The following is a 60948-nucleotide window of genomic DNA, read 5'->3' on the forward strand; positions in this document are numbered from 1 at the left end:
AATGGCAAACTGCAAAACTACACACAGACCTGGCTCCGCCCATTAATTACATCATACAGCATTCTTTGGTCTCCTCCTACTAAGATGTCCTATGACCTGTTTATCCAGGACTAAGCACCATCCCTCATGAATTATCTACACCCCAGTATCCTCCAGAATCAAAACAATATCTCATTAGCCATCTATCTGCAAACAAATAAATGGCAAACACCAATGGTTACCTCACTTTATGACCCCTTAATTACAGCTTAATCAGACCTGTATGTATTTTTTTATAAATTTAGAGTACCCAATTCATTTTTTTTCTAATTAAGGGGCAATTTAGCGTGGCCAATCCACTTAGCCTGCACATCTTTGGGTTGTGGGGGCGAAACCCACGCAAACACGGGAAGAATGTGCAAACTCCACACAGACAGTGACCCAGAGTCGGGATCGAACCTGGGACCTCGGCGCCACTGTGCTGCCCTGCCTGTATGTATTTTAAACCAGGATTTTTAATAAGATTACTACAACAAATATAATGTATACCAATTTCTGACATTCATCACAATATATCACAATTAAGTAACTGGGCTTAATTGGCTCATCCATCAAGGCTAAGGGATGTCAATAAGCAAATGGGTCACTGAACTGGTGATCCACAAACCTAAGGCAATGCTCTGGGGTTCCTGGCTCAAATCCCACCATAGTGGTTTAATTAAAAATAAATTGTCCTGTGGCAGGCAAGGTTGAACTGAAAATGTTGTGTTTTGGTTTAAAGCAGTAACCATCAAGGGACTGTCCCTTTAATTTGTTCCTCAGTTTATTTGATTTAGTTAACTTGGTTATTTGTTCTGCACCAAAATAGTGGTAATCCACAAAGCTGCAATGCTCTTGGTCCTGGCCTCGAATCTCACCATAATAGATGGTAAATTCAGTTCCTTAAGGCTCCCCCTTCTTCTACTTGCTGGAAAAAGGACTGGGTCCATCAGCAGCTCTTTACGCTACTCGCTGATCTTTCGTCTCAGATCTGGAGGGCATCAGGGTCCACGCCTGAATTTTCTACATTACCCTTTTCTCCCTGATCCATCCAGCGAGGATGATTGCCGAGTTTTATGGGAGAGCCTGTTGCAGGTTGGTCTGGAGGGAGTCGGAAAGCTTGGTGCCCCTATCAGCCTGGGGGAGCTGACCGGTGCACTCAACTGCCTCTCCAGGGGTCAGACACCAGGGCTCGAAGGGCTGACGGAGTTCTGGGAGAGGAGTGTGTCAGGGATGCCTCTTGGCATTCTCCCCGTGCCGGCATGGGTCTCACCCCAACAACCTAAAAACTTGTGCAGGGTAAGTGGATTGGCCATGCTAAATTGCCCCTTAATTGGAAAAAAAAAGAATTAGGTACTCTAAATTTATTTTGAAAAAGGATGTCCCTTGACTGGCCAACTGTATTCCAACTGTGTGGAGCCTTTCTGTGTCTCCTGCGGAGGAAGTTGCCAAGATTGGTTCTGCACGGGCCGGGCATCTGGGTGGTCCTTTTAGCTTATGCTGATGGCATGCTTCTCATGTTCATGGACCCTCCTGACCTGTAAGGCAGCACGGTGGCACAGTGGTTAGTACTGTGGCTTCACAGTGCCAGGGTCCCAGGTTCAAATCCCGGCTGGGTCACTGTCTGTGTGGAGTCTGCACGTTCTCCCCGTGTCTGCGTGGGTTTCCTCCGGGTACTCCAGTTTCCTCCCACTAGTCCCGAAAGACGTGCTGTTAGGTAATTTGGACATTCTGAATTCTGAACAGGTGTCAGAATGTGGCGACTAGGGGCTTTCCACAGTAACTTCATTGCAATGTAAACCTACTTGTGACAATAAAGATCATTACTATTATTAGAGGATGTGCATATGCCAGGCTGTGTACTCTGCTGCATCTTCTGATAAGATCAACTGGGGAAAAGTGCTCCTAACTCCTGTCATGTTTGTGGCAGATAGACTCTCTTCTCGAGGAGATCAGGACCTTTACCTGGAGCAGGACCCGCCTCCTCTACTTGGGATTCCATCTTTGCTCGGCTGAGGAATCCTGGCCGGCGAATTAGCAGAAGCGGGAGGCTCAGGTTATCGCTTGCCTGAGACACTGGACAGGACTGCTCCGAGTGCTGCCTTACACGGGCCGTGTTTTGGTCATAAACCTCCATGTTGGTGATGATGGATACAGTGGTTAAGAAGGCAAATGGTATACTTGCCTTTATTACCTGAGGATTGCCTCCATGTTGTGGTACCGACTGGTCACGTTGGCCCCGCCCCCTGATTTTGGCACAAAACTCCAAACCCTGCTTGTACAGTTCTTCTGGGACAGAAGACTGCACTAGGTCGCCACTGTGGTTCTGACTTTCCTGCTTAGGGAGGCAACATTCTGCCTTCAGACCCTGCAACGATACTCCCAGCCAACAAGATGTTGAGCCCCCTCCTCGATGGTGAGCCCTGAGGACATATTTGTTCTGCCAGGTGCATGGCCTGAACTACATGCAGCTCCTGTTTATAAACCTGAGGGGACTTTGCAAATCCTTGCGGCACTACCTGTCTTTTACCAGGACCTGCTCAAATGGATTAAGAGATAAACCTGGAAACTACAGGCCAGTCAGTCTAACCTCATTGTGGGGAAACTATTGGATGTAATTCTGAGAGACAGAATTAATCTGCATCTGGGGAAGCAGGGAATAATCAAGAACTGTCAGCATGGTTTTGTTAAGGGGACCAACTTGATTGAATTTTTCGAAGAGGTGACCAAGTGTGTAGTTGAGTGAAATGCATTTGACGTAGTCTACTTGGACTTCAGCAAGGCTTTTGATAAGGCCCCACATGGGAGACTGATACCGAAGGTAAGAGCCCATGGGATCCAAACAAATTTGGCAAATTGGAACTAGATTTGGCTGAGTAGCAGGATGCAGAGGGTGATGGTCGAGGTAAATTTTTCTGGCAGGAAACCTGTGTCTAGTGGAGTCCTGCAGGGACCAATGTTGGAGCCCCTGCTGTTTGAGGTTTCGGTATGATTGTAGGAGGGTTGATCAGTAAAATTGCAGATGATACAAAAATTGGTGGGGTGGTAAATAATGAAGACGATAGCTTTAGATTACAGGAGGATAAAGTGTGAGGTGATGCACTTGGGCAGGACAAACAAGGCAAGGAAATACATGATCAACGGCAGGACCTTGGGAAGCACCCAGGACCGGAGGGACCTTGGTTCGCATGTACACTTAAGGTAGCAGTGATGATGGATACAGTGGTTAAGAAGGCAAATGGTATACTTGCCTTTATTACCTGAGGCATAGAGTTTAAGAGCAGGGAGGTTATGCTGGAACTGTATAAAACATTGGTTAGGCCACAGCTAGAGTATTGTGTGCACTTCTGGAATCCACATTATAGGAGGGATGTAATAGCATCGGAAAGAGTGCAGAGGAGATTTACCAGGATGTTGCCTGCGCTGGAGAGTATTAGTTATCAAGCGAGATTGGCTAGACTGGGTTGTTTTACTTGGAGCAGAGGAGACTGAGGCAGGGACATGATTGAGATGTATAAAATGGTTTCCTGTATGGGCTGCTGCTGCATGCCCTTCACTTCTTTGCCCTCACCCGTCACCCAGACAGGCCTTGGCGTGCGACTTGTTGCCATCCGGCGACACAGGTCCCCAGTGGAAGTCCCTCTACGGAGGAGTCCTCCCTCTTAAATTCGAGGCCTAGGGTGGAGAGATACACAGCAGTCCCATATCGGTTCACTGGTGCCCAAGATGCCTGCCCTTTTTGCAGGCCTTGTGGAGTACGTGAACCTTGCGTACATAGGTTGTTACACTCCCTTCTCAATTATTTTTTTAAATCTTCCATTACAGATTTGTTTGCACTTCAGCCCCACACTCCTGATCAATGGGCACCCAGTGTGGATGGTGGCAGGGTATGGGAAGATCCCCGTGAACCTGCTCCTGGCCAAACTTGCAATTTATAGGTCCAGGACAAACCAACTGTTTGTCCCTCTATCATAGCTCCATTTGCAGTCAGGGGTGCCCAGAGAGGGAGCATGCCGTGTCCAGTGGGGACTGGGATACTTTATTGACCCTCTTAGTAATGTTTTGTTTTAATGTTTGAAGTTTCATTTGTTATCCCCTGACGGGGCTGCCCCTTTAATTTGTCCCTCAGTTTGTTTATTTTAATTACTTATTTCAGTTGTCTAAGTTGTCTAAAATAGACCAGGCAATGGTGCACTCATTGCTGTCAAGCCTCCATATTAAACTCAACAGGATCAGATAACATCACTAACAGCCCCCCACTCCCCCAATGTTATGGCTCCGACAAGCCTTGTAATGTGGACACTCACTCACCCAGCTGCCCCAGGTTTCCCAGCCCAAGGCCCCTCGAGGTGGCAAAGGTCCTTCAGCTGTGGATTCCAGCTTCAGTGTGTGTGAGATCTGTTAATGGTTTGCTACCCTCGCATCAGAAATGTCCTTCCCCCCTCCCCCCACCTTATGGGGACAAATCATACCCCCTCTCGAGAGTCATGCCAATGGCAGCACCCTCAACACTGCCTCCCACCCCCACCTGCACTTAGGAACATAGCCTTTGCCCTTGTGCCAGGCCCCCCCATGTTCCAGCAATCCCCCAGGATTGGGATTCCTTCTCAGGCCTCCGCCCAACCCCCCCTGTACCCGCAAGCAACCTCCCTGAACCTGTGACCCTCTTATCTGCACCCCCCCCCCACCCACCCTGGGCTCTCTGATGCCCTCTCTCCCATGGACTCCCTGGAGGATAATGACAGCCTGCACTCTCACATCTGAACTACCCCTCGGAGGTGAGGTCACCAGGTTCACGTTTTTGTAAGGCAATTACAAACTGCCATATGTGCGAGGAGAGAGAGAAAGAGGGGTAGGTTACAGGGGCACTGCCCGCTAATTAAATGCTAATGTAATAAAATGATATTCCTGCCCTTCCTGGTCGGGAACATCATTACATCACTGGTGAGGGGGCCAGAACTTATGAAATTGCGCGAGACAGTAATGTTGCCTCAGGTTCAGTGCTAGGAGCACCAGTTTTATTGATATATAAATGATATTGGGAAACAGTAACATTTCAAAATTAGCCTGACACTAAATTTGAAGGTGTAACAAACAATGAGGATGATTCCTGCGTACTGCAACAGGATATAAATAGGCAAGCAGTATGGACAAATAAAATATGGTAGGGAGTTGGGGAGTGTTACAGCACAAAGAGATCTAGGGGTACAGGTTCATAGCTCCTTGAAGGTGGAGTCGCAGGTGGACTGGGTGGTGAAGAAGGCATTCAGCATGCTAGGTTTTATTGGTCAGAATATTGAATACAGGAGTTGGGACGTTTTACTGAAGTTGTACAAGACATTGGTAAGACCACACATGGAATACTGTGTTCAGTTCCGGTCACCCTATTATAGGAAGGATATTGTTAAACTAGAAAAAGAGTTTATGAGGATGCTACCAGGGCTTGATGGTCTGAGTTATAAGGAGAGGCTGGCACATTTTTCCCTGGAGCGTAGGAGGCTTAGGGGTGATTTTATAGAGGTCTATAAAATAATGATGAGCATAGATGAAGTAGATAGTCAACAATTTTTCCCAAAGGCAGAGGAGTCTAGAACTAGAGAGCATAGGTTTAAGATGAGAGGGGAGAGATACAAAAGAGACCAGAGGGGAATTGTTTTCACACAGAGGGTGGTGAGCATTTGGAACGAGGCAGTGGTAGAGGCGGGTACAATTCTTTCCTTTAAAAAAGTTAGAGTTACATGGGCAGGGTGGGTATACAGATTTATGGGCCAAATGCAGGCAAGTGGGACAAGCTTAGTGACAGAAACTGGGCTGTCATGGACAAGCTGGGCCGAAAGGCCTGTTTCCATGTTGTAAACATCAATGACTCTAATACAGGGAAGTGTATGGTGATGCCTGGTGCTAAGAGATGAAAAGAGACAAAATAGTCTTAACAACAATTCTAAAGTGTGCAGGAACAGAAGGACCTATAGGACTGCATGTATATGGGTCATAGAAAGTAGCAAGATATTTGGAGAGAATGGGCAGCAAAATTTGGGCTTCATGAGTATAAAAGCTGGAAGGTTATCCTGAACCTTAATAAGTGGCCTTACCAGACCATTATAAAAGGTTGAGTATAATATACAATACCTCTCATGATGAAACGCAAGATCCCCTTCGCTTTGCTACCTACTCTCTGCCAGGAGAGTCTAGAATTAGGGATCACTAAGGTAGCAGACATTTAGGACTGAAATGAGGAAAATCTTCACTCAGCGGATGTCCATCTTTGGATTTCTCTACACCACAGGGTTGTGGATATTCGATCAGTGAGTATATTCAAGTTTGAGATCAATAAACTTTTGAACTCTTAAGGAATATGGAAATTGGATGGAAATATGTTGATATAGATCTTCAGCCATTCCTCACTGAACAGCAGAGCGGGCTTGGTCCACCCCATGCTCCTACATCACATGTAGTACTCACTTCTTCACTGAAACAATTCAGACCTTCAACACTTTCTCAAAAATATTTTTATTCAATAGCAAGTTAAACATGGTTGACTAGTGTTTAAAAGACTGCGAAGCAGGCTGTTTATATGTTTAAATACCAGCCTCAAATAAATTGGTGCATGTTTGAAGTAAATATTACAGAAAGGACCCCATTGCGCATGCTTGCAACACAAAGTCTGCTGCTCTTAAAAACAAACAACCATCACCTGAAATACCATCATATTGTAACAATAGCTGAATTCATGCACTGATGGCCAACACCATGATGTGGCCAGGTCCTTCCCGACACTGCAGGTGAAGCAGACACTGTGCCATCTCTGCCAGTTCTCGAGTGAGTTCTCTGTTCAGAGAGATTTTAATAATGGCACTGGTCTGAGTTTGGCTTCAAATCCAAACTCAATTTACAGTCCACTTGCTCAACCAAAGCATGAAATCCAGATTCTGTGATCCCTCGCGGTTGGGTTGCATCCAAACTCAAGCTCCAGGAGTGCCATCTGTGCCTACGAGCGGACTGGTCCTCTCGCTGCTTTCATCGGTTTCTACTTGAGGGTTCTCCACTACCAGAGTTATTTCATCAACTAGTTCACAGTTGGGGTTGGAGAAGGCTGACAATGGCAACATTATACGATGCATTGCTCGTTCACTGGCTCGCTGCTCCTGCTCTTTCTTTAAGTCTCGTCCCCTGGAATAAAATTGTATCAAAGCCCTTTAATTCCACAAACTATAGAAACATTTACATAGCATAGTTAACAAAGTAAAATGGCCCAAGTTGCTTACAGGAAGGTTACCGGGGCATTACGGTAGCATTATGGATAGCACAATTGCTTCACAGCTCCAGGGTCCCAGGTTCGATTCCGGCTTGGGTCACTGTCTGTGCGGAGTCTGCACATCCTCCCAGTGTGTGCGTGGGTTTCCTCCGGGTGCTCCGGTTTCCTCCCACAGTCCAAAAATGTGCAGGTTAGGTGGATTGGCCATGCTAAATTGCCCTTCATGTCCAAAATTGCCCTTAGTGTTGGGTGGGGTTACTGGGTTACGGGGATAGGGTGGAGGTGTTGACCTTGGGTACGATGCTCTTTCCAAGAGCCGGTGCAGACTCGATGGGCCGAATGGCCTACTTCTGCCCTGTAAATTCTATGATAATCTATTATAAACAAAACTTGAAAATGACCTGCATAATTGGATACTGGGACATATAGCCAAAAGCCTCAATAGAGAGATAGGTTGTAGGCAGCATCTTAAAATGAGAAGAGATAATTGCAGAGGTTCAGGGAGCCAAGAAGACTGTAGATTGGAGGACATAGTGAGAGGTCTTGGACAGACTTAAATACAAAGTTAGGAATCTTAAAAATGAGGCTTGCTGGACATGGACGAATGCGATATGGTGCATGTTAGGATATAGTCAGGACAGTTCTGAGTGAGCTCCAGTATATGGAGACTACAAGGTGGGAAGCTGCCAGGGAAAGCAGTGGAATAGTCAAATCAGAGGATAATAAAGATATGGATAACGGTTTCAGCAAAAGAAGAGCTGAGACAAGTCAGAGATAGGCAAGACTATACAGCTGGGAGCAGGCTATGTTGGTGATGAAATGTTCATAGGGTTCGTAAGGTCAACCAGAATGCCAAGGTTTTAGACAGCCTGACTCAGCCTCAGGGCCAGGGACAGGAAAGGAGTCAGCGGCTAGGGACCAAAAACAATTTCTTCAGTCTACCCAACATTTAGTTGGGAGAACGTTCTGCGCATCCAGTACTGGATGTATATCCTTGGACTGCCTTCTAGATATTTAAGAGTGGCATTGCACCTCTTCACAGATTAAAGCGCTGACATTTGATCTGCACTTTGGAAGAGAAGGTCATTCAAGTATGAGGTAAGGGCAAAGAAGGTGATATACGCTTAGTTATGCTGGGTAAAGCCAGAATACTTCAGGATTATTTTTATTCCATGTGTACTCAAGAAGAGGAATCTGACAACATTTTGGTAGGAATGGCAATAGAGGACGATGTGAAAATTGAGAGGTAGGAAAGGCTGGCTATGCTTGAATTTGATAATTTACCCAATCCGGGTGGCTTGCATTCCAGGTTGCTAAAGAAAGTGGGGGTGGATAAACTGGAAAGGCTTATTATAATCTTTTCTTTTTCTCTTGATAATCAGAAATGTCCAGAGGATTGGAAAACGGCAAATGTGTCACCCTTATTCAAGGATGGGTGTAAGGACAATCCTAGTAAATATAAATGCAAATTATTGCGGATGCTGAATCTGAAAGAAAATCAGAAAATCCTGGACAATCTCAGCAGGTGTGACAGCATCTGTGGAGAGAGAAGGGAGCTAATGTTTCAAGTCTGGATGACTCTTTGTCAAAGCTCACTATCGTAAATATAGGTCGCTCAGTTTTAATGTCAGTGGTGGGTAAAATCTCGGAAACAATCAGGGGAAAAATTAACAGGAACCAGGTTTGTGTTAATTAAGCAGAGCCAGAATGAACTTGTACAAGGCAGATTGTGTTTAACTAATCCAATTGAATTTTTTGACGAAGTAACAATAACAATCGCTTATTGTCACAAGTAGGCTTCAATGAAGTTACTGTGAAAAGTCCCTAGTCGTCACACTCCGGCGCCTGTTTGGGCAGGCCGGTACGGGAATTGAACCCTCGCTGCTGGCATTGTTCTGCATTACAAGCCAGCTGTTTAGCCCACTGTGCTAAACCAGCCCCCATAAGTAACAGAGAAGGTTGATGAAAGGAATGTGGTGGATGTTGTCTATATTGATCTTAAGAAAGCATTTGTTAAAGTACCACATAAAGGGCTGGTTAGAAAATTGAGGCTTGTGGAATGGGAGGGTCAGTGTCACCTTGGACAAAAAAATTGCCTTCATGACAGAAAACGAGCTGATGGTAATTGGTTGCTTTTTTCAGATTGGAGAAACTGGTTTTCCTCAAGGATCACTGCTTTTATTGATTTAATACAAATGACTAAGGGGAAGACCAGGCGGGGTTTGTTAAAGGAAGGTATTTGTCGTCTAACATCAGGTGGCTGTTGAAAGTTATAATGATGCCCCCGGAGGGACGAAGTGCGGAGGTGGTGGTCGCGCTGGATGCAGAGAAGGCCTTTGACCGGGTGGGGCTATCTGTGGGAGGTGCTGAGGCAATTTGGGTTTGGGCAGGGGTTTGTGGATTGGATCCGGCACGGGTAGCGAGTACTCGAACGAACCGGGTGAGTTCGGAATATTTCAGGCTGCATCAGGAGACGACGCAGGGATGTCCACTCTCCCCATTGCTCTTTGCCTTGGCTTTGGCTATAGAGCCTTTGGCAATGGCGCTGAGAGTGTCAAAGGACTGACGGAGGATAGTACAGGGGGGAGAAGGGGGGTGTGGAGCATCGGGTTTCGCTGTCCACGGACGATTTGCTGCTTTACATTTCAAACCCGTTGGAAGGTATTGGGGGGATTATGTGTATATTGGAGGAATTTGGCTGGTTTGCGGGGTGCAAATTGAATATGGGGAAGAGTGAGGTTTTCCAATTCAAGCGATTAGGCAGGAGAAGAGGCTGGGGGAGATGCCGTTTAGAGTGGTGGGGGGGACTTTCGATATCTGGGTATTCAGGTGACGCGGGGTGGGAACAGCTGCATAAGCTGAATTTGGCTTGTTTGGTGGAACAGATGAAGGGAGATTTTAGGAGGTGGGATGTGCTCCCACTGTCGCTGGCAGGACAGTGCAGTCGGGGAAGATGACGGTTCTCCCGAGGTTCTTGTTTGTGTTCCAGAATCTCCCGATCTTCATTCCCAAGATTTTTTTCAGGAGGGTGATTGCGCTGATTATGGGGTTTGTCTGGGCGGTTAAAGCCCCGTGGGTGAAGAAGGTGCTGCTGGAGCGGGGTGGGGGTGGGAGGGGGGTTAGCTCATCCAAAGTTAATGAACTACTATTGGGCGGAGAATATAGCCATGGTTAGGAAGTGGGTAGTAGGGGAAGGGTCGGTCTGGGAGCGGACGGAGGCAGCCTCTTGTAAAGACTAGAGTTTGGGGGCATTGTTGACGGCGGCCTTACCGTTTTCGCCGGCCAGGTACTCCACAAGCCTGGTATTGGTGGCGTCAGCACCTGAGGCTGGAGGGGGCCTCGGTTTGGGCACTGATCTATGGGAATCATCGTTTTGTCGGGGGGGTGGACAGGGGAATTCGGGGGAGACAACAGCCAAAGATTGAGCAGTTTGGCGATCTTTTCGTTGAGAGCAGTGTATTTGGAGGTGAGGGATTTTGTCCGGAAGCAGGTACTGTCCTTTCCTCACCTGCCGCCGTAGGGGCTGCAGGACAAGGTGGTGTCAAGAACAGGGATAGGGGAGGGTAAGGTGTCAGAAATTTACAAGGAGTCGATGGATTGGGAGGGAGCCCCAATTGTGGTAGTGAAGCATAAGAGGGAGGAAGAGTTGGGGAAGAAGGTGGAGGTTAGGGTGTGGGAGGACGCTTTGAGGGGGGTGAATGCATCCTCGTTGTACGCTAGGTTTAGCCTTATTCAGTTTAAGGTGGTCCACAGGGCGCACATGACAGTGGCCAGGATGAGCAAGTTTTTTGAAGAAGTTTAAGACAGGTGTGGGCGTTGTGCGGGTGGGCGCACAAATCATGTCCACATGTTTTGGGATGTGCGAAGCTTGGGGGATTCTGGCCGGGGTTTGCTGACGTTATGTCGGATGTTTTGAAGGTGAAGGTGGTCCTGAGTCCAGAAGTGCCGATCTTCGGAATGTCAGAAGACCTGGGAGTCCAGGGGGCGAGAGAGGCCGATGTCTTGGCCTTTGCCTCCCTGGTAGCCCGGAAATAGATATTATTATTATGGGGTGTTAGGTATTCAGTTGATTTGGTTATTTGGGGCAGCGAGCAGGGTACTCGGTGATCGTAATATTGGATCATACCCCATATTATGTGGATCTGCTGTTGGAGCCGGGCTGCTCTCAGCGATCCCCAAGGGGTTTGACACGGCGTTACTGGCTGAGAAGAGATTTACGAGCGGATGTCCTCCCCCATTGGGGAGGATGTGGAGTTCAATAAGAACAAGGTAGTCTCACCCTCCACACCCTGAGAAGCATTGAAAGATTAGTGTGGGGGTGGGGGGGGGGGGGGGGGGGAGATAATTTATTATAAGGCACATAGGGATAAATCTGGAAGGGTGGACAGACAGAGGCTGATGGATTCCATCCATGAGGGGAACCGCCAACACTCGAGTGCCCCAATGCCACAGCCTATGGCAGAGAGAAAGTAATTACAGATGGACTTCGAGTTGTCAACAGGAAATGGGGTGAGCCAACTTCTTCGCTTGAGGGGTACGTTTTAGGAGTATGGTGAGATGGCCAGCCACTTATTAGCTCACCAGCTGAGGCGGCAGGCTGCCTCCCGGGAGATGGTTCAGATTAGGGGCTCAGGTGGTGAATTGCTTTCTGCCCCAGAGAAGGTCAATGAAGTGTTTGAGACCTTTTACCGTGGGCTATATAAATCTGAGCCTCTGGAGGAGGATTGGACAATGTTACAATTTCTGGATGGGTTGACCTTCCTGGAGGTGGAACGGGATAGAAGGCAGGAGCTGGAGGCGGCAATTGGACAGGAGAAGATTTTGAACTGTATTCGTCTAATGCAAACTAGGAAAAGCACCGGGTCCAGATGGATTCCCTATCGAATTTTATTAACAGTTTGCTGGTCTGCTGGTTCCACTTCTGTTGGATATGTTCAATGATTCTCTGTCCCGCGGGGGTGTTGTCAGCCATGCTGCAGCAGGCATAAATCGCCTTGATCTTGAAAAAAGACAGGGTGGGAGAATCGCCGGGGTGCCGCGCGTGTCCCGCCACGCCGCCCGCATGTGATTCTCCCACCCCCACCCCCAAACTGGCGCGGCAAGAATCACGGCTGGCCGCTGGGAGAATCGCCACTCGCCGTTTGCAACGGGCGAGCGGCGATTCTCCGGCCTGGTTAGGCCGAGCGGCCTGCCCGATACGACGGGTTCCCGCCGCCGCCGTCCACACCTGGTCGCTGCTGGCGGGAACAGCATGGGAACGCTGGAGGGGGGGTGGGGTGGCCTGTGTGGGGGGGGGGGGTTCCTGCACCGGGGGGGGCCCTCAAAATGGGGTCTGGCCCACAATCGGTGCCCACCGATCGGCGGGCTGGCCTCTCTGAAGGAGGACCTCCTTTCCTCCGCCGCCCCGCAAGATCCATCCAACATCTTCTTGCGGGGCTGCCTCGGGGAGGATGGCAACTGCGCATGCGCGGGTGACGTCATTTACGCGGCACCGATTTTACGCGGCGCCAAAGCCCGGCGCGCGTAAAATAGGGGGCTGGGAGCGGGCTCTGACGCCGGAGTGAACCACTCCGGTTTTCACTCCGGCATCGGTACTTAAGACTCCCGATGGGAGAATTGCGCCCAGTGATCCCACAGAGCGTAGGTCGTACCCATCTATTTCTCTGTTAAACGCTGACGCTAAGTTGTTGGCTACGGTGTTGGCAACTTGTTTGGAGCCCTGCCCCTGGGAGTGATTTTGAAGGAGCAGACAGGGTTTAGTTAAGGGCTGGCAGTTGTCGGCCAACATTAGGAGACTCTTGAATGTGGTGCTATTGCCCTCCTTCCTCAGTGGCCAAACCAGAGATGATTATCTAGATGGATGCGGGGAAGGCTTTTGATCAGGTTCAGTGGCGGTACCTTTTCGAGATTATGGGATGATTTGGTTTTGGGACAAAATTTATATCCTGGGTTAGGCTTTTATATTAGGGACCCCACTGCGAGTGTCCGTACGAATGCCCTGAGCTCGGGGTACTTTCAACTGAACAGGGGTTCGAGGCAGGGGTGTCCACTATCCCCATGGTCATTTGCCTTAGCGACTGAGCCGCTGGCTTTTATGCTGAGATCGTCTTCTTTTTTTTTTTAAACAAACAATTTTATTGAGGTACTTTAGGCATATAGAAAAAGTGACATTGTACAGTACAAAAAAAAGTCAAGACACAAATTAAACATAGTGCAAACCACGGCTCTGTTCACGCAAGGACCTACCTCAATATCCCCCTACTCTACTCTACTCTACTCTACCCTAGCCCCCCCCCCCCCCCCCCCCCCCCCCCTGCTGACGCTTACTCCTCTGCGACAAAGTCAATAAATGGCTGCCACCTTCGGGCGAACCCTAGTAGCGAACCTCTCAATGCGAACTTGACTTTCTCTAGGCCAAGAAAGCTCGCCATGTCCGATAGCCATACCTCAGCCCTCGGGGGAATTGAGTCCCTCCATGCTAACAGTATTCGTCGCCAGGCTACCAGGGAAGCAAAGGCCAGAACGTCGGCCTCTCTCTCTTCCTGAACTCCCAGGTACTCCGAAACCCCAAAGATTTCCACCTCAGGGCTCATTACCACCCCAGTTTTCAATACCCGGGACATGACATCTGCGAATCCCTGCCAATACCCCCTGAGTTTAGGGCACGGCCAGAACACGTGTACATGGTTAACCGGCAATCCAGCGCATCTAGCACACTTGTCCTCCAGCACAAAGAATTTGCTCATCCGGGCCACCGTCATGTGGGCCCGGTGCACGACCTTAAACTGGATCAGGCTGAGCCTGGCGCATGTTGCGGTCGTGTTTACGCTGCTCAAGGCTTCTGCCCAGACACCGTCCTCCATCTCCCACCTGAGCTCCTCTTCCCACTTAAGCTTGAGGTCCTCGGTCTGCGTATCCTCAGCTCCCATTAGCTCCTTGTAGACGTCGGAGACTCTACCCTCTCCCACTTCTCCCCTAGAAACTACCCTGTCCTGCCTCCCATTCGGCGGGAGACGTGGGAAGGACGGCACCAGTCTGCGTACAAAATCCCGCACCTGTAAGTATCTAAAGTCGTTCCCTCTCGCCAGCCCAAACTTCTCCAGCGCCCTCATGCTTGGAAAGCTCCCTTCCAGGAACAGATCCCCCATCCTCACAATCCCCGCCGTCCTCCACAGTCGATACCCCCCACCCATGTTCCCCGGGGCAAATCGGTGGTTGCCGCAGATTGGGGTCCACACCGATGCTCTTACCTCCCCTACGTGCCTCCTCCACTGGCCCCAGATCCGAAGAGCCGCCACCACTATCGGGCTGGTGGAGTGCCATGCCGACGGAAGCTGAGATCGTCTTCTAAGTGGAGGGGGAAGGAGGGAGCATAGGGTGTTGCTATATGCAGACAATTCGTTGTTGTACCTTATGAAACCTCTCTCCAATGTAGGGGAGATAATGGAGGTGCTCAGGAAGTTTGGTTCCTTTTCAGGGTATAAGCTAAACCTGGGCAAGTGTTAACTTTTTCCGGTGAGCACCCCGGGAAGGGGACCTGATTGGGGGAGGCTACCGTTTTGACTGGCCAGGGTTAGTTTCCAGGATCTGGGTGGTTCATGACTGGGCCTCGCTCCATAATCTTAACTTGCCCAGTCTGGTTGATGGGGTGAAGGCTGATTTGAAGAGGTGGAATGCCCTTCCTTTGACATTGGCAAGTAGAGTTCAGATGGTGAATATTCTCCCAAGGTTTTTGTTTCTGTTTCTATTCCAGTGTTTCACAGTCATTCTTTCTAAGGCTTTTTTGGTAGGGTCAATAAGGTAAGATCTACTTTTGAGATTTACTTTTGTTGGGGCGGGCACATAAGGCCTTTTTGCAAAGGGATAGACAGACGGGCGGGGTTGGTGCTATCTAATCTAATCTAATCTGCTGTGCTATTACTGGGTAACAAACATTGATATGGTGCGGGGGTGATATCCGGACTCTATATGGGGCGAATGGAGGAGACTCCTTATATACAATCGGGTCTGAGGGCTCTGGTCACTGCTCCTCTACCGTTCTCTCCGGTAAGATTTTCATCGAGCCCAGTGGTAGTAGCCTCTGTGAATTTGGAATCAACTCAGCAAGCATTTAAAATTAGGCTCTATGTTGCTGTTGGCGCCGATCTGTGGGAACCATAGGTTTGTGCTGTCTGGGTTAGATTCAACGTTCAGCACATGGGAGAGGAAGGGCTTGGAGAGGTTTAGGGATACATTTTTGGAGGATAGGTTTGCTGGGCTAGAAGAGATTTTAGAGAAGTTCCAGCTCCCGAGAGGGCATGTATTTAGATACTTGCAGGTGCGAGACTTGTTGCGCAAGGAGTTTCCTTAATTTCCCCTTGTGCTGGCGCCTTTGCTGATGGATAGGGTTCTGTCCTTGGATGAGCTAGGGGAGGGAAGGATCTCAGGCATTTATGGGCAGATGTTGGTGACGGAACAGGTTTCATTGATAGAAATCAAGAGGAAGTGGGAGGAAGAGATTACTTTGGTCTGGGGGGTGGAGGATGTGGAGTGAGGCTCTCATAGAGTCAACTTCACCTCTTGCGCAAGGTGAAGTTTGACACAATTCAAGGTGGTGCACCGGGCACATTTGACTAGGGCACGTATAAGTGGGTTCTTTTTGGGAGTGGAAGATAGGTGTGCGCAGTGTTCTAGGGAGCCGGTGAACCACACGCACATATTTTGGTCCTGCCCCAAGCTTGTTGATTTTTGGGTCTCCTTTTTTGAAACAATGACCAGGATTCCGGGTGGTTAAGGTGGCCATTTTTGGAGGTCAGAATTGCCAGTGTTACAGGAGGGGAAGAAGGCTGAAGGATTGTAGCTATTTGGAAAGATTGTAACGGCTGGGGTTGTTATCCTTGGAACAGAGGAGGCTGGGGGGAGATTTGATTGAGATATACAAAGTTTTGAGGGGCCTGGATAAAGTGGATGGGAAGGGCCTATTTACCTCAGCAGTGAGGTCAGTGACGTGGAGCATAAATTTAAAGTGATTGGTTGACAGGTTAGAAGGAAGATGAGGAAAAATATTTTCACCCAGAGATTGGTGGAGGCAGAACATCTCAACTCATTTGAAAGGGGTCTGAATGTGCACCTCAAGTGTCGTAACCTGCAGGGCTTCGGACCAAATGCTGCAAAGTGGGATTAGACTGGATGGCTCTTTTTTCAGCTGGCACAGACACAATAGGCCAAGTGACCTTTTTCTGTGCTGTAAACTTTCAATTATTCTACCAATAGAAGCTAATAAAAAGAGTCAGGACTGGCACAGTGTGGAATTTTCAGCAAATGATTGATGCAGTGGTCAAATTTACTGCCATTGCTAGGACAGCATGTGCAACCTTCTATTCCATTATATCCCATATAATCCATCTTAAAGTATCTCCATGGAATCCTGCATCTGGCACATCCTTACCGTTTGTAGATGTAGCCCAAGGTGATGCCAGCACCCAACACTATTATAATGGTCATCATTCCAATCGCCAAAGTCTGACCTAGAAATAACAGTAGACCAATGTTACACCAAGGAAAGAGGGGAGGAACAGAAACCTCAATCAAATCCACTGTAATGTCCAATCTTCCCCAAGCGTAGAATTTAACCCAATCTCAGAAGCTGTGTTTCCCTTGGTGAGTTGACCAGCTACCGGAAAACTGCACAGTCTGGGTATTGGTAAATAATGGGTGTCATCATAATTCAAATCACAAACATGTAGTCCTTCAATTTAGTTGCTGACTTCTGTTCTGAATGAAGCTACGGTTGAATAAGGACAGCTTGGTTACAATGGAGAATGCACTGGATTAAAGATATCACTCAATCAATCCCACACATTGATTAGCACAATAAAGGAGTTATTATGCTATTTGGTATATTTTATAAGCCACCAAATAGTGGGACAGAGATGGAGTAGTGGATTTGCAAGGAAATCACATTGTTTAAGTTTCAGCGGGGGAGCATTTTAGAAACAGTGACCATAACTCAGTACAATCCAAGGTAGTTACGGAAAGAGACATAGATAGACCGGAAAGTAAGATTCTTAATTGGGGGAGGGCCAAATTTAATAAAATAAGACAGGAAGGCTGAGGGGGGGACCTGTCTTGAGGTGTGTAAAATTATGAGGGGAATAGATAGGGTGGACAGGAAGGTAATTTTCCCCTAGTGGAAGGGTCAATAACCAGGGGCATAGATTTAAGGTAATGGGCAGGAAGTTTAGAGGGATGTGAGATAAAGCTTTTTCACCCAGAGGGTGGTTGGAATCTGGAGCTCTCTGCCTGACAGAGTGGTACAGGCAGGAACCCTCACAACTTTTAAGAAGTATTTAGATGAGCACTTGAAATGCCACTGCATACAAGACTACGGGTCAATTAGGGGCTGGTTTAGCTCAGTTGGCTGGACAGCTGATTTGTGATGCTAACCACTGTGCCACCGTGCCGCCCCTCCATGTTGAACACCACCTGGAGGAAGCACTGAGGGTGGCAAGGGTGCAGAATGTACTCTAGGTGGGGGATTTCAATGTCTCAATCACCAACAGTGGCTCAGTAGCACCACCACAGACCGAGCTGGCAGGGTCCTAAAAGGACATAGCTGCTAGAGTGGGATTGCAGCAGATAGATGGGGAGGGAACCAACAGGAGGAGAAAAAAAATTGACCTCATCCTTACCAACCTGCCTGCCGAAGACAGTATTGGTAGGAGTGACCACTGCACGGGCCATATGGAGACAAAGCCTCGTATTCACATTGAGGATACCCTCCACCGTGTTGTGTGGTACTACCATCATGCTAAATGGGACAGACTTTGACCAGATCTAGCAACTCAAGACTGGTTATGCATGTGGTTTTGTGGGCCATCAGCAGCAGATTTGCACTCAACCACAATCTGGTATCCTCATGGCCCTGCATATCCCCCACTCTACCATTACCACCAAGACAGGGGATTAACCCTGGTTCAATGAAGTGTAGGAGGGCATGCCAGGAGCAACACCAGGCATACCTAAAAATGTGATTTCAACAAGGTGAAGCTACAAAACAGGACTATTTGTTGTGTACCAAACAAAATAACCAAACAGAATAGACAGATCCAAACAATGAGGTACGCTCTGCAGCCCTGCCACATCCAATCATGAATGGTGGTGGACAATTAAACAACTCACTGAAGGAGGAGGCTCCACAAATCCTCAATGATGGAGAAGCACGCACACCTGTGCAAAAGATAAGCTGAAGCATTTGCAACAATCTTCAGCCAAAAGTTCCATGTGGATGATTCAGCATGGCCTCCTGCAGAGGTCCCCAGCATCACTGATATCAGTCTTCAACCAATCAAATTCACTCTACGTGATATCAAGAAATGGCTGCAGGCACTGGATACTGCAAAGGCTATGGGCCCTGACAATATTCTGGCAATAGTCCTGAAGACTTGTGCTCCAGAACTTGCTGCGCCCCTAGCCAAGTTGTTCCAGTACAGCCACAACACTGGCATCTATCCAACAATGTGGAAGATTGTCATGGGCAGCACGGTAGCATTGTGGATAGCACAATTGCTTCACAGCTCCAGGGTCCCAGGTTCGATTCCGGCTTGGGTCACTGTCTGTGCGGAGTCTGCACATCCTCCCAGTGTGTGCGTGGGTTTCCTCCGGGTGCTCTGGTTTCCTCCCACAGTCCAAAGATGTGCAGGTTAGGTGGATTGGCCATGATAAATTGCCCTTAGTGTCCAAAATTGCCCTTAGTATTGGGTGGGGTTACTGGGTTATGGGGATAGGGTGGAGGTGTTGACCTTGGGTAGGGTGTCCTTTCCAAGAGCTGGTGCAGACTCGATGGGCCGAATGGCCTCCTTCTGCACTGTAAATTCTATGATATCTGGACAACCTTCAGGCTTCGGCAGATAAGTGATGGTAACTAACAGCCATACCCACACAATGATCCATTTTCCAGAACAGAGAATCTGATATTCAACAGCATTACCATTGCTCAGTGGATTGACACCATGGCCTGAAGCTACATGCAGCCTGGCACCGAAACCTGTGCCCCAACACTGTACATTGACTACATGCTGGTATGACACACTTACTGCATCTGACCCTGTGCTTTCTCAGAGTACCACAGTCCTATGCATACTATGAGATTAGATACAATAGGCTGGTCAGATGATCAAAGCGGCAAATACAATTCAATCCAGAGATGTCTGAGGAAATAAATTTAGGGAGGACGAGCAGGGGAATACAAAATAAATAGTATAACAGGGTGTTGTGAATGCCCACGGATCCCAGAAGGTAGCAAGAAAACTAGAAAGAGGTTAAGAAGGCATACAGCCTAAATGTTTTTTTTTTCATTTGTTCATAGGATGTGGGTGTTGCAGGCTGTGCTGGCGTTTATTACCGATCCCTAATTGCCCTTGATGGGGGAAGTTAAGAGTCAACCACATTTCTGTGGGTCCAGAGTCACATGTAGGCCAGACCAGGCACGGGTGGCAGATTTCCTTCCCGAAAGGACATTAGTAAACCAGATGGGTTTTTCCAACAACCAACAATGGTTTCATGGTCATCATTAATTCCAGATTTCTAGTGAATTCAAATTTCACCATCTGCTGTGAAGGGATTTGAACCCGGGTCCCCGGAGCATTACTCTGGGTCTCTGGTATATTAGTCCAGTGACAGTACCACTAAGCCACCGTCTCCCCGTCCAAGGCATAAAGTATATGAGCTGTCAGATTAAGGAGGAACTGTATACTAGTTAGACTGCAACGAGAGTACTACATACCATTATAATCACTACTGTACAGGATTATGTGATTGAATGAGAGGGAACAGAAGATATTTACAAATGATGTTGCCAGGAATACAGAATTTTAATTATGAGGAAAAGTTAGATAAGATAGGATTTGTTTCTTTGGAACAAAAAGATGTAAAAAGTTAAGGTTTATAAAGTTATGAGGGGCCTAGATAGAATGGGTAGGAGGACCTATTTCCCTTATCAGAAATGTCAATAACCAGGGACTATAGATTTAAACAGATTGAAATTAATTGGCAGAAAAATTAGAAGGGAGTGGAAGAAACCACTCAGAGGGCGGTATCTGGTCTATGTAAGAAATACAGGGAAGACACAATGAGCTGAATGACCTCCTATGCAGTAATTTTCTATTATTCTATAACTGTGGCTTGACATTGTACAGTGATACAGTCTACATGGGCTGCCCTCTGATACTGTGCACATTGAATGTTCTCTGATGCTTGAGCCCCGACACTGTGCACTGATTGCTCCCCGACACTGCAGATTAGTTGTGCCTACACTCTACAGTATTATCATAATCCCTCTTATCTCTGATCGCAGGAATTATACCTAGAATTCCAAGATCCTTCTTCTGTTTACCAGTCTGACTCTCAGGTTGCCGCATTCCAGTGACTGGTTCCTTCACAGTATGGCCACTCTTGGACGACACTGATATAATTTGATCATCAATCTGACCCGCATTCAATTCAACATTCACTGTTTCCAGTTCTGCTGTTGCGGGATTAAAATTTTCGTTCAGAGAAGCACCTAATGAAAAGACAAGAGAGGAAAGTAAATGATTGAGGAGTAGGGAGTAAATTACCATCTATACATTGGAAAACCCCGATAAACATCATAGCCAGATAGCAAACATCACTTGGCGCAATGACCACGAAAGGATTTCTGACTGGAACCATCACTATTCCTTCTTGTTATGGGCGTGTTGATTTAATCTGTAGCACAGTTGCAGCACTTGTTTGAGTTTGTACCACGAGTGTTGACAGGACTGATGGGTTAAGAATGCACCATAGGCTCTCTTGTCCCAGCATTATGGTTAAGAATGCACCATAGTGTCATGGGAATGTCACTTTGAGAAATGTTTGCCTGCTCAAGTGGCTGCAGTGATGTCAGAGTGTGAGTGGAGCTGAGCTCTGGCTCTGCTTTTTAGTTTCGCTCTGAGGAAAAGCTTGGGTGTGTGTGTTTTTTATTTTTGTTTTAGTGTTGGATCTGCAGCCAGCCAAAGAAGGTGTAATTTTGATCTCTCTGACATCTAAAGACTATCTCTAGACCATTTGGTGAATTCAGAGTGATAACTGCTCTCAGTAGAGAATTTAAACCTGATGTGCTTCTGTAAAAAAGGTTTTAAGAACATAAGAACTAGGAGCAGGAGTAGGCCATCTGGCCCCTCGAGCCTGCTCCACCATTCAATGAGATCATGGCTGATCTTTTGTGGACTCAGCTCCACTTTCCAGCCTGAACACCATAACCCTTAATCCCTTTATTCTTCAAAAAACTATCTATCTTTATCTTAAAAACATTTAATGAAGGAGCCTCTACTGCTTCACTGGGCAAGGAATTCCATAGATTCACAACCCTTTGGGTGAAGAAGTTCCTCCGAAACCCAGTCCTAAATCTACTTCCCCTTATTTTGAGGCTATGCCCCCTAGTTCTGCTTTCACCCACCAGTGGAAACAACCTGCCCGCATCTGTCCTATTTATTCCCTTCATAATCTTATATGTTTCTATAAGATCCCCCCTCATCCTTCTAAATTCCAACGAGTACAGTCCCAGTCTACTCAACCTCTCCTCGTAATCCAACCCCTTCAGCTCTGGGATTAACCTAGTGAATCTCCTCTGCACACCCTCCAGTGCCAGTACGTCCTTTCTCAAGTAAGGAGACCAAAACTGAACACAATACTCCAGGTGTGGCCTCACTAACACCGTATACAATTGCAGCAGAACCTCCCTAGTCTTAAACTCCATCCCTCTAGCAATGAAGGACAAAATTCCATTTGCCTTCTTAATCACCTGTTGCACCTGTAAACCAACTTTTGTCTATGGATGTTGAAAGGAAAGTTTAAGGATTACTGAGAGTGTTGTCTTCTTTGGGGGTTGTATTTGAATTGATGGTTGCTAAGATGTTCACGGTATGTTTTAAAACGGTTAACTGAGTTCATAGAATAAACATTGTTTTGCTTTAAAAAATACTTTTAGATTTCTGCTGCACCACACCTGTTGAGTGGGCCGTGTGCTCCCCATACCACAATCAAGTAAAAGTTATGGGTCAGGTGAACTCCATGATACACTTTGGGGCTCTCTAAACTCTGGCCCATAACAATAGGCTCTCCTGTCCCAGGATCATGGTTAAGCAGAGATCATTAGGTGGAATCCACGATGAGGGAGAGAAGGCGAACATGGGAACATTGGAACAGGAGTTCAGGCTCTGAAGCCTGCTCCACTATTCATTTCAATCATGGGGATCTGTATCAAAGTTCTATTCATCCACCTTGGTTCTGTAGCCCTTACAAAAACCATCCATCTCAGTATTGAAATTTTCAACTGCCCCCTCTCTCCCCCCCCCCCCCCCCCCCCCCCCCACACAATCTTTGGGGGGAGTGGAAAGAGTTCTATATGTTCATAATAATAATCTTTATTATTGTCACAAGTAAGCTTACATTAACATTGCAATGAATGTACTGTGAAAAGTCCCTAGTCGCCACGGTCATTCAGAGAATTCAGAATGTCCAATTCACCTAACAAGCACGTCTTTTGGGACTTGAGAGAGAAAACCGGAGCACCCGGAGGAAACCCATGCAGACACGGGGAGAACGTGCAGCCTCCGCACAGACAGTGACCCAACCAGGAATCGAACCTGGGACCCTGGCGCTGTGAAGCAACTGTGCTACCCACTGTGCTACCATGCTGCCCCTTTGCGTAAACAAGAAACAAGTGCTTCTTGAAATCCCCCTGAACAGTGTAGCTCTAATTTCAACATTATGCCGCCCTGCACAGGCACTCTCACATAAAAGGCAATAGTTTCCCTCCATCTACTCCATGAAATTCTTTAATCATCTGAAACACCTTAATTAGGTAGCTCAGTAATCTTTTAGATTCAAGGTGTATGGATCCTTCCTGTTATTTCCTTATTTCCCCTTTCTATTAATTTTGATTTATGGACATGTGTCCTGAAGACAGCCTGTATCTTTAATTCAAGCAGAAGAAAGCATTGTCCTTCTCTAGAAAAGACAGAGGCCTAGAAGCAAAGTTTGATGCGAAGAAAGGAGCCTCTCCAGAAGCTGTGAGTTATCCACTGCTATACTGCAAGGAAGATCATTACAGGCTGTAAACCAGAGACTTTAATCCACCAGCATACTGTGTAAAAAGCAGGCTATGAACCAACATTTGAAGCAAAGACTCTCATCTTTTGACCTTCATCCTTATTATTTCTATCCCTTTCCACCCCTCTGTGTTTGTCGGTCTGTGTGGATAAAGAGTGGGCGGTTAAAGGTGTGTCAGGTATTAGAGCAGAGGCATAAAGAACAAGAAAAATGGAGATGCAGAAAAGAGAAATGGAGATGAAGCAAAACAAAATGAAAATGGAAATAAGGTTGGAGAGAGAGAGAGAGAGAGAGAGGGGAAACAGAAAAAGAAAGAGCCTTCCAGCTTAAGTCACTGGAAATGAGCGGACAGCTGCCAGAAAGTAGAAAGATGCCTTAATCCTAGAATGGAACCCAGTGGCAATATGTTTAAATTTATACAGGCCCTCCCAAACTTTGCCGAGAAGGAGAGAGAAACTTATTTATTTATTTTTTTAAGGGCCTTTGAAAAAATTGCAACGCAAATAATAATAATTGTTTTATGGTCACAAGTAAGCTTACATTAACACTGCAATGAAGTTACTGTGAAAAGCCCCTAACCGCCACACTCTGGCGCCTATTCGGGTACACAGAGGGAGAATTCAGAATTCTCAGCCGGTACGGGAATTGAACCCACGCTGCTGGCCTTGTTCTGCATCACAAACCAGCTGTCTAGCCCACTGGTTAAACCAGCTCCAAATGGGGTGGCCGAGAGAAAAGTGGCCATTACCCATGCAGAGTAAATTGACAGTGCAGGTTTATGTTTCTCTGTCAGAGCCGGAGTTTAAGAATTATGGCACGGTAAAAAGACTATTCTGGTTGCATATGAATTGGTTTCCGAAGCATATCGGCAAAGGTTTTGGAACTTAAGGAGACAGCTGGGACAGACTTACGCAGAATTCGAAAGGCTGAAGCAGAACAATTTTAATTGGTGGGTACGAGCATTGGTGGCTGAAACTACCTATGAGGCTCTGAGAGGTAATTCTCTTAGAGAAATTTAAGAATTGCCTATCTTCTATAATAAGAACCCATGTTGAAGATTATGGCTGACGACTCTGAACGAGTCCATAAATTTAAACCTTTGCTCCTTCACCCCCATAATTTTGAAAAGGATAGGAAATGGGAGTGAAAGGAAGGCAGGGAGCCAAGGTAAGAAATGGATAGCTGAGAATGTTCAGAGATCTCCTCCTCAGACCAGAATGGAAGGTACTGAGGGTGGAAGTGAGTCTGGGAAACCTAGATGTTCCCATTGTAATAAAGTCGGACATGTTCTTTCAGCATGTTGGAAGTTGCAAGGACAGTCCATGGGACTTGTGGGTGTTCATAAGGAGGTTTCCAAAAAGGGAACAAGAGTGGAGAATACTACAGGGCAGATTGTAGCTTCAACTGGACTGAGGAGACTTGAGGTAAACACGGCTGTGGGAGCAGGTGTGAGGAATGAGGTAGAGGACAGATATACAGGTTTTTGTCTTAAGGGGAAGATCACCCCATTTTCCTCAACTGATTTAGCCAAACCTAAGTATTATAAGGGACAGAGGTACTACTCAAACTCGTATTGGAGAAGGGATTGTTTTTTCCTTCAGAGAGCTCAATGAAAGCTGAGGTATTTGTGAATGGGATAGGTGGAGGTTGTATCTCAGTTTCACGTCGACGCTACCACCAAGAAAGCACAACAGTGCCTATACTTCCTCAGGAAACTAAGGAAATTTGGTTTGTCCACACTGACTCTTACCAACTTTTACAGGTGCACCATAGAAAGCATCTTATATGTCTGCATCACAGCCTGGTATGGCAACTGCTCAGCCCAAGACCGCAAGACACTTCAGAGAGTCGTGAATACCACCCAGTCCATCACACAAACCCGCCCCTCATCATTGACTCTATCTACACCTCCCGCTGCCTTGGGAAAACGGGCAGCATAATCAAAGACACCCCCCACCCAGCTTACTCACTCTTCCAACTTCTTCCATCGGGCAGGAGATACAAAAGTCTGAGAACACGCACGAAGAGACTCAAAAACAGCTTCTTCCCCGCTGTTATCAGACTCCTAAACGGCCCTCTAATGGACTGACCTGATTAATACTACACTCCTGTATGCTTCACCCGATGCCCGTGTCTAGGTAGTTATATTGTGTACCTTGTGTTGCCCTATTATGTATTTCTTTTCATGTACTAAGTGATCTGTTTGAGCTGCACGCACAAAAATACTTTTCACCGTACCGGCCCAGTACACGTGACAATAAACAAATCCAATCCTATTCAATGTATAAAATACAACTGTAGTGTGATTTAGTGTCAGCTCCGGTATTTGTTGGGAGTGGTTAAGGAATACCCAATGGAAAGACTATCATAGAACATACAGTGCAGAAGGAGGCCATTCGGCCCTTGGAAAGAGCGCCCTACCTAAGCCCACACCTCCACCCTATCCCTGTTACCCCACGTAACCTTTAGACTTGGGAATGATTTGGCATGGGTGAAGAATCATCTCTTCACCTCTGATTGCAGAGAGACCCAAGGGAAATACTACAGTTAGCACATGATATGCTAATGGAAGGGTTTGTGGGAGTTAGGAAAACACATTGGGCAGTAAATGACTCAAAGATGGAAATGTTGACAGACATTAATCACATATCAAATAACAGTGGTAGAGAACCAGATTCTGAGAATTCTAAGACTGAAGAGAGTCAGACTACTAGAGGTTCTGGATGTTGTTTTGAAGGGAAAAATGTTCCCCATCTCCTCCAAAAACATAAGTAAACAAATTCAAAATTTTGAGAGACACTGTGGCAGAACCATCATTGGCGTGGTTTTCCTGATAGTTTGATGAAGGAAAAGATATTAATAGAAGTTAATCATGGAGTTTATCGACACGTTCCTTTGTGTAAAGTCAATTTATAAGATTTTGTGGGCGGCACAGTGGTTAGTACTGCTGCCTCACAGCGCCAAAGACTCTGGGTCAATTCTGGCCTTGGGTGACTGCCTATGTGGAGTTTGCACGTTCTCCCAGTGTCTGCATGGGTTCCTCCGGGTGCTCCGGTTTCCTCCCGGTTCAAAGATGTGCAGGTCAGGTGGATTGGCCGTGCTAAATTGCCCCTTAATATCCAAGGAGGTGCAGGTTAGGTTTGGTTACAGGGATGGGGATGGGGCGTGGGCCTAGGTAGGGTGCTCTTTCAGAGGGTTGGTGCAGAAGGGGATCAGGGGTTATGGGGAGAAGGCAGGAGAATGAGGATGAGATGATAGAATGGCGGAGCAGGCGCGATGGACCAAGTGGCCTAATTCTGTTTCTATGTCTTATGGTCTTATGATGGGCTGAATGGCCACCTCCTTCTGCACTGTAGGGATTCTACGGTTCTAAATGGAATTATTACGATGGCAATTGTTCCCCATTCATCTATTGAAACGATTGACTTTATTCTGGGTGATGAATTGGCTAGCAGAGACAGTAACATGCCCACTACTGTACTGCAGCAAACATTTGACCATGCTCATCTTACCAAACTCCAATATTGGCGATAACGAGTGACGGCAAGAAAAACTCTAGTATGGAGAATCAACTTTCACGCATGAAAGACAAGTTTGCTAATAACAAACGAGAATTGATGAGAACACTGGAGCATCAGTCTGATTAATGTAAGAAATTGCTACATGTATTATGTTATATGTATCTGGTGCAGTAATGATTTTGAAAGCCTGGATTAGGGTGTGTATGTCTCTGCTGCAGTAATATTCTTTTTAAATCCTGGTTTAAAAGACAGACTGTGGCTGCAGAACGTGCAATTAAGGTATTGTGAAAGTGAGATTATCGTTACTTCAAACCACGCTTATGTTTTTGAGTCTTTGTTGTGATTTTTGGGGAGTGAAGTAAAAGTAAAGTCACCATAGCCCCAGGTGACCATAGGCTGCTTTCCCTTTTGAGGGGGAGAGCTGACTGGTGGTGATTTAACCTGAGGATCACCACACCTCAGGCAAGACAGGCCTTCATGAATAATCTCTGCCGATACGGGAATTGAAACTGTGCTATTGGCCTCACTCCGCATCACAAACTGGTTGGCCAGCCGAGCTAAATCAACCCCCTATATCTGGGGAATAGAGATATTGGCCGGGATTCTCAGCTATCCGGCGGGGCGGGCCGTACCGGCGCCGAGGAGTGGCGTGAACCACTCCTGCGTTGGACCGCCCGGAACCCCCCCCGGGTCCAGATCCCCCCACGAGCCCCCCCCCCACCCCCATCCTCCCCCCGAGGACTCCGCAGGCTGCCCGTAGAGCCAGGTCTCGCCAGTAAGGCCCTTGTTTGATTTACGCCAGCGGGACTGGCCGGAAACGGGCGGCCACTCGGCCCATTGTGGAGCGGAGGATCGCTAGGGGGGCCACTGCCAATGGCCCCTGACCGGCGCGACGCAATTCCCACCCACGCCGAAAAACCGGCGCCGGAGAATCCGGCAGCCAGCGTCGGGGCAGGATTCATGCCGCCCCCCGGCAATTCTCTGGCCCGGCATGAGGGGGGGTCGGAGAATCACGCCCTTTGTGTTTGAACATAAGTAATTAGGTCATGGGATTTGAGTGGGATGAAGATGACGTAGTAATGGGAGGGGACAGGTCTGTGGCAGTCAATTTTAGTCAGTTTTGGCTGGAAGCTAAACAGCAGCATCTGCAAAAGGCTGTCAGGCTAAGTAGTAGTCTGACACAAAATCTACATAAGACCATAAGACATAGGAGCGGAAGTAAGGCCATTCGGCCCATCGAGTCCACTCCACCATTCAATCATGGCTGATGTCAACTCCATTTACCCGCTCTCTCTCCATAGCCCTTAATTCCTCGGGAAATCAAGAATTTATCAACTTCTGTCTTAAAGACACTCAACGTCCCGGCCTCCACCGCCCTCTGTGGCAATGAATTCCACAGACCCACCACTCTCTGGCTGAAGAAACTTCTCCTCATCTCTGTTCTAAAGTGACTCCCTTTTATTCTAAGGCTGTGCCCCCGGGTCCTAGTCTCCCCTGCTAATGGAAACAACTTCCCTATGTCCACCCTATCTAAGCCAGTCATTATCTTGTAAGTTTCTATTAGATCCCCCCTCAACCTCCTAAACTCCAATGAATATAATCCCAGGATCCTCAGACGTTCATCGTATGTTAGGCCTACCATTCCTGGGATCATCCGTGTGAATCTCCGCTGGACCCGCTCCAGTGCCAGTATGTCCTTCCTGAGGTGTGGGGCCCAAAATTGCTCACAGTATTCTAAATGGGGCCTAACTAATTCTTTATAAAGTTTCAGGAGTACATCCCTGCTTTTATATTCCAAGCCTCTTGAGATGAATGACAACATTGCATTTGCTTTCTTCATTACGGACTCAACCTGCAAGTTTACCTTTAGAGAATCCTGGACTAGGACTCCCAAGTCCCTTTGCACTTCAGCATTATGGATTTTGTCACCGTTTAGAAAATAGTCCATGCCTCTATTCTTTTTTCCAAAGTGCAAGACCTCGCACTTGCCCACGTTGAATTTCATCAGCCATTTCTTGGACCACTCTCCTAAACTGTCTAAATCTTTCTGCAGCCTCCCCACCTCCTCCATACTACCTGCCCCTCCACCTATCTTTGTATCAACGGCAAACTTAGCCAGAATGCCCCCAGTCCCGTCATCTAGATCGTTAATATATAAAGAGAACAGCTGTGGCCCCAACACTGAACCCTGCGGGACACCACTCGTCACCGGTTGCCATTCCGAAAAAGAACCTTTTATCCCAACTCTCTGCCTTCTGCCTGACAGCCAATCGTCAATCCATGTTAGTACCTTGCCTCGAATACCATGGGCCCTTATTTTACTCAGCAGTCTCCCGTGAGGCACCTTATCAAAGGCCTTTTGGAAGTCAAGATAGATAACATCCATTGGCTCTCCTTGGTCTAACCTATGTTATCTCTTCAAAGAACTCTAACAGGTTTGTCAGGCACGACCTCCCCTTACTAAATCCATGCTGACTTGTCCTAATCCGACCCTGCACTTTCAAGGATTTAGAAATCTCATCCTTAACAATGGATTCTAGAATCTTGCCAACAACCGAGGTTAGGCTAATTGGCCTATAATTTTCCATCTTTTTCCTTGTTCCCTTCTTGAACAGGGGGGTTACAACAGCGATTTTCCAATCCTCTGGGACTTTCCCTGACTCCAGTGACTTTTGAAAGATCATAACTAACGTCTCCACTATTTCTTCAGCTATCTCCTTTAGAACTCTAGGATGTAGCCCATCTGGGCCCGGAGATTTATCAATTTTTAGACCTCTTAGTTTTTCTAGCACTTTCTCCTTTGTGATGGCTACCATATTCAACTCTGCCCCCTGACTCTCCTGAATTGTTGGGATATTACTCATGTCTTCTACTGTGAAGACTGATGCAAAGTACTTATTTAGTTCCTCAGCTATTTCCTTGTCTCCCATCACTAGATTACCAACGTCATTTTGGAGTGGCCCAATGTCTAACTTTTGCCTCCCGTTTGTTTTTAATGTATTTAAAGAAACTCTCTCTTTCCAAGCTGTCTTTTAAAGGAATTCTTTAGCCAAAAAATAGGCAAGTAATCCTGTGTGTGCTAACATAATTTAAAAGTGGGTTTTGACCTGTGATGGGTTTTGCTGGATTGAAGATAAAGATGCTATCTGTTAGAAATTAAAGTGCTCCATTTTATTGTTAACCATTGTTTAACTTATAATTGAAAGCTATATTTCTTACTGTTAAGGTAGTATAATACTGTGTTAATAATAAAGTTTGTTTTAATATACCATATCATTATTTTGGCGTGGAATCACTCCTGGAGCGAAATATTCTATCCTCACAGTTTTACAAATTTAAAAAAGTGAGTGGGTTTCTTGTCCGGTAAATTAATTATCTAGATGTGAATGTGGGGGCTATGATTAGTTAGTTTGCAGATGACACAAAAATTGTTGGTATGGTAAATAGTGAGGAGGAAAGATGGTCAGATAGACAGAACCGTGGCAAATGGAATTTAACCCTGAAAAGTTTCCTGAAAAGTGGGAGGTGATGCATTTTGGGGAAACGAACAAGGCAAGAGAAAACACAATGAACGGTAGGACGCTACTGAGTACAGAGGACTAGAGGGACATTGGGGTGCATGTCCAAAGATGTACATCGAAGGCAGCAGGACAGGTAGATAAAATGGTTAAGAAGGCGTGAGGGGTATTTGCCAAGGCATGGAATGTAAGGGAGGTTATGATTGATCCATGAATAACATAGGCGAGGCAGTGGCGGAGTGGTATTGCACTAAGGCCCATGCTAATGCACTCAGGCCCATGTTCGAATCCCACCACAGCAGATGGTGAAATTTGAATAAAAATCTGTAATTATGAAATCATTGTCTTAAAAGCCCATCTGGTTCACTAATGTCCTTTCGGGAAGGAAATCTGCTCTCTTTATTGACTCCACATCCACAGCAATGAGGTTTACTCATAAATGCCTCAAAGGCAAGTAGGAATGGGCAATACTGGTGGCCCAGCCAGTTACGCCCACATCCCATTAAAGAATAAAAATATATAAAACGCTTATTAGGCTACAGCTAGGTTACAGTGATCAGTTCTGGTCACCACACTATAGGAAGTAAATGATTGCACTAGAAAGGAGGCGGAGGAGATTCACCAGAATGTTGCCTGGGCTGGAGCATTTCAGCTAGGTTAGATGGCTTTTGTTTTGGTGCAACATCGTGGGCCGAAGGGCCTGTACTGCGCTGTATCGTTCTATGTTCTATGAAGGGAAGCTGGTGAAGCTCGGTTAATTTTCTTAGAGCAGAGAAAGCGGAGGGGGACCCGACTGATGTGAACAAAATTATGAAGGACATAGATTTAGTAGATAAGAAGAAACTTTCTCCCTTAGTAGCACGGTCAATAGCCAAGGGACCCAGGGGCTGGTTTAGCACACTGGGCTAAATCGCTGGCTTTGAAAGCATTCTAAGGCAGGCCAGCAGCACGGTTCAATTCCCGTACCAGCCTCCCCGAACAGGCGCCGGAATGTGGCGACTAGGGGCTTTTCACAGTAACTTCATTTGAAGCCTACTTGTGACAATAAGCAATATTCATTCATTCATTCATTTAAGATAAGATGCAGGAGATTTAGTGGGGACTTTAGGAAAATCTTTTGACCAAGAGAGTGGTGGGAATCTGGAACTCACTGCCTGAAAGGGTGGTAGAGGCAGGAACCCTCACAGCACTTGAGAAGCATTCTGATAAACACTTGAAACACCAAAGCGTAGGGCAGCACAGTGGCATAGTGGGTTAGCCCAGCTGCCTCACGGCGCCCGAGGTCCCAGGTTTGATCCCGGCTCTGGGTCACTGTCAGTGTGGAGTTTGCACATTCTCCCCGTGTTTGCATGGGTTTCGCCCCCACAACCCAAAAGATGTGCAGGCTAGGTGGATTGGCCACGCTAAATTGCTCCTTAATTGGAAAAAAAATGAATTGGATACTCTAAATCTATTTTTAAAAAGTGATAAAAAGAAACACCAAAGCGTACAAAGTTACGGCCAATGTGCTGGAAAATGGGATTAAAATAGATAGGTGCTTTATGGTCGGTACAGACACGATGGGCCTCTTTTTATGCTGTAAAAACTCTATGACTCTATGATTGTAATCGGTTCTTTTGACCACCTTCAAAATAATACTCCTCACATTTTTTCCATAACCGATTTTCTCTTTTCGTTATTCAGTCAATACCATCGAACCATAGAAAAGTTACAGTGCAGAAGGAGGCCATTTGGCCCATCTTTTCCATGCCAGCCTGAGGACACCAAGGTGCTCTTTCTATCTCACCTTCCTGCACCCGGCCTGTAGCTCAGATCACTTAAGGTGCAGATCCAGGTACTTTTAAAAAAAAGAGTTTAGGGTCTCTGCCTCCACCACCAACTCAGGCAGGGAATTCCAGACACCCACTACCCTCTGCATAAAAGCAAATTCTTCCCCATATCCCCTCTACACCTTCTGCCCCTTATCTTGAAGCTATGTCCCCTGGTTCTAGAATTATCCACCAGGGGAAAGAATTTAATCCTGTTCACTCTTTTCTCTTCCCTTCATAATTTTGTACACCAGATGAATAAACTTGCATTGAAAGACTTTTCCTCTCTGTACTCAAGTTTATCCACGAGATGTTCCAGTCTTCGGCGCACATTCATTTTCTTCCCGTTGTCATTTCAAAAATAGAACTTTCATTTCTGCTTCTTTCACACGTTTATCCAGGTATTTGTTTATTCTCCTCTTTCCCAAGCTTGTTAATCTTTTCATTCAGCTCACCCCAACCCTAACAACTATCTCTGCGATTTCAGTTGTCTTTGTTTCAGAGTCATTCGTGAAATCCTTGTACAAGGTTAACAACTTTGTCTGAACACTAAATTCATTTCAGATTCTTTCTCCATGATTATTGACTGCTCTTCAAACTCCTGCAATTCACTCAGTCTGTTTCTTAAAATTTTCCCCATCTGTTAAATTCTGGATCTGCTCTTGTTCTCCAAATCATATTGAGTTCAGGAATCCCATTGCTCTTTTCATTACGAAGCTCTAACAGGTCATTAGTCTTGGTTTTTAATTCTGTACTCACCCAACTGTTCTGATTCACCAGCAATTCCTTTTCACAATACTTCATTAGAGACTTCTGATGCTTGAAGTCCCATCATGTTTTATCTGAGAATTTACCTTTATTGACTTTGCCTCTACAAGTTTATCATTTAGACATTTCAATTCCTCAGTCAAGTATTCTACTTGTAGCTGTGAGGATAGATTGGGAAGGTTGGGTTTGTTTTCCTTGGCGAAAAGAAGGAGAGCAGACTTGATAGAGGTATTCAAGATCCTAAGGGTTGTGGACAGGATAAAGAGTGAGAAATTGATCGATCCCACTCAGGAGGACATCAAGACCTAGAGGGCACAGATTCAAAATATTGGGAAAAAGGAGGTGAAATTAAGTGAAGGTACATTTTCCTTTCACCCACAGGGGACTGGAGACTGCAACAAACTGCCTAAGAAGGTGGTGGACGCAGGTTCAATGGAGGTATTCAGATGGGAATTAGATTGTTCCCTGACAGATAATGTGCATGGTTACAGGGATTACAGGGGTGGCATTGTAGCACAGTGGTTAGCACTGTTGCTTCACAGCACCAGGGACCCGAGTTCAATTCCCGGCTTAGTTCACTGTCTGTGTGGAGACTGCACATTCTCCCCGTGTTTGCATGGTTTCCTCCAGGTGCTCCGGTTTCCTCCCACAAGACACGAAAGACATGCTTGTTAGGTGAATTGGACATTCTGAATTCTCCCTCAGTGTACCCGAACAGGCGCCGGAGTTTCTTTTGGAGGGTTGGTGCAGACTGAATGGACCGAATGGTCTCCTTCTGCACTGTTGGGATTCTATGAACCATAAATGATTCTAAGGGGGATTGACAGGGTGGATGAAGCAGGGGGAATCTAGAACTAGGGGTCAGTTTCAAAATAAGAGATCTCCCATTTAAGACAGATGAAGAGGAATTTCTCCTCTCAGGGGGTCTTTAATCTTTGGAATTCTCTATCTGAGAGAACAATGGAGATTGTATCATTGGACATATTCAAGACAAGAGTTAGACAAATCTTTGATCTTGTTTACAAGGGAGTCAGGGCTATAGGAGGCAGCAGGAAAATGAAAGTTAAGACAGTCAGATCAGCCATGATATTACTGAATGGTGGAGCACACTCAATGGGCTAAATGTCCTACTCCAATTTTTAGTACCAAAGAATTTCATGGAAATAGTGTTAATTTCACCAATAATATTGAGCCTACCAGATGCAAACCTGCCTTTTCAATTCAGAAGAAATCAGTTCACAAAGACTTTCATATTTGATGACAGTAAATCAAGTCACAAGGCCAGACTTGAAAGAATAACTAGAAATGCTCTATTTCAAGCAGTACTGTGGCAACAAAGATACTAATTTGACTGCAAACATTTTTCAAGTCTTTTCTATATACAGTTTGGTTCCCTTATCTAGGAAAGGATATTAGAAACAACTAGAATCCCTACAGTGCAGGAGGCAGACATTCCTACAAAAGAGCACCTTATCCAGGCCCACACCATCCCTGCAACCCCATCTAATCTGCCCATCTTTGGACACTAAGGGCAATTTAGCATGGTCAATCCACCTAACCTGCTTATATTTGGACTGTGGGAGGAAACCAGAGCATCCGGAGGAAACCCACACAGTCACCCGGGTCCTTGGCGCTGTGAGGCAGCAGTGTTAACCACTGTGCCACCATGTCGCCCTGATAAGAAACCACCTTATTCTATGATCACTCGTTAACAAGTATGACCGTCCACCTAAGAAACTCTGTGTTACTGGTTATGGGTTCTGTGGATTCTTGCGTGGCTGAGGAACCCGATCCTAGAGCCTCATCTTTGACTGCACATGTGGCACGTGTGTCCGGGAGTTGGGGTCGGTTCTAGGGACTCTAGATCGCTGGTATTCCTTTCTTAGGCTCCTTTTCAGGGCCTCCTTTTGCCGTCATGTGTCCTCGAAGAATTGTGTTCCTTCAATCAGGAGATTCTTCCAAGTAGTCTTCTGAGCAAGGATTTCCCATGCATAGACGTCGATATTCTATTTCAAAGTGTCTTTGAAGAGCTTCCTTTGTCGACCTCTTGTTGGGAAGCCTTCCTTGAGCTGGCATAGAAGATTTACTTTGGCAGTCAGGTCTCTGAAACCCTAAGCACATGGCCAGCCCAGCGGAGTTGGTTTTGGATGATCATGGCCTCGATGCTGGTGTTCTTGGCTTCTTCACAGACACTGATGCTAGTGCACCTGTCCTCCCAGCTGATGCGGAGAATCTATCTCAGACAGCATCGATGGTACCTATCCAGGGCCTTGAAGTGGCGCCTGTACATTGTCTAAATTTCTGAGCCGTATAGAAGAATTGGGAGGATGACCGCCTTGTATTCGAGGATCTTGGTGACAGCACGGATGTCACAGTTGTTAAAGACTCTCATCCTTAGGTGCCTGAAGGAGGCGCTTGCAGATTGGATACGATATCGGATCTCCGTATCAATGTCAGCCTTAGAGGAGAGATGGCTCCCAGGTATGGGAAATGTTGCACGCTTGGGAGAGTTCCTCTGTTGATCTTGGTGGAGGGGGTGACTGGATCTTGCCCTGGGGCGAGTTGGTAAAGGACTTGCATCATCGGGGGGGTTGAGGCCGAGACTAATTCTTCAGTATGCTTCCATGAAGGTGTCAAGCATGGCTTGGGGAGGTGGCGATGTCATCCGCATACTGATGTTCCATGAGCATTGTTGGTGTTGTTTGCTTCTTGGATTTCAACTGGTTGAGATTGAAAGGTCTTCTGTTCATCCTGTAGACGATGTCCACTCCATTGGGAAGCTTGTTCTTGACAAGGTGAAGGATGGTGACGATGAAGATGGAGAAAAGGGTGGGGCGATGACACATCCCTGCTTGACTCCAGTCTTGACCTCGAAGGTTTCTGTCTTATTTCCGTCGGGGACGACTGTCGCTGACATCTTGTGGTGGAGAAGTCGAAGGATGTTGTTAAATTTCTCTGGACAGCTGGCCTTTTGACAGGAACTTCACAGCTTGAGATGGTGCTTGTCTTCAGCTCTTTCCAGTTTTCCTCCACTCCATTAGAATGGACACTTGAAGATTTTGGTGAAGAAATTGTTGGAAATTCACTGGCATGCAAGGCTTTTGAAGCTGCTCAACATTGATTGTTTCCTAAGGTGTTTCTTCACCTTCTACTGCTTCTGGTGGAGTTTGATGAACATAGAGGAGCGGATGAACCGGTCTGTCCAGCAGTCATCTGCACCGGTCATTGCTTTGGCGATGAGTGCATCCTTTTGGTCTCGGGATCAGACGATGACAAAGTCGATCATGTGGCAATGCTTTGAGCCAGGAAGTCTTGAGCTGTCTTTTTGGCAGCACAGTGTGTTAGTAAGGACAAGCTGGTGTTCCACACATTTGGTGAGCAAGAGAACTCCACGGGAGTTGCAATTCCCAACTCCTCCCTTTCCAGATGAGGAGTCCTTTCCAACCCTGGCATTGAAGTCCCCAAGGAGGATGATATTTTCTTCCTTTGGGATGTTGGATAGTATAGTGTCCAGGGTAGAGTAAGAAGCCTTCTTTGGATTCATCTGTAATATCAAGGTTGGGGCGTAAGAACTCACAACCGTTGCCTGCTGGTTCTGGGCAGGTTGCAGATGGAGGGTCATGAAGCACTTGCTGATGCCGACAGGGAGCTGAGAGAGTCAGTTGCCAAGTTTGTTCTTGATGATGAAACCAAATTCATGTGTCCTGGGCTGATCCTCAGGTTTTCCTCTCCAGAGAAGGTGTAACCACTGTCATCTTCCCTCAGCTGCCCTTCACCTGCTCTTCGGGCCTCTTGCAGGTCAGCGACATCAATGTTGAAGTGCCTAAGTTCACTGGCAACAAGGGCAGTTCTCTGTTCCAGTCGATTGATTTGCTAATTTTCCACGAGGGTTCGTACATTCCAGGTTCTGAAATTCAGTTTAACTTTGATTTTCTGACCGCAGGTAGATGAACCTGCTGGATGTGGTTTTCCAGTCAGGTTGGGGATGGAACAGATAATTTTTAGGGTAACTTTTCTAGCCCTTTCCCCATGCGGGGTGAACAGAGTGAATACTGAAAAGGGCTGCTCAGTTGAGAAGAAAGCTTCAGAAACACTCTCCTGTTCCTATTCTAAGAGCGAGACGACTGAATCAAATTCCACCACCTACGTACTGGTCCAAAGCTGACCTTTGCGAACCACGCCGGCCCAGCCGACCTTCGCGAACCACGCCACATTCACTTGCCTTTAATGCGAACTGGGTGCCTGCTTGGTCCTCATGATCTCACTCTAATCAGGTTAACAGGAGAGGGCAATGTGCATATCAGGTGTAGACTCAGCCAGTTTTGTTGTGCTATCTTCATCTTTGTGAGAACGGAAAATCCAACCTCTCACGTTTGGTCGTTGTGAATGGCAATAGCAACAAAATGCTTGTTTTACTCAGCACTGGATACTCCAGAATGTTGACAGCCTCATGAGCTTTTGGCATGTTTTTAATGTGACAGTTCATGTACAGTAGCATAGTCTTTTCATTTGGAGTCAGTTGTAAGTTAATAGGAATCTGGGGTCTCAACCTCAAAAGGAGTTTTTCACCCACCACTTCTCTTTCAAAGCCTGAAATTTCTCCTCTCATTTGCTAGTACTTCCCTGTATATTGTGGCCAACTCCCGATTTAAAATGGCGAACGGCAAAGGCTGATGGGAAAGTCAGCCAACAAGACAGAAACCAGCAGGTTTGCTGTGTATTTACCTCTGCAAAAACCAGACAACATCGATACCAGCGTCCATCAGCATAACAAAGTAGCAGCCATCTGCATACTGATGAGCAATCCCCGGGAACAATAAGTAACATTTTTGACACACAAAGCAAAGCCAGACTCCTCGGTGCCAGCAGGAGCCAACACAAAGGAGGTGAACGAGCATCTCAAGACCGCCCATCGATCAGGGAACCGCTCCAGTATTGGAGAAAATCGAACCAAGCGATTGGGACAAAGTCCAATCACTTGGGACCAGGTACAGGGTCCGCCCGGAAAGGCGTGAAGCCCCTGGGGACTATAAGAGTTGAGCCCCAAGTTCAAATCGCTCTCTTCTTCCTGCCCGGGTCACCCAGCAACACAAACCAACATTGACCGTGACCGGTGCAGTGACTCCAGTGATCACCAAAACCCGTAAGTCTTAAGTCAACACTCGCTACGAGATAGGCGCTCCGAGCTACCAATCCGTACCAACTTCGAATCCCACAGACTCAGAACCCGAACGAAAGGCCATTTGTTTCCCTGACCTGGTGGGCCAGTCCAAAGTTTAGTATAGGCCTGTTAGTTATAGAAGTAGCTTAGATGTAGAATTTGTGCATGAGTAGCGATTACTGTGTATAATAAATGTGCTTTGATTTAAATCTTACTAATCGGTGTATTGGGTTATTGATCATTACTCGGACTTGAACCTCGTGGCGGTATCATAAAGATACCTGGCGACTCGAGAGCAAAGGTAACTAACAGAGCAATTGAACTAAGGAGAAAATCAGCAACAATATAACACACCTTATCCTTATTTGCATTGGCACAATTGACAAAACCATAACTCAAGAAGTCATTTTTATACTGCTTTGTACAGGAGTTAAGTTTCTTCTTTGTAGGCTGTTAGCCAGAGGTCTGGCAGTTCGGCACAGAGCTAACACTAGCACTGCTCCATCCCTCCCTGTACTCTGAGCAGTTCTCGCGAACAGATTCTGCTGCGTGATCCTGTCCAGTAGGTATTCTGCCTATTTGTGTCTCTGGTCATCTTTGTAAGAAAACAATGAATCTTCACAGCTCGCTTGTCAGCAGCTAGAAAATGGAAGCAGCTATCCCCCATGATTTGGCAGCAAAAGCACATACAAAGAGGGCGCTTGATGTCAAGTGTACATGTCAGGAACGTGACCTGCTCACTGCTGCCGTTTGGCCAGAAGACTGCACTAAGCCTAATTTTCTTCTCATTTGAAAGGCAGCAGCAGCTGCCATTCTCAACAAAGATGCCAGCAATGACCATTGGCCGTTTCTCCAGTGATCGGGGCCACCGCAACCAATCGCTCCGCAACCCTCCTGACAACCACCCGTGACCCACACTGTGGAAAACCCTGTCCTAGAACAGTCATTTTCAAAGTTGAGGTCATGACCCGCAGGTGGGTCGCAGGTGGTTGTTGGGAGGGTCGCGGAGCCATTCATCACGGCATTCCCAATCATGGGAATTAATGTGCAACGGCCGCAGCAGCCGACTTTTAAAAATGCCAGCTGTGACCGGCTTCCAGAATGCGGGTGCGCTGCACGTACGTGCCCGCTCATTAGTGCGCATGCCCGGAGCCCAGCGAGAAACACCGCCTTCTCTGGACATCTGCACGCTGACCCAGCAGAAGATTTTTTAAAAATTCAATAGTCTTTCTAGTTGAAGCAATGGCACAGAACAGGTCACGCAACCCGAACGCTGGCGTCACGTGTTCTGGGTGCAATTGCGATTCCTCCATTTTGTCAACAGCAAACAAGCAACAGGACAGTAAAATTTAAAATGGATCATTTTGTAATAAGGAAGAGAGGACCAGAGACACAAACAGGCCAGGATCTCACAACTAAAACTGCTGGAGAGAGTGGCTCAGGAGAATCCACAGCAGGACAAAGCAGTGTGGGTGTGAGCTCCAGGGCCTCTGATGCACAACCCATACAGAAATGTAACCTTGAATGACAAAGCAAGTGAGATCGTGAGGACCAAGCAGGGTCGCCTGTCGCATTAAGGGTAAGCAAAAATGGTCGGCCGGCATGGGTCCCGAAGGTTGGCCGGTTGGTAAAAATGGGTCCCTGGGAAAAAAAAGTTTGAAAACACTGTCCTAGAGGGACAAGGGCTGCAGATACAGGTCAACACTACCCTCCAAACTACAATCCATTATGACTGGGAAATGGGGCAGCACGGTGGCGCAGTGGGTTATCCCTGTTGTCTCACTGCGCCGAGGTCCCAGGTTCGATCCCAGCTCTGGGTCACTGTCAGTGTGGAATTTGCACATTCTCCCTGTGTCTGAGTGGGTGTCACCCCCACAACCCAAAGATGTGCAGGGTAGGTGGATTGGCCACGCTAAATTGCCTCTTAATTGGAAAAAATGAATTGGGTACTCTAAAAAAAAATTTTTTAATGACTGGGAAATATATCACCGTTCCTTCACTGTCACTGAGCCAAAATCTTGGAATTCCCTCCCTAACAGCACAGTGAGTGTACCTACACCCTATGGACAGCAGTGGTTCCAGAAGGAAGCTCACCACCACCTTCTCAAGGGCAATAGATGCTGGTCTAGCCAGCGGCACCCACTACCTGCAAATGAATAAAGAAACTTTAAAAAAACCAGCAGACCCTCTCCCCCCCCCGGCTCAAAGCAGTTGTCTCCCTCCCCCCTCATCCTCATCCCCATCTTCATCCTCATCCTCATCCCTTTCCTCTCTCAGTATTTACCTGTCCGTTGGGTGACTGCACTAGGCAGTACCAGCTGCGCGATCACACTGATAGTTACAAGCCCCACTCTTACTTTCTCCATTTTCGCCTCTAGTTTGTAAACAACCTCGTTCCTGCAGACGCCCCGCTCCCGGCTTCCGCCAGGTCCTAGAGTCCGCCGCTGTCAGCAGTTACCCCACCTCCCTTGAGCCTCCCCAGCCCCCTCTTCCACTCATCCTCCCCTTCATCCTTCCCTCTCCTCCCCATCCTCCCCTCTCCTGCTCATCCTCCCCCTCTCCTTCTCATCCCCCTCTCATCCTCCCCCTCACACCTCATTCTCCTTCTCATGCTCCACAACTACCCCTCATTCCCCCTCTACTGATCCTCCCAATTTGCCTTCCCCTATCCCCCTCTCCTGCTGGAAATCCTCCCGTCTCTTCATTCTCCTCTTCATCCTCCCCATACCCACATCCCCCTCATCCTCCCCTGCCCCTCACCTCCTCCTCATCTTTCCCTCATCCTCCTCTCTCCCCCTTATTCTCTCCTTCTCATCCCCCTCATCCTCCCCTTAACCCCTCGTCCTCACCTCATCCTCTCCCACTCCTCATCCTCCAACTCTCCTCCTCATCCCCCACTCTCTCTCTTATCCTCCCACTCTCCTCCTCATCCCCCACTCTCTCCCTTATCCTCCCACTCTCTCCCTTATCCTCCCACTCTCTCCCTCATCCTCCTCATTCTCATCTCCTCCTCATCCTCCCCATTCCCCACATCCCCCTCACCCTCCCATATCCCTTGCCTCCCCCTAATCCTCCCCTCACCCCTCTGCTTCCCCCTCTCATCATGCTCCCTCACTCCCCTTCATTCTCCCCCTCTCCTCCTCATCCTCCTCCTCTCCTCATCCTCCCTCACTCCCCTTCATTTTCATCCTCTCACTCTCCCCCCTCATCCTTCTCTTCATCCTCCCCTCTCCTCTTCATCCACCCCTCTTCTCCTCATAGAATTGACAGTGCAGAAGGAGGCCATTCGGCCCATCGAGTCTGCATCAGCTCATGGAAAAAGCACCTCCACCCTATCCCTGCAACCCCACCTAACCTAAGGGCAATTTAGCATGGCCAATTCATATAACCTGCACATCTTTGGACTGTGGGAGGAAACTGGAGCACCCGGAGGAAACCCACGCAAACACGGGAAGAATGTGCAGACTCCGCACAGACAGTGACCCAGCCGGGAATCGAACCTGGGACCCTGGAGCTGTGCAGAAACTGTGCTACGGTGCCGCTCCTCCTCATCCTCTCCTCATCATGCCCGGCCCCTCGCCTCCGCTCATCTTTCCCTCATCCTCCCCTCCGCTTCCCCCCCTCATCCTCCCTCGCTCCCATTCATCCTCCCCCTCTCATCCTCCTCCTCATCATCCCCAACTCCTCGCCTCCTCCTCAGCTTCGCCTCATTCTCCCCCTCATCCCCCTCTCCCCTCACCCTCCTCTCTACTCCCAACTTTCCTTCTCCTTCTTATCCTTCCCATTTCCCCCTCATCCCCTCATCCTCCCCTTTCCTTATCCTCTCACTCTCCTTACCACACCCCTCTAATCCACTTCCCCCCCTCCTCATCATCCCCACTCTCATCCTTCCCCTCTCCTCATCCCCCTCTATCCTCCCCTTTCCCCCTCATCTTCATCTTATCCTTCCCTCTACCCCCCAACTTCCCCTCTCCCTCATTCCCGCTCTACCCATCATCCCCCCCACCCATCTTCACACTCTCCCCTCAACCTTATCCTCCCCCTTCCCCTACCCTTCTCTCCCTCATCATGCCCCTCTCCCCCGCATCACGCCTCATCCCCATCTCCCCACCTTATCTTCCCCATCTCTCTCATTCCCCCATACCTCCCCTTAACCCACCCATCCCTATATCCTCCCCATCTCCTTCCCCCCATCCCCACTCTCCCCCTCATCCCGCCATCCCTCCCTCAGTCATCCCGATCCCCTCACATCCCCCCTCTAATTCCCACAACCCCACCATATTCCTCATCCCCCCTGCTCTTCACCCCCTCGTATAGACCCCACCTCATTCCCCCACATACCCACCTCTCATCACTCCTATCTCCCCACCCCTCTTATCTCCCCCAAGCTATCTCATCACCCCTCCCCTCATTTTCCCCCTCATCCCCATCCCTTCAAGCCCTCTCATCCCTGTCTCATTACCCCAACCCCCACTCCCGTCATAAACCCCTATTCGCCCCCTCCTCAAGCCCCCGCTCATCTTCCCATTCCTTTATTCCCACCCCCATCATCTCCCCTGACCCCCTCTTATCCCCCACCTCACATCCTTCTCATCCCCTATCATCTCCCCCTCATCTTCCCTCACTCCCACCCCATTCTGCCCTGTCACCTTTTCTCCCCTGGCCCTCTTCGCCCTGTCCCCTCTTCTCCCCACTCTCATCTCCCATCTTCCCTTGTCACACCCTTCACGCTTCTCCCCCTCATCCTCTCATCCCCCTTCATCTCCCCCCAATCCCTCTTTCCTCCCACCTCATCCATGCTTCATCTCCTCCCCCTCATTCCCCACCCTCCTTCCAGCCCCTCATTACCCTACTCTCCCCTTCATCCTCATCATCTCAACCCCCCTCCATCACCCATTCCCCTCAACTCCACATCCCCCTCATTTCCCTCTGCCTTCATCATCCCTGCCCTCTTCTCTCCCCTCCCCTCCCCTCATCTCCCACTCCCCTAATTCCTCTCTCATCTCCCCCTCATACCCCCAATCCCCCAACCCCTCATCGCCCTGGTCCCTCCTCCTCATCGCCCTCACCGTCTTCATATCCCACACCTCAAGCCCCATATCCCCCCACATCATCCACCGCCTACCCCCATGTCCTCCTCATCTCCCCTTTATCTCCCCCTCTCATCTCTCCTTATTCCCTCATCGTTCCATCATGCTGCCCCTCATCTCCCCATGCTCCCCTCAACCCCTCTCACCCCCCCTCTCATTCCCCACTACTCAAACCCCCACTCATTTCCTCATCCCCCCACCCCCCATTCCCCCCACCTCATTAGCCACTCCCAACAGCGTCATCCCCATCATTTCCCACCTTCCTCATTCCCCCTGATCCTCCCCCACATACCCCCCTCACCCTCCCTACATCACCTCCCATCCTCCCCAAACCCCCTGATCCTCCCCACATGCTCCCATCCTCCCCTATATCCCCCTTATCCACCCCCATCCCTGGCTGTCTATATGCCCCTGTGCCCAGACCGAATACGAAACCGGACCAGTTGCCCGGAGCACCACGCCCAGGATCCAAGTGACACTGGCGCCAAAATTCCGAACCTATGCAGTATTCCCTGGCTTCAAGTCACACAGCTGCTGTGCCGACCAGCGCCCGTCTCTGAGCGGTTCTGTCGCTGGCGGATCCAAGCATCTATGTCTGGGATAACAAGGCTGAGGTGGGTCCCGAGTCGACATCCCATCAGCAACTCTGCTGGTGACACTCCTGTCGTGGCTGAGGGGTTGTTTGGTAACTGAAAAGGAACTGGGCCAATCATATCTCCCAAGATCTGGAGGTCAGTTTCTTTATGACCCTCTTTAAAGTTTGGACTGCCCATTTGGCCTACCCGTTTGAGGTTGGGTGATTCGGGCAGTCTGCACGTGTTGGATTCTGTTCAAGACCACAAATGACTCGAGCTCCCTGCGGGTGAAAGCCGCACTGTTGTCAGACACCAACACTTTGGGTATTCCATGGGTACAGAACCTGTGTCTCAGTCTGTCTATAGTTGCCTTCGTGGTGACAGTCTGCACCTTGTAGACCTCGAGCCACTTTGACTGGGCGTCCACCATGAAAAGGAATGTCGCTCCCTGGAATGGGCCAGTGAAGTCTATGTGGACGTGAGACCGAGGTTTTCCAGGCCACTGATTCTGGTTCTCCTGGCAAGGGCCACAATGCTGGGCCGCCTTCGCAACGTCCGGGTCCATCCCGGGCCACCAAACATAGCTGCGGGCAAACATCTTCATCTTGGATACCCCTGGGTGTCCATTGCTGAGGTCTTGTAGTAAAGGTACACGGCCGCGGACGCAATTGGGGGAATTACCCGATCCTCTTTGAACAGCCCAAGCTGGTGGTGTTGGTGTCTCGTAGCCGACAGACGAAAGGTCCCATAATGATTCAGACAGTGCGGCCCCAAACTCACCATGAGGCAGCGAGCATCCTGACGTGCACAAAAAAAGTCGCCATTGGATTCCCCTTGGGCCTGAGAGGCTGTGTGGAAACGGAACCAGCGGACCATTATCGGGGGCTGTGGGTTAAGATGCGCCTCAACCAGGGCCACAACGTGGCAAAAGACTTGAAGCCCGGCCTGTCCAGGTGGGTGAGGCTTTTGATAAGCACATAGGTCGGTCCCCCAACTGCGATCAGTAGGATAACGGTTTGTTGCTCAATCCCAACAATTGCTTTAAACCGCAAAAATAATGTACCCGCTCGACGTACTTAATCTAGGCATCGGTACCAGCATTGAACTGTTCTAGTTTTCTGAGATGCGGCATCTCACCGTTCAGAGTGGAGGCCTCTCTGCATCTAGACGAAGTGGGTTGATGATATAATGCACGAAGGCTGCAGCAGCTCCACTTCACCCTCGTCATGAGTGTAGAATTCAATGAAAAGAGATGCAGGACCGCACGGCAGGATAGGAATGAACAAAGGTTTATTACAGTATACACAATAATTACAAAAGCTATAACTCCTCTCCCCGAAGGGCCACCTCCCTGACATGCAAATTACCAGGGGAGTTCATACTCTGAGGTGAAGGAGGGGAATCATATAGAGCCTTGTCCTTGGCCCCCCAAGGGGGTCGTAACAATGGTAATACTGAATCTAACTGAATCGTGATCACTATCCCCGATATGGTGGCCAACTGTCATTTCCCCACTTGCCTTTCCTCGTTCCCCAAGACCAGGCCTAGAATTGCATCTCCTCTTGTTGGATTTGTCACTAATTGGTTGAAATGGACACTGCATGAATTTTCCGCCCTCCCCTTATATTGTTTGAATCCCAGTTGATATTGGGATAGTTGAAGTCTTCTACTATTATTGCTCTCTTGTTCTAACAGACAGAAATTTGCCTAAATATTTAAACTTCTATCTCTCTTTCACTATTTGGGGTCTGTAGTATATTCCCAGTAGTGCGACTGCCCCTTTTTTATTTCTGAACACAACCCATAAAGCCTTGTTTGTTGACCCATTTAAGTACCAGCCTCCCTGAACAGGCGCCGGAATGTGGCGACTAGGGGCTTTTCACAGTAACTTCATTTGAAGCCTACTTGTGACAATAAGCGATTTTCATTCATTTCATTTCATCATCCCTTCTCACAGCTAGAATTGATTCTTTAACCATTAGTGCTACTCCCTCTTCTTTTTTATCTCCCACTCTATCGTGCCCAAAGACTTTATAACCAGGCATACTGAGCTGCCAATGTTGCCCCTCCTTTAGCCAGGTTTCCATTATAGCAACAACATCCTGCTGCCATGTGTCTACCTGTGCCTTTAACTCATCTACCATGTTTGTAATACTCATTGTATTGGAGAATAAACAGTTTAACCCCACCATTCTCCCTTGCTGGACACATTTTAAACTTTGCTTCTCCTGTATTTCCAATGTATCCCTACATCTTCTACATCACTAGCTAAAGTTCTACCTCAATTTTCCTGATCTGAATTTGACATATCTGATCCTACTTCTGGGATCCCATAGTGTGGGGAATAGTTCCCATCCTCCCCCTCCTGAGTGGGAATAGATCCCAGTCTCACATTAACCCTTGTTGCACTGAACATCTTTCTCCCAAGTCTTTACCCAACATATTTACAGTATAGTCTTTCTTTCCGTGCTACCCCTTCTTACCACAATGTCAATCTTTGACTTTATCATTTCAGATAGACTCAAGGCTTGACAATTCTTCTAGATCACATTCCACTCACACTTGGAGGAGTAGTAGCTCATTTGCTTTGGGCAAACTTGGAATTGAAATTGTGTGCATTCTGTGTTTCCAGCACTTGGTTTGCATTTCTGATTCACTTTTGTGCTCCTTGGAGTCAAACCTTTCCTTATAAACATCCCATCTGCTTTGTTCGGACACAATAGGCTTTCCCGATTCCTTTTGGAGGAAATGTTCACTCTGTTCCTTCACAGTATGAACACCGATTTTCCTTTCCGGTGATCTCTCGAGGAGTTGAAGGTGTATCTTCATTCCGTTCAAATGTTCCTCATCCATGAACTCAACCTGTAGTTTGGCTTTCACCATCAAACTCTGTTATTTCCTGCGTCCTGTACATCACTGAGGGGTGTGCTGGTGAGTCGGTGCTGACTACTCTCGTACTCCACCATCGACTTGCTGCTGTGCACATCTAGTAGAGATTTTGGTTTGATTACCAGGTGTTCCCCACTTGTATGACAGCAACCGTGGGAATCTAAATTTGGCGCTCTCATTCTGTTGTTGGTCATTTGTTTGGTGGTACTTACCATTTAAAAAAAAAAAATTCTAAAAAATCTAGACTACCCAATTCATTTTTTCCAATTGAGGGGCAATTTAACTTGGTAAATCCACCTACCCTGCACATCTTTGGGTAGTGGGGGCAAAACCCACGTAAACACGGGGAGAGTGTGAAAGCTCCAGGTGATAGTCTCCGCAATAGTGGAGGGTGCAGGTGACAGCAATGCCGAGAAGTCGGTGCCTTCCCTGGACTGATACTCCGGGGTGTGCTGGGGATGTGGCTGAGGGGCAGCGACCCCGGGCAGGCTGGCCTCACCGGATTGTGATTCTCCAAGACAAAAGACAAACATGGTGAGATCTTGGGAAAGAGTAGTCTGCGAGAGATGGGGAACTCACTTGCCATTGGGACATCATGTTGCATTGGGTTCTGACTTGGTCGCCGCATGCCGACGTTTCTGAGACTGCCCTTTCTTGGGCCTCGTCTGCTAGCTCCGTGGGGTCTGCATTCGCAGGTTTGTGATGCCCTACCGATTTTCTCACGCTCCCTTTGATTAAGAGCTGTCCTTTCCTAGGGGATACATAATGGGCATGATGAGACGCATGGAGGCCAGGTACAGGGATGGGGAGGGGGGGGGGGGGGGTCTGTATTTGGTGGCATGTGTGTGCAAGGCAACTGACCAAAGAGGACAATACATGTGTAGGGGTTTGGTGCAGGGTGGGATGTGAGGGAGATGTGGGCAGGTGGGTTTTGATTAGCCTCTATGGGAGTGGGGTTGTGATGTGACGAGTGAGGGGCGGGAGAGATTCAATTCAGGAGGTCATTCATCTTTTTGCAGCACTGGGTCCCAGTCCTCCTCGTCAGGCTGGCAGCACTGACCATCTTTTTTTTCTTCTTTTTCTTTATAAATTTAGAGTACCCAATTCTTTTTTGTATAATTAAGGGGCAATTTAGCATGGCCAATCCACCTAGCATACGCATCTTTGGGTTGTGGGGGCGAAACCCACGCAAACACAGGGAAAATCTGCAAACTCCACACGGACAGTGACCCAGAACCGAGATCGAACCTAGGACCTCGGCGCTCTGAGGCAGCAGTGCTACTCACTGCGCCACCATGCTGCCCCCTGCACTGACCGTCTTGGCCACCTCCTCCCAGGCCCTGCTGAAAATGGCGGGATTGAGTCTCCTGCCCAACCCGGGGAAGAGGGTGTCCCGCCACTCCTCCACCGCTTTCAGCATTCTCTCCAGCTCACTCTCCATGAACCTCGGCGCTGGTCTTCTTGCAGCCATCTTCTTGGCTGGAATGAGAGGATGTGAGGAGTGCACTGCTTTTAAGCAGCTCCCGCTTGTCAGGCTCTCCAGTGCCAATTCCAGCCTCAGTGAATCAGATGTCAGCGGGAATGGGAATTGCTCTAGTTTCACTATGGGCAGATTGCTGGCCTATTAGCATTTCCTGACTCACTTCCCAAAAAGCGCCCCAACGGGAATGCGAACCACATGCCAATGCAGTCCGGCAGCAACACTTAGCCCAATGTTCTCCCGCCGGAAGAGAATTGCAGCCGACTTACATTTCCCCTGGAAGCACAAATCCTAACCAACTTAATCTCTCCTCATATGACAGTCCCGCCATCCCAGGAATCAGCCTGGTAAACCTCCACGGCACTCCCTGCATAGCAAGAACATCCTTCTCAGAAAAGGACACCAAAACTGTACAGAATACTCCAGATGTGGTCTCACCAATGTCCTATACAATTGCAGTAAAACATCCCTATTCCTATACTCAAATCCTCTCGCTTCGAAGGCCAATAAACCATTTGCCGTCTTTACTGTCTGCTGTACCTGCGTGCTTACTTTCAGCTACTGATGCTCTAAGACACCAAGGTCTCATTAAGTATCCACCTCTCTCAATTTACACCCATTCAAATAAAAATCTGCCTTCCTAGTTTTGCTACCAAAGTGGATAACCTCACATTTATCCACATTATGCGGCATCTGCCCATTCATTCAGCCTGTCCAAATGCAGACGCCTGAGATCGGGGGTGGGGGGAGGATGAATAAGAGAAATAGGGGTAGGGGGTAATGAGGGAAATAATAATCTTTATTGTCACAAGTAGTGTTACATTAACACTGCAATGAAGTTACTGTGAAAAGCCCCTAGTCGCCACATTCCTGCGCCTGTTTGGGTACACGGAGGGAGAATTCAGAATGTCCAATTCACCCAATAGCACGTCTTTCCGGACTTGTGGGAGGAAATCGGAGCGCCATGGAGGAAACCCACATAGACATGAGGAGAACGTGCAGACTCTGCACAGACAGTGACTCAAGCCGGCACTTGAACCTGGGACCCTGGCGCTGTGAAGCAACAGTGCTAACCACTGTGCTACCGTGTGGGGGATGAGGGAAGAGTTCCCACTCCCCTGCCCACTGTTCTTTTCTTCTTGAAATGAGGTCAGTGCTGGGCGGAGCTCAGGGAGACACAGAGCCATTTGAAAGCATTAGAAGTTTAGTGTTTTGGGAGAAAACTGAAAGGAAATAATCTCTGATCTGGCAACCCTTCTGTGACCACAACAGAGGCAGTTTTCTTTCCCAGAGGGATAGCTTAAAAAGTGATAATAGTTAAAAACATTATGTGGAGATGAGACAAAGATTGAAACAACTCAAGTGAAGTAACCATTTGAAGACATTCAGATAGAGTCTGAAGAGGTTCTCACAAGTGCCAGGATCTGTTTTGAAATGCAAGTACCACTTTAGGCCTTTCTTTTTAGGCTGTATTGAGAACTGTATGTTTATTTTCTTGTTGTTTAATGGGAAATGGGGTAATAGTGTCAAGGTGTAATTAAAAGCCATTTGTTTCGGCCTTTAAGTTAAAACCAGTGTAATATTGTGATTCATAATAAAGTTTTGTTTTAAAAATTACCAAGCCATATTTTTTCATGCAATCACTCCTGGAGCGAATCATAATTTCCGCACAGTCTTACAAAATAAAATAAAACATTGGTGTTTCAGTCCAGTATCCTAGCCACTGTTGGGGTCTGGTCGGGGTCGTAATAAAAGTGACTTGGACTTTTCTGAAAGTAATTTGTTCCAGCCTCTTGTAGTCAACCCATTGCCATTCGCTTTGGGTGCAAATATTTCACAGAGCATGCCTTTTGAAGGAAAGTATATATGATGACATGGCATTAGTTAGTCAGAACGAGGACAGTAGGGGTTGTGAAGTGATACCAAGCGAATGGCTGGTTAACCCACATTCTTTTAGCAAATAGCAAAGGAGGTGAAGTAATCATCAATTAATTCAGAAGATGAACGGAGAACCATGAGGTGAATCTGCCATTGCATCTGGTGACAAAAAACAAAAAGCTCACGGGGTCAATAACATGCCATCCTCGGATTCTGAAAGTAAAGAGGATCAATTGAAATCTGGAAAGCGCAAATTGTTTTAGTTCGTATTCCTAATTGGGGATAAAGGCTGTGCTTACAGCAACTCCAATGAGGAGGTAAAAATTGTAACACAAAAATGGTGCCTGTACAGCCAACCAAACCTGAAAACGTTGAACCCTGATGGATCTGTATTTTGTTAATATATTTATGTGTCGCCGCACTATATATCAATCTTATAGAACTCGAGACTGAGCTTCTCGGCTGAAGTCAAATATATCTTTATTTATGTCAGTTTCAAAGTCTATTGATCAAATCAAATTTTATACGAATACAGAATCTAAAAAGTTGCTTGTCCAACGCAAGTACAGATGATTGAGTTGAATTCAAGATACAATTCAATTCAAGGTCATTTCTTCAGATCAAAATGCACAATACAAAAATGAAATGAAAGTAAATAGATGTTTGCAAAGCAAAGTAGAAATAGGTTTCAAAGGTTAAGTTAAAGATGAATTCAGAGAGCACGCAAAACTTTTCTCCCGGTCTCTTTAAATAAATCATAATCTTTTTAGGCTCTGTCCCCTTTCTGACTGTGATTGGGTTAAAATAATTATTATTCATCTAATTGACCGAAATGTCTGTCTATCAAATTTTGAGAGATAATATGGCATGGGAAAACTTCTCTGTTTCTATAATATGGTGTGATCGGACCACCTATTTCTCACCATATTCTCCAGAACTGGGATGTTTACCTAGTAATGATAACCATGGTCTATTCCACAATGTGGATAGCCAGTTTGAATACTGACTCCCTTATCAGATCTTTTCCCATGCTCGCGGCATTTTCTGCTGTCATGGCTTAATATATATTTTTAATAGTATAAATGGCACGAAATCATTTCTTTCCTTAAACCTTTATTACCTATAATAAAGTAGGTTTCTATCAACCCTCAAGTTTGCTTGTCACTGAAAGTAACCATGTGAAGCAAAAGAGCGAATGTAATGCTGGCGGGATTGAAGTGTGTTAAAAATTATTGTTTGAAAATAAAGCAAATATTTCCCTCAGCATTGACAATACTGCTTGTAATTTAATTGTAGAACATCGTTAAAATTTGGATAAACATTCATTGGACAATCAGAAACGACTGATTGCATTGTATGAGAGTCAGAGAGAGACAGATTTAAAAAATATATATATATTTACAGAATTTCATAGACAAACATTAACCATATCATCAACAAACAAACAAACAGCCAATAAATAGAAATACAGAGTTAAAAGGCTATATATACACATCTTTCATTATAATTGTATTAAGCTAACCTTATCATTATCTCCCCATTCAATGATATATTGGCTGGGACAGACTTACCAATCGTGCTACTGGACGAGGGCCAGTGGCCATACTGCTCGACAAGGTGACAGCCTTCACAATGACAAAGACGGTCACAGGACCCAGAGGGACAGTATGTCATGGTTAATGGGGACAGTATGTCATGGTGAGTGGTGTCCTGGAAGGGATCCTCATAAACGAGTATGCTCCCAACTGGGATGACACATAATTCATAAAGAAAACCATGGCAGAAATCCCCAACACGTACTCACACCAACTCACCATGGGGTTGGGGGGGGGGGGGGGGCGGGAAGAGACGGGACGTTAATTACAGAACCCACAGATGGACAGATCCAGTCCTAAATCAGGGAAACTATCAAACATTTTTATTTATTTTTAAATTTAATGTACCCATTTCATTTTTATCCAATTAAGGGGCAATTTAGCGTGTTCAATTCACCTACCTTGCACATCTTTGGGTTGTGGGGGCGAAACCCACACAAACAAGGGGAGAATGTGCAAACTCCACACGGACAGTGTGGAAACTATCAAACATGGCGAGAGAGTTGAGCAACTTCATGGAGCAGATGTGGCAGTGGACCCTTGGAGGTTCATGCACCCAGGGGAGGAGTTCTCCTTCTTGTCCCAGGTACGCATGGTCTTCACCAGGATCGACTTCTGGGGAAAGCGATGCTTCCAGGGATAGTAGGAGCGGCGTAATCTGCAATCATAATCTCCGACCGGTGGGCAGCATGGTGGTGCAGTGGTTAGCACTGCTACCTCACGCCGCCAATGTCCCAGGTTCGACCCCGGCCCTGGGTCACTGTCCATGTGGAGTTTGCCCATTCTCCCAGTGTTTGCGTGGGTCTCGCCCCCACAACCCAAAGATGTGCATGCTAGGTGGGTTGGCCACACAAAATTGCCCCTTAATTGGAAAAAAAATAATCGGATACTCTAAATTTATAAAAGAAAAAAAAAAATTTGTAATCTCCGACCACACGCCACACTACGTGGCTGTTAGGTTGGAGACAGGCTGGGCTCAATGCCCTGCATGGAGATTGGACGCTGCCCTCCTTGCCGACAAGACATTCTGTGAACAGATACAACAAGCCATGGACAGGTACGTTACCAACAATCAGAATGGAGAGGTCCCACCCTCCACTTTCTGGGAGGCACTGAAGGCGGTGATATGGGGGAAAATTATTGCATACAAGACACATAAAGATAGGAAGGAAAGGGCGGCCAGGCAACAGCTGGTCGACTCCATACTAGAGATGGATTGGCGGTACTCCTTGACCCTGACATTGGAACTACTGGCAGAGAGGAAAAAGCTACAAATGGACTTCGACCTGCTCTCCACCGGGAAAGCAGTGCACCAGCTCCGCCAGACACGGGGAACCTTTTACGAGCATGGAGACAAGGCTAGCCGCCTGCTGGTTCAGCAGCTGAGGGAACAGGCAGCCATGAGGGAAATAGCCCACGTAAAAGACAGGAGTGGCAAGATAATCCCAGCGCCAGAACAGATCAATGAAGCCGTTGAAACTTCTAATGAGAGCTGTACACCTCCGAGTCCCCAGAGGGGAACTCGAAGATGAAGCAGTTCCTCGACAGACTGGACATACCGGTCTGGAGGGAAGATAGAGGGCGGAGCCAGGGACCAGCATTAGAACTGGGGGAAGCATGGAGAGTATTAACTCCATGCAGGCGGGGAAGGAGCCAGGGCCGGACAGGTTCCCGGTGGACTCCTCTAAAAAATTTGAGCCAGCACTGGCTCCGCACCTGTGGGAGAGGTTCACAGACTCACCAGCAAGGGGTAGCCTGCTACCAACGTTGGCTCAGGCCTCAATATCGTTGAACCCAAAAAAAGACAAAGACCCACGACGGCCGACCTTTGTGACCCACGCCGGCCGACATTGGAGACCCACGACGGCCGACCTTTGCGACCCACGCCAGCTGACCTTTGCGACCCACGCAGGTCGGCCTTCACGACCCACCATTTTCTCTTACCTTTAACGCGCGAGGTGAGCCTGCTTGGTCCTCACGATCGCACTCCAATCAGGTTCACAGGAGGAGAAGGCGATGCACATATTGGGTGCAAAATTCAGCTGGTTCCTTTATGTCGTCTTCATCTTTGTGAGGACGGAAAATCCAACCTCGCACATGTCGGTCGTTGTTTTACTCAACTCCGGATACTCCTTGGAGACGCTACTCCGGAATGCTGACAGTTTCATTGAATTGTGCTGTGTTTTTAATGTGCTGTCATAGCAGAGGCGCAGAAGTTCAGTCAGCTTCATTTGGAGTCAGGCTTGCCAGTCCATTTACAGCTTCCTTACTAATGCTGTTTTCTTCGATGTGTGGTAGCAGTGTGGGGGAACATGTAGTAATTTTGGCTTTGCACTCGCAATTACCAAACTTTCAATGAGTTTTGGAAAGCTGCGATTTCTGCACAGTGCCGAAAGAAATCATCATTCTTCCCTTGCAATTTGAGATTCAGTTCATTTAGAATTGAAAAGGTGTCTTCAAGGTAAGACATGGCTAGCATCCAAGTTTCATCAGCAAACAAATCAGCCAGAGAGGACAATTTCTCAAGGAGGAAAGCGTGGATTTCATAACTCAGTTCATAAACTCTGGGTAGCTCCCCTGTTGACAGATCATTACAGTAACTCTTCAAGCGGATGAAGTCAACTTCATCGCCCCCCCCTCTATGCTGCTCTTTTTTGGCCCTTGTTCCGCACTGTAACCAATCACTATTTGTTGCTGTACCATTTGTTAATGTACTCTGTCGATTATTCTTTTGTCTACTATGCACGTACTATGTACGTTCACTTGACCGCAGAAAAATACTTTTCACTGTACTATGATACATGTGACAATAAATATCAATCAATCAATCAATCACCGTCGTAGGGATTGACTGGTCACTGGTTCGATTCAATGCTTTAATGTAGTCTAAAAGGTCAGCAAAACACTTCTAGCCACCCTTCAGTACACAGAGGGCGACGAAGTGATGATTTCCAATGGCTTTCATTATATCCCTTGCCAAACGTTCAGTTCTGTGCATGATTAAACTATGAGGAATATATACTCTCTCCAGATCATTTGAGTAATATTTAGGGATGCAAAACAGATCGAGGTCATAGCCTTGTTCATCATCGGTGATTACCACGCTGTCAGCCGCCGGCATGCCGCCATTGCACTTTGACTCCGGGTTCAGGAACCAACACTCCCAGGCCGCATGCGCACTGATGAGCGGGCACGCATACGATTTGTAAAGTCGTTCACAGCGACATTGTTAAAAGCCGGCTGCTGCGGCTGTTGCAAGTGAAATCCTGCGATCGGGAACGCCGCGATGGACGGCTCTGCGACCCTCCCGGCACCCGTCCGTGACCCACCCGCAGGTCGCGACCCCAACTTTGAAAATGCCTGCTCTGCAGAAATGTAAGGCTGGGCCTGAAGACAAACCAAGAGCTGTAAGCAAAGTTTGATGTGAAATAAAATGCCTCTCCAGAAAGCTGCCGTGAACAATATAACTCTCTCCAGAAAGCTGCTAAATATTGTGAGTGTGGCATTCTGAAATCACAGATACCTGAATGAATCCACAGTAAAAACCTTGAACTGAGGGTCAGGATTGTAGCAAAGTTGCTTAAAAAAAAGTTATCTGAAGCCAAGACTTATCTTTTGACTTTCATCCTTATTAATTTTCACTCTTTCCCCACCTCCCTCTCTGTTTGTCTGTCTTGTGCACGTGTAGAGGCTGGGGTGTGGGGGGGGGGGGGGGGGGTATTAGGTATTAGCTTGTCGATAACCAGTTGCATTTATTGCATATTTCCTGATAGTTCTTGGTATAAATAAACAATAATCATGTTTACATTACAAACGTGGTGATTGTGATTATTGGGCAGCCAAGGGCCAAACATTATGGGAATTTTAATAAGAATGATTGATTAATTCACTTGTGTTGTGACTCTGGGGCATGTGGGGCTGGAATTGACCGCACACTAGCCCAGGGTGTTGTAATACCTCATTCCAAATCATCAACTAATCTCTATAAAATGCCCCATATTAGATTAGATTCTAGTCTATAACCGTTTGCTGGTATCCATTATACAGGAGTCCACAAAAGATCAGCCATGATCGCATTGAATGGCGGAGCAGGCTCGAAGGGCCAGATAGCCTCCTCCTGCTCCTAGTTCTTATGTTCTTATGTAATCCTTCAAGCCCCAAAATTGTACTTCAATCTCGAACTCTCTCCCAGTAAACTTATTTCATATTAATGACTTTGATGAAGAAACCAAAGTTCTGGTTGCCAAACTTGCTGATGGTACAAAGATAGGTAGGAAAGTAAATTGTGAAGGGGTAGTGTGCGCAAATGTGAAATTATCCATTTTGGCTGGAAGAATAAGAAAAATCGTGTTATCTAAACGTGAGAGATTGCAGAGGGATCAGGGTGTCCTAGTGCATGCATCACAAAAGGCTAGTACTCAGGTGCAATAAATGAATAAATCATTCGGAAAACTAATCAAATGTTATCTTTTATTGTGAGAGGAATTGAATACAAAGGTAGGGAAGTTATGATTCAGTTGTACAGAGCAGTGATTAGACCAGATCCGGAGTACTGTGTAGAATATTAGTCTCCTTATTGGAGGAAAGAAGCAGTTCAGAGAAAGTTTACTAGACGAATGCCAGAAATGGGCAGGTATCTTATGAGGAAAGGTTGGACAGGCTAGATTTGTATTCATTGGAGGTCACTGATGACTTGATCAAAACTTTTAAGATCCTGAAGAGTATTGAAAGGGTGGATCTGGAGATTATGTTTTGTCTTGTGGGAGAATCTAGAACTGGGGGTCACTGTTTAAAAATAGTGAGCCATTCATTTAAAATAGAAATGTTTTCCCTCAGAGGGTCATGAGTCTCTGGAACTCTCTTCCTCAAAAGGCGGTTAAAGCAGTGTCTTTGAATATTTTTAAGGCAAAACTGGATAGATTCTTGACTAAGAAGGGGGTAAAAGGTTACCGGGGATCATAGAATTTACAGTGCAGGAGGAGGCCATTTGGCCCATCGAGTCTGCACCAGCTCTTGGAAAGAGCACCCTACTCAAGCCCACACCTCCACCCTATCCCCATAACCCCACCTACCCTTTGTTGGACACCAAGAGCAATTTAGCATAGCCAATCCACCTAACCTGCACATCTTTGGACTGTGGGAGAAAACCGGAGCACCCGGAGGAAACCCACACAAACACGGGGAGAACGTGCAGACTCCACACAGACAGTGACCCAAGCCAGGAATTGAACCTGGGACCCTGGAGCTGTGACGCAACTGTGCTAACCACTATTATATTGTGCTGCTCCATAGACAGGAGTGTGAAGTCGAGGTTACAATCAGGTCAGCTACAACCCTATTGAATGACTGAGCACGTTTGAGGGGCCAAATGGTTTACTTCTGCTCCTTGTTCGTATCAACCATTTGGAAATCTGGATCAAAATACAGTCTGTAACTTTTCCTGGTTATCTATTATACTTTGTACATCTTCCAGAGCAATGTTTCCTGCAAACTGAGTACCGTTTAAAATAATGCTTGGGCACCGCCAAGCAGAAATCAATTAAAGGCATCCCAGATTGAAATAAACAGACCTTGATCCAGCAGAGGGCAGTAGATCGGAGCTGCTGATTGGCTGTTGCGGGGAAAATCTGCATCCGTGCATTGCGATCACTGCATCCAAAAGGTGGTTTGTGGAGGAGCTGTTGTCAAGTGACAGTTAAACCCGAAACACTTCTGCAGTGTTTCCCTCCCTACCTCCTCCTCTAATCAAAAAAAAAAAGACAATCACTGTAAGGATCCCAGCCGAGTAAAGATCAAGAGGGAGACTAGAGGGCAGGTAGAAGTAGAAAGAAGTTGAACCATGACGTCACAGCCTGCAGGTAAGTGATTGGCTGTGACTGGTAAGTAGTTTTTCTTTTCCCTGAGGTGTTATTGTGCGGGGCGCAGTGGTTGCTGAGTGAGTGCTTGCTGAGAAGGGGAGTAATCTTTTTTAAAAATTACTGTTGGGAGTGTAAAAATGGCAGGAGATCCCAGACCCGTGTTATGCTCCTCTTGCTCAATGTGGGAGTTCAGGGACGCGGCCGATGCCCCTGACTCCTTCATGTGCTGGAAGTGTGTCCAGCTGCAGCTCCTGTTAGACTGCATGATGGCTCTGGAGCTGCGGATGGACTCACTTTGGAGCATCCGTGATGCCGAGGAGGTCGTGGATAGTACATTCAGTGAGTTGGTCACACTGCAGATTAGGATTGGTAAGGGAGACAGGGAATGGGTGACCAAAAGGCAGAGAAAGAGCAGGAAGGCAGTGCAGGTGTCCCCTACAGTCATCTCCCTCCAAAACAGGTACACTGTTTTGGGAGATGACTCACCAGGGGAAGGCAGTAGTCGCCAGGCTCATGGCACCGTGGCTGGCTCTGCTGCACAGAAGGGTGTGAAAAAGATTGGCGGGGCTATAGTCATCGGGGATTCAATCAGAAGGGGAGTAGACAGGCGTTTCTGTGGTCGAAAATGAGACCCCCTGAAAGGTATGTTGCCTCCCGGGTGCACGGGTCAGGGATGTCTCAGATCGGCTGCAGGACATACTGAAGGGGGAGGGTGAACAGCCAGTTGTCGTGGTGCATATAGGCACCAACGATCTAGGTACAAAACGGGATGAGGTCCTACAATCAGAATTTAGGGAATTAGGAGATACGTTAAAAAGTAGGACCTTAAAGGTCGTAATCTCAGGATTGCTACCAGTGCCACGAGACAGTCAGAGTAGAAATTCAAGAATAGTCAGAATGAATACGTGGCTTGAGAGATGGTGCAGGAGTGAGGGGGTTCAGGTTTTTGGGACATTGGAACCGGTTCTGGGGGCGGTGGGACCATTACAAATTGGATGGTCTGCACTTGGGCAGGACTGGAACCAATGACCTCGGGGGTGCTTTTGCTAACACTGTTGGGGAGGTTTTAAACTAATGTGGCAGGGGGATGGGAACCAGATTAGGAAGTTAGAGGTCAGTAAAGAGGCAGCAACTAAGGTACAAACATGTAGACAGATTGTAGAAAAATTTAGGAGCAATAGGGTGGTCGTGATGGGAGATTTTAACTTCCCCAACATTTAATGGGACTCATGTAGTGTTGGAGGCGTAGATGGAGCAGAATTTGGAAGGAGCATCCAGGAGAGTTTTTTAGAACAGTATGTAAATAGTCCAATTTGGGAAGGGGCCATACAGGACCTGGCATTGGGGAATGATCCCGGCCAGGTGGTTGAAGTTTCAGTCGGTGATTACTTTGGGAATAGCCATCACAATTCCGTAAGTTTTAGAATACTCATGGACAAAGACGAGAGTGGTCCTAAAGGAAGAGTGCTAAATTGGGGAAAGGCCAAGTATAACAAAATTCGGCAGGAGCTAGGGAATGTGGATTGGGAGCAGCTGTTTAAGGGTAAATCCACATTTGAAATGTGGGAGTCTTTTAAGGAAAGGTTAATTAGAGTGCAGGACAAACATGTCCCTGTGAAAATGAGGGATAGAAATGGCAAGATTAGGGAACCATGGATGAAGGGTGGAATTGTGAGACTATCTAAGATGAAAAAGGAAGCATGCATAAGATCTAGGCGACTTAAATCTGATGAAGCTTTGGAGGAATATTGGGAAAGTAGGACAAATCTCAAACGCGCAATAAAGAGAGCCAAAAGGGGTCATGAAATATCTTTGACTAACAGGGTTAAGGAAAATCCCAAAGCCTTTTATTCGTATATAAGGAGCAAGAGGGTAACTATGGAAAGGATTGGCCCACTCAAAGACAAAAGAGGGAATTTATGCGTGGAGTTAGAGGAAATGGGTGAGATTCTTAATGAGTACTCTGCATCAGTATTCACCAAGGAGAGGAACATGACGGATGTTGAGGCTAGGGATGGATGTTTAAATACTCTAGGTCAAGTTGGCATAAGGAAGGGGGAGGTTTTGGGTATTCTAAAAGGCATTAAGGTGGACAAGTCCCCATGTCCGGATGGGATCTATCCCAGGTTACTGAGGGAAGCGAGGGACGAAATAGCTGGGGCCTTAACAGATATCTTTGCAGCATGCTTGAGCACGGGTGAGGTCCCAGAGGACTGGAGAAATGCTAATGTTGTCCCTTTGTTTAAGAAGGGTAGCAGGGAAAATCCAGGGAATTATAGACCTGTGAACTTGACGTCAGTGGTAGGCAAACTGTTGGAGAAGATATCGAGAGATAGGATCTATTCACATTTGGAAGAAAATAGACGTAAAATAGAAAATAGATAGGCAGCATGGTTTTGTGCAGGGAAGGTCATGTCTTACAAACCTAATAGAATTCTTTGAGGAAGTGACAAAGTTAATTGATGAGGGAAGGGCTGTAGATGTCATATACATGGATGTCAGTAAGGTGTTTGATAAAGCTTCCCATGGCAGGTTGATGGAAAAAGTGAAGTCGTATGGGGTTCAGGGTGTAGTAGCTAGATGGATAAAGAACTGGCTGGGCAACAGGAGACAGAGAGTAGTGGTGGAAGGGAGTGTCTCAAAATGGAGAAAGGTGACTAGTGGTCCGCAGGGATCCGTGCTCGGACCACAGTTGTTTGTGATATACATAAATGATCTGGACGAAGGTATAGGTGGTCTGATTAGCAAGTTTGCAGATGATACTAAGATTGGTGGAGTTGCAGATAGCGAGGAGGGCTGTCAGAGAATACAGCAAAATATAAATAGATTGGAGAGTTGGGCAGAGAAATGGCAGATGGAGTTCAATCCAGGCAAATGCGAGGTGATGCATTTTGGAAGATCTCATTCAAGAGTGGACTATACGGTCAATGGAAGAGTCCTGGGGAAAATTGATGTACGGAGAGATCTGGGAGTTAAGGTCCATTGCACCCTGAAGGTGGCAATGCAGGGCGATAGAGTGGTAAAGAAGGCATACAGCATGCTTGCCTTCATCGGACGGGGTATTGAGTACAAGAGTCGGCAGGTCATGTTACAGTTGTATAGGACTTTGGTTAGGCCATATTTGGAATACTGCGTGCAGTTCTGGTCGCCACATTACCAGAAGGATGTGGATGCTTTAGAGAGGGTGCAGAGGAGGTTCACCAGGATGTTGCTTGGTATGGAGGGTGCTAGCTATGTAGAAAGGTTGAGTAGGTTAGGATTGTTTTCATTGGAACGACAGAGGTTGAGGGGGGACCTGATTGAGGTCTACAAAATTATGAGAGGTATGGACAGGGTGGAGAGCAACAAGCTTTTTCCAAGAGTGGGGGTGTCAATTACAAGGGGTCACGATTTCAAGGTGAGAGGGGGAAAGTTTAAGGGAGAT

General features: G+C 47.1%; 1 protein-coding gene across 1 annotated transcript; it reads right to left on the minus strand.

Moving 5' to 3' along the window:
• Positions 1–6512: 6512 nt before the first annotated feature.
• On the minus strand, positions 6513–40590 carry pik3ip1 (phosphoinositide-3-kinase interacting protein 1). Its single transcript, XM_072499915.1, has 4 exons — positions 40444–40590; positions 20616–20813; positions 16701–16779; positions 6513–7188 (listed from the first exon to the last, which is right to left on the minus strand). Exons 1-4 carry the CDS (start codon positions 40523–40525, stop codon positions 6981–6983), a joined length of 567 nt encoding a protein of 188 aa, XP_072356016.1. The 5' UTR covers positions 40526–40590; the 3' UTR covers positions 6513–6980.
• Between the last annotated feature and the right edge of the window lie 20358 nt (positions 40591–60948).

Source organism: Scyliorhinus torazame, chromosome 1 (genome assembly GCF_047496885.1).
Source record: "Scyliorhinus torazame isolate Kashiwa2021f chromosome 1, sScyTor2.1, whole genome shotgun sequence".
In the NCBI taxonomy this organism is placed as follows: domain Eukaryota; kingdom Metazoa; phylum Chordata; class Chondrichthyes; order Carcharhiniformes; family Scyliorhinidae; genus Scyliorhinus; species Scyliorhinus torazame.

Bases quoted from the DNA above. Each gene is read 5' to 3' on its own strand.
- pik3ip1 (XM_072499915.1), bottom strand. From the start codon at position 40,525: ATGGAGAAAGTAAGAGTGGGGCTTGTAACTATCAGTGTGATCGCGCAG. The intron at 16,780-20,615 runs GTATAATTCCTG...TGTTATTTCTAG, and splicing joins GAAGGATCTTGGAATTCTAG to GTCAGACTTTGGCGATTGGA. The intron at 7,189-16,700 runs GTAAGGATGTGC...ATTTTATTCCAG, and splicing joins TTGGGCTACATCTACAAACG to GGGACGAGACTTAAAGAAAG.